Source organism: the organism of the source record quoted next, unplaced genomic scaffold, assembly GCF_019419815.1.
Source record: "Pyrus x bretschneideri cultivar Hongxiangsu unplaced genomic scaffold, Pyrus_bretschneideri_v1 Contig2, whole genome shotgun sequence".
Classification (NCBI taxonomy): domain Eukaryota; kingdom Viridiplantae; phylum Streptophyta; class Magnoliopsida; order Rosales; family Rosaceae; genus Pyrus; species Pyrus x bretschneideri.
The window spans coordinates 10430895-10501928 of record NW_025999501.1 but is presented as its reverse complement, the minus strand read 5'-3'; the positions used below and the strand labels follow the sequence as shown (position 1 = coordinate 10501928).

The 71034-nt window shown below is 36.9% G+C and overlaps 7 protein-coding genes and 1 long non-coding RNA gene across 19 annotated transcripts in view; 3 read left to right on the top strand and 5 right to left on the bottom strand.

The window, feature by feature from the left end:
* LOC103961169 (protein LURP-one-related 15) overlaps positions 1-540 on the top strand; it is a 2159-nt gene extending 1619 nt beyond the window's left edge. Inside the window, exons 2-3 of the mRNA XM_009373695.3 lie at positions 1-91; positions 231-540. The exon at positions 1-91 is cut by the window's left edge and continues 134 nt beyond it. Of these exons, the coding sequence (XP_009371970.2) occupies positions 1-91; positions 231-377 (238 nt within the window). The 3' untranslated portion in view covers positions 378-540. The remainder of the gene's footprint in view (positions 92-230) is intronic.
* Positions 541-3002: 2462 nt separating this feature from the next.
* On the bottom strand, positions 3003-3614 carry LOC125476836 (putative F-box protein At2g02030). Its single transcript, XM_048583399.1, has one exon. It carries the CDS (start codon positions 3612-3614, stop codon positions 3003-3005), a length of 612 nt encoding a protein of 203 aa, XP_048439356.1.
* Positions 3615-7553: 3939 nt separating this feature from the next.
* On the top strand, positions 7554-8761 carry LOC103961170 (protein LURP-one-related 15-like). Its single transcript, XM_009373696.3, has 3 exons — positions 7554-7874; positions 8110-8325; positions 8424-8761. The coding sequence occupies exons 1-3, from the start codon at positions 7605-7607 to the stop codon at positions 8568-8570; spliced, it is 633 nt and encodes a 210-aa protein (XP_009371971.1). The 5' UTR covers positions 7554-7604; the 3' UTR covers positions 8571-8761.
* A 3506-nt stretch (positions 8762-12267) lies between these two features.
* LOC103961171 (TOM1-like protein 6) lies at positions 12268-17026 on the top strand. Its single transcript, XM_009373697.3, has 9 exons — positions 12268-12669; positions 13401-13479; positions 13603-13701; positions 14490-14603; positions 14684-14847; positions 14985-15066; positions 15147-15232; positions 15337-15633; positions 15863-17026. Exons 1-9 carry the CDS (start codon positions 12536-12538, stop codon positions 16767-16769), a joined length of 1962 nt encoding a protein of 653 aa, XP_009371972.2. The 5' UTR covers positions 12268-12535; the 3' UTR covers positions 16770-17026.
* Positions 17027-21537: 4511 nt separating this feature from the next.
* Positions 21538-32180, bottom strand: LOC103961175 (regulatory-associated protein of TOR 1). Its single transcript, XM_048583506.1, is given in 25 exon segments — positions 21538-22311; positions 22399-22483; positions 23078-23163; positions 23305-23406; positions 23531-23676; positions 23778-23911; positions 24360-24483; positions 24592-24912; positions 25150-25257; positions 25260-25721; positions 25966-26155; positions 26239-26592; positions 26990-27100; positions 27201-27284; positions 27762-27863; positions 28029-28060; positions 28063-28106; positions 28188-28332; positions 28457-28611; positions 28822-28979; positions 29104-29220; positions 29312-29470; positions 29558-29640; positions 30123-30225; positions 31600-32180. Coding segments are annotated over 25 exon segments (4041 nt in total). The 5' UTR covers positions 31897-32180; the 3' UTR covers positions 21538-21972.
* A 15788-nt stretch (positions 32181-47968) lies between these two features.
* On the bottom strand, positions 47969-59012 carry LOC103961173 (regulatory-associated protein of TOR 1). Of its 7 annotated transcripts, none has more exons than XR_007258118.1 (25): positions 58749-58874; positions 57889-57968; positions 57160-57262; positions 56586-56668; positions 56341-56499; positions 56136-56252; positions 55855-56012; positions 55490-55644; positions 55231-55375; positions 55070-55148; positions 54801-54902; positions 54219-54302; positions 54011-54118; positions 53267-53620; positions 52992-53181; positions 52188-52748; positions 51631-51951; positions 51400-51523; positions 50839-50969; positions 50592-50737; positions 50369-50470; positions 50137-50222; positions 49743-49827; positions 48896-49655; positions 47969-48708 (listed from the first exon to the last, which is right to left on the bottom strand). XR_007258118.1 is itself a non-coding variant. In XM_048583508.1 (24 exons), exons 2-24 carry the CDS (start codon positions 57919-57921, stop codon positions 49317-49319), a joined length of 3765 nt encoding a protein of 1254 aa, XP_048439465.1. In that variant the 5' UTR covers positions 57922-57968; positions 58749-58874; the 3' UTR covers positions 47969-49316. The 7 variants fall into 7 exon arrangements, 4 of the variants coding, with proteins under 4 accessions (XP_048439465.1, XP_048439468.1, XP_048439466.1 ...); XR_007258119.1 differs by having other exon boundaries at positions 47969-48675; XR_007258120.1 differs by having other exon boundaries at positions 47969-49047; positions 49130-49655.
* An 8286-nt stretch (positions 59013-67298) lies between these two features.
* On the bottom strand, positions 67299-70259 carry LOC125476894. 6 transcript variants are annotated; one of them, XR_007258126.1, is made up of 5 exons: positions 69021-70259; positions 68893-68944; positions 68133-68667; positions 67956-68035; positions 67312-67849 (listed from the first exon to the last, which is right to left on the bottom strand). It is a non-coding gene; the product is annotated as an uncharacterized LOC125476894 (long non-coding RNA). The 6 variants fall into 6 exon arrangements; XR_007258124.1 differs by having other exon boundaries at positions 67305-67849; positions 68133-68285; positions 68372-70257; XR_007258125.1 differs by having other exon boundaries at positions 67313-67849; positions 68133-68944.
* Positions 70260-70840: 581 nt separating this feature from the next.
* Positions 70841-71034, bottom strand: part of LOC103961223 (phospholipase A1 PLIP1, chloroplastic-like) — a 3428-nt gene continuing 3234 nt past the window's right edge. Inside the window, exon 5 of the mRNA XM_048583398.1 lies at positions 70841-71034. This exon is cut by the window's right edge and continues 1268 nt beyond it. The gene's annotated coding sequence lies outside the window, so the exon portion shown is untranslated.

Below are 71034 nucleotides of genomic sequence, written 5' to 3'. Positions count from 1 at the left end.
AAAAGAAGACAACTATGATTTCAAGGTCAAAGGAAGTTGGGGGGAGAGATCTTGCACCATATACACTGCAGACAACACCATCATTGCTCAAGTAAGAATTTTACTAATCATTCATCAATTTAGCGCTTCAATATTGTGTTTGCTTGATTACTGAGGCGGTACAACGATATATTTATATGATGCATATGCATGATTCTAACGTGTGCATGTGTTCTTATTGTTGAATGCAGATGCATAAGAAGCATGACATCAAGAGCCATTTCTTTGGAAGAGATGCATTTGGAGTGACGGTGTACCCTAATGTCGATTACGCCTTCATAGTCGCTGTTGTGGTCATTCTTCATGAGATTAATATGGACAGAAGTGGGCTAGACTGAAGCTGTGCTTTATTTCTGTTGAATAAATTGATGATGTCTGTTGTAATGACTTTATTTCTGCTGTGTTTTCTAAAAACTTGCGAATGTATGATGATTTGGATCTTTACTATTCTGTGATCATGAGTTTTCATTACAAATGCGATTTGTAACTTGTTTGAGATTATTTGTTTCTTGTTACAACTACGTCGGAATTTTTCAAAATTTTTATGGTAATCAAAATATGTGAGCTTGATCTCCCCCATCTGTATGATTCTGACTATTTATGTCATTTTCCTTGACCGGCTCGTTCTAACAGTAGGATGTTTTTTCATTGTCACGAGCACTAATCTAGTGTTCGTCTTTTTTAATAAGTGAAAGATATAAATTTGATCAACTCTACATATTTGATGACTAATTATGATTGACTTATTGTGTCGAAATTCTCACACTCCAATATCAGTGTGTCTAAAACTAAAAGAAATCCACTATATTGTCCTCATACAACGAAAAGTAACTCTTTCAACTATATTCCAAATATGCATCCCATGAGCAAAGGCTCACCCTATTGTGAAGGGTTGTGGTCCCATATGCGTCCATGTCAATATAAATGTTAAGGTTGATTATCTTTTGGTATGCCGGATCGTGTTTGTCGTATTCATGTTACTTTGTGTTATAGTTATTATTTTAATAGTTCGTGTCGTGTGAGATCCGTTATCTTAACAAGTGATTCGATAATGACTTGATTCGTGAACGGGTCGTGTTGGGTTAACGGGTCATGCAAGAAATTGCATTACTTTAATGTCTTGATTTGGAAAACAATATCTTATCGGATGATTCGATAATGATTCGACTCGTTAACAGATTGGCAAAAAATCTATTATTTTTGTGTCATTTTGTGTGAAGTTAACCAGTTGTACAAAAAATTGTCATACCTATCTTTTGTTACAGCTTGTTCTTTTAGACGCATGTGTTTACCCCACCTTTAATTTTACTAATTTAGTACTTATATCTTTTAAAATTCGCTCAATCAGCCAACCTCAAATCCAGCAAGCCTACAAAGCCGCACGCTTTCTCGAAGCTCGTTGTCAACTCCTGCTGCTTGAGTGGTTGGCGTTTTGCCCGATATACCCCTACACGTGACACACATGGTGTTATTTTTAGATGAAATTGCGAGTGGTGTCCCTTCTACTAAAACAACCAATTATGCATGCTGTGTTAAACTCAAGGACTCGAATTTACATTCTCGAACTAACTGGCTCAAAGATCAAGGCCTTTCTTTTTTTTTTTTTTTTTTTTTTTTTTAGAATTATTATTAAAAAGAGAAGTGAGTTTGAAAATATTACAAATTTACAATAATAAAGAGGAGTTGAAAAGTTTCGGATTTGAACTGAAATGGGCTAATCAACTCAAATATGAAGGCTCAAAACTCTTCCTGATACCTTATCCGTCCATATAAAGATTTCTCTATGAACAATACAACTACAAACCCTTGCTCATCAAATCGTCTTTAGATCGAATGAAGTGAATAAAATAGATGCACAACCAAAAAAAGCTATAAAACCTAAAGATGGACCCTTTTAATTTGTTGGAAGGTATGGAAATTCAAAGTCAAGAAATGGAAGGAGAATACTTGTTCTTGTTGGATTGGTATGTTATATTAATCCAATTCCTTTTTGTTGGTTAAGATAACGACGGCACATAGGAGATGGCAAGTATATAGAGGAGAGAGCTCAGACTCGAAAGATCGACTTTTCAGTGCCAAGAAGGCATCTCTTTTGCAGTTCAAGACTGAATTAGATGTGTTCTTGGCTGGCAACGCAAACGAAGATAACTATGATTTCAAGGTCAAGGGAAGTTGGGGGTGAGAGATCTTGCACCATATACACTGGAGACAACACCATCATTGCTCAAGTAAGAATTTTTACTAATCATTCATCAATTTCGTGCTTAAATATTGTATTCGATTGATTACTGAGGCGGAACAACGTTGAATTATACGATGCATATGCATGATTCTAACGCGCGCATGCGTACTTATTGCTGAATGCAGATGCATAAGAAGCATGACATCAAGAACCATTTTTTCGGAAGAGATGCGTCTGGAGTGAGCACAAGTTTTGATTCCCCAGATATAGTTGATATTTTTGCCCACGATTCAGCAACACATACTCTTTCATCACCCACATGTCATAACGAACAAAAATATATGGTCCCATACTCTCATGCTTCTCGAAAAAAGCAAGGGACTCCTTGTAAATTGAAACATGGCAAATTTGTTTTAACACTTGAGGTTCCGGTGTACAGCTCGTCGGCCTCCTCAAAACTGCTTTCGGCATTGCAATCTTGCCAAATAGTTCAGTGGACATATCAAATGACACGATCAACTTCTCGTCAAAAAAGTCTCTATGAATCCAATGCAGAGCACCGTTTACAAAAGCATGACTTTCATCACAAGTAAAAATTCCGGGCGAGAAGTCTCTAGGAATAACCGGACCTCTGAGGCTCTTCCAGGAGCCCCTAGCTAAGGACCAAATCTCAATTTTGCATGACAATCTGGTAATTGTACTATAACTCACAGTTCTCAGAACCTTATAGTCATTGTTACGCAAATCGAAGCCAAAGGCATATGCTTCACTTCTCCGAACCTTAAGAGTCCTTGTTACTTTTTAAGGTAACACTGGGCGGAGGTAAAATCACAAACTTTCTAATCCAAGGGTTCCAAAGTAATATTCTGGTTTTGTCAATAAGGAGGCACACCAGCCCGTTGCAAATTCCGACCAACTCACAACACCGACGTTTTACATCTGAATCCATCGTTTTATTATCACCTTGGGGTTGGGGGAGAGTAGCAGTGCTAGTACTAGGTCTATTAACTTCAACATAAGCTACAAATAATAGTTTCGTAAGGTTGAAATACTCACTAGTTGAATTCGGAGTGCCATCCCTCTTGGCCGAACAATGTATGAGGAGCTGACCACCGTCGTTCTGGCCGTTTGGTTGGATGATTGAACGGTATAGGTGGGCGTGAATGAATTTACGGCTTCGGATTAGACACCTCCATGACTTGCACACCCCAGTGAACTTGATAAGAGATCTGGCGGGCAACCTCCGCAGGATTTCGTGCTCAATGTCTTCAGGAAAAACTTGCTCATATCTTTGTCTTTTGTGTGGTATGATTTTTTTAGGAATATCGTCCACTGAGATTGCTTCCGTCCATTTTCCTTTTGATCTGGATCCTTCAACGTTGTCCACTGACATCGGTTCTGTAATGAAAATACAATGACAACCAATAAGGGAATGTTTGGTGATGGACTTCCAAATTCTAAGACATTTAGGCAAAATGAAGAAGAAATTAATCACAAAAAGTTATAAAGAAGGAATTAGAAAATGCATCTCATAAAGTTACGTGATTGGCAGTGGCAAATTCAGGATTCTAATATCGGGTGATCCTAATATAAAAGCTCTGATGAAAATAACATTGAAAATTTAGACAATCAACTACCAACTTCATAATCTTTGAACAAACAACATTACAAGCTACAACAACTAAATTTGTGAGGTTTCATACTCTAAAAACGTATCATGATAGTTTCATTGTTAATATAAGAATGACAAGGTTTCATACTCTAAGAATGTGTCATGATAGTTTCATTGTTAATATAAGAAGAAAAAAAAATAGATGGATGATGGTTTGGAACTATTCAAAATTGGAGTTGAACTATTCGAAATAGGATTGAAACTATTTAAAATTGGAGTTGAACTATTTGGAAGAGTATTGTCTGAACTAATCGATGATGATTTTCACTTGTAATATCGTTCCATACTTCTAATTCTACACATCAATTAATCAAAACAAAAAACCATATCAATTGATGAAGCTAAAAAATATATATGAACTACCCAACACATGATCCAAACAATATAAAAAAATCATAACAGACAATAACTATAATCTATTATAAATTTAAAATTTTCATCCAATGCACATCACATTTAAAATCTTGTATGATTAATCTAGACAGATGGAGCGTGTAGCAGCTTGTAGTGGCCTGGGAATAAGTTGAGTGTAGGGATGCACAATGGTTATGGTGGGCGGGTAACCGCGGTTATTTACCCATAACGTTTATACTTATACCCGCATAACCGTTTACCCGTTGGGTAATTGCCTAAACGGTTATACTCATATCCATAACCGTTTATAAATGGTTAACTACACCCATAACCGTGTACCCATTTAACCGTAACCGTATACCCATTTGCCCGTTTATCCATTTTTTAACCCATTTACACCTTTTTGCTCCTATTTACATATTTTTTTTAACCGTAACCTCATACAACTTCAATAATTGAAATAATAAAGACGAACGATAGTTTTAATCAATCAAGGTAATATAATATAATTGCTAATAATCGATTTTTTACTAACAAAATACCTCTCATTACTTGAGCAAGCATATTGGAAAGAAAATTCATGTATTTTCAACATATTTTTCTTCTATACCCAAGCAAATATTCAATTATAACATCTATATGATTACAAAATAAAGCTTTTAAAAACTCAAGGTAGTCATTACCTTGAATAATAGATGATTCAAATCTCCAAAATATTTCAAAACTAAACACTTTCGAACACTAATGCTTTAAGCACATTCAATCACAAAGTCTCATCGACTTGTTATCACCAAAAGAGACCTAAAAAAGAAATGTATAAATTCAATTAGTATCCCAAAAGAAATGTATTTAACCAGAGGTGTTGGCATATAGGAGGAAATATCTATGAAGGATCAAAAAGGATAGCTAGCATTGAGTCAGGTATAACTAGTGAATGTGACCTCAGATTATACATCGGATTCGTACCACAGGTCCACAACCGGGTCCCATGGCAGCAATTTAAAAGTGAATTAAACATACCAATCAGATTCATCACCTAGCTACTAAAATTAACGGGGTCCTAGCCTCCTGGCGGAGAGAACGAACAGGTTACAGTCTTACAGATTTGGTTGTTTGTCTTTTTAATTTTATATATCTATTAAAATAATCAGGTAATCATTATAATCGCAATTAATACTCATAACCGTCCATTTAAATTTCACAGGTAAACGGTTATACCCATAACCATTTAATTATCTAAACAGTTACCCATAACCGTAACCGCGAAATTTAAATGGACGGATAATCACGGTTACCCATAACCGATGGCTATTTGCCCATCCCTAGTTGAGTGAGGTTAGAGGAAAACAGAAATTGGAATTGGATATTCCCAGTTCGAGGAAGTGAGGTTAAAATGAGATTGGTAGAGATCTTCAGTAGGAGGAAAGAGAATAGACTCTTATCTTTTTTTCTAATTAAAAAGGGTCTCCTTCACGTGGCTTAATAAGAAAACTTGCCAATATCCCCATGTTGGCTCTGCCAATGTTTGCATGAGACTTCACGAATGCTAGTCAATGGTACGCAAATCATAGGCTATCCAAAAGAATAAGAGCTCATTTGGAAGTACTTTTACAATGATTGAAATGATTTTTAGAGAAATGTTTTTTAAACCAATCCTTAGTAAAAATCCAAATGGATCCTGGAAAAGCACTTTTAAATGCTTACTACAAGCAGCACATATCTAATGTTTCTTCCGAAAAGCACTTAAAGTGCTTCTGGAACTCAAAATCAATTTCACCAAAAACGTTTTTAGTCATTTTAAAAACACTTCTAAACGAACTCTAATATTCTCTGTGATCAAGGTCCCTTATTAAGGTAACACTAAGCGGAGACAAAACTACAGACTTTCGAATTATAGGGTTCCTATAGGCACACGAGCCCGTTACAAGTTCCGACCAATTTGATTCACGCATCATAATCTTGGGGTGAAATAGACGAAGTAGAAGTATCTTCTGAAGAAGAATATTGCAAGCAAAAATCTTCTATTGTTTCTTTAGGTGTAAAACTATTACTAGCGGTATCTTCTAAATCAAAATCTTCAATTGGTTCTTTTTCTTCTTTGGGTACGTAAAAGAGTAGTAGAAGTAATAGCACGGGTGCGTGACATAATTTTCCCTGTAAGCTACAAATGAATTTGTAAGCTCAGAATACTTATTGAATCAAGGGCTGTTATCCAATGCAACGAGTAAGCGTCCTGTCTTCCGGACTCATCTCCAGAACTACTCGGTAGGAGGAGTTGTTGAACATCGTCATTTTCATTGTCAGATCGATCAGTGTTGCGTGGAGGTGGGTGCGAAACAAGGCAGAGCTTTGGACATGAGACCTCCATGACTTGCACACTCTGGTGATGTGATTAGGACCTCAGCAGGATGTCGTGCATGATTCCTACAGGAACGTTGTCCAATAACGTGATCACTTCCATCGATCTATGTCTTTTTTGTGGTCCGAATACTTCACGAACAACGTAGTCCGCTCGAACTGCTTCCATCCATCCGTCCATTATTCCTTCGGAAACGTTGGCTCCTGACGACGACGTCTCTGACATTTTCTTGCCCAGTCTTCATTGCAAGAAAGAGAGTTGGGTTTCTAATTTGGGGTTGGGGAGACTATATATGGACGCTCCCACCCTTACATGTTCCATATCATTTCGTTGGGCTTGGGCGGCATCGACTCCTCGCTATTATAATGAAGGCCCAAAAAAATACATTAGAAACTAGAAAATAAAAAAGAAAGTATAAGAAAAACGAACCTTCAAGTTCTGGTATTGTCGATATATCTTTTTTTTTTTTTTTTTTCTTTCTATTATAAGACAATCCCTATTTTAATTCATTATAGTCCATTAGGGGCCAAATTTAATTCTAACTCGAATGTCAAATGGTGAACACATTGTTGTAACTAACTGATCTAACTTATGTTTGTTTCTCCAACATTTTTTTGTAAAAACTCCTTGTATACCAACAACAATGTAAGAGGCATGTTTTGTGTGTGCTAAAGAGGCATTTTCCTTGTCAGAAATTATAAGAGCCATCTAATAATAGGTTTTCAACACATTTTCTTTGTCAGGAATCCTTCAACATCTTTTATAGGTCGCTGAAAATTAAAGGAGCTGGCAATTTATTTGGACTAGAATATCAGAAACACTAAAAAGTAGGAAACCGTATGATAGTAAATATAAATTAAAATTCACAAACAGATCCAATCAGAAGCATTGAACTTTGAACAAGTCAAAGAACTTGATAAAATCATCAACTGCAAACGACATTTCGATCTTTGATGTACCAATCTCTTGTGCGAGCCAGTGTTTGATAACACAATACGATGTCGTTTTCCGTGCCTGTACCCTCAGCTGGACCAAGCGCTCCGCCTCTGTCGAACCCTGTGGTTGTGGTCAGCTCACAATTCCTAGCACCGTACCCTGTGGATCTAGTCATTAGCGAGAAGCTCATGACCCTTAAGGAGGGTTCCTTCGCTGTCTCCGATGTTAATGGCGACATCATGTTCAGCGTTAAGGGATCCGTTTTCAGCCTCCATGATAAACGCATATTAGTTGACAGCGCCGGTACTCCTATTGTCACATTTCGACAAAAGGTACAAGCTGATACAATTCCCTTATACATTTTTTTTTTTGGTATTGAGGGTAATCCTTGTTTTAAATTTTTTGTGTCTTTTAATTTGTGTTTTTGGCTTAACTGATCAAGTTTTGATATTTGATTACTAAAATGATCCTTTTTAGCATGTCGTTGTTATCGTTGTGTCGTTGATATATAATTGATATGTCATCAATATTTGATTTCGATCATTTTGACCGTTAAATTTTGTGAAGATATTGACGACTCATAGGAGATGGCAAGTATACAAAGGAGATAGCAAAGATCTACTTTTCAGTGCCAAAAAGTCGGGGGTTGTTCAATTGAAGACTGAATTAGATGTGTTCTTGGCTTCTAACACAAAAGAAGACACCCATGATTTCAAGGTCAAAGGAAGTTTTAAGGAAAGATCATGCACCGTATACACCAGAGAGAACACTATCATTGCACAAGTAAGATTAATCGCATGATGTATTTTTGTAATTAATTTAAGAAAAAGAATGTTCTTTTGTAAGTGAAGAATTTATTGAAGATTTTTTTTGAATTCTAGATGCATAAGCAACTCGGCCTTAAAAGCAAAGTTTTGGGGCAAGATTCGTTTTCAGTGACGGTGTACCCTCAGGTGGATTTCGGATTTATAGTTGCTGTGGTGGTGGTTCTTCATGAGATTAATCAAGATCGAAAAGGGGAAGACTAGTGAAGCTGGTAATAGATTTTGTGTTTATTTTGTTACTTAAAATTGAATTCATAATAACCTCCTCCAAGTATATAAGTGGGAGAGACTCCACCATTATGTTATTTATATTTTTAGTCTTTTGTTTGTATAAGTTGTTTGATACGTACTGATATGACAACATCAATATGTCCTGATTCTATACATAGCTTAGAATCGAGGCGTGACATAAAAAGCTAGCAGTAGAATCTCTTTTTAATTACGTAGTTAATGAGTTGAATAAAAGTAAAATAGCCCATTGTGTGCTTGTGCTGATTAATAAGAGTTCAAGTGATGCTGCATGTGTTACAAATTTGACAGACTTGTTAATGGTGCTTTAAAAGTCTTGTGGTTGTGGCATTCTCCAGTACGTAATTGGAGGCTGATTGTATATGCATTAGTTGGGACAAATATGACTTCATTATATTCATAGTAGTGCTGCATGTATCGGAATCCTTAATTTTCTTGATGAATTTTGGAAACATTGAAAAATATTTGGGATGGCAAAGTGATAGTGACTTGTAGGCAACTAGAAAATTAAACTTCATTTGGACCCAGTTAATTAGAACAACTTTTACATTAAATGGAAGAAGTGTAAAGTCATATAAGATTAAAATATACAATCTTGTAAAAGCAACAAAAATTATACACTGATTATGTAGCGGCGCGTATACTAATCATACAATTTCAAGATTAGTTTCTCTTTACAAAACATTTGTGATTGACATGTAATGCCACAGTTGCATCTTGCATACAAATCTACGTACTTTGTAAGAAGTGTGACGTGGACATCCCTATCCTTATTTTGTTTGAGTAAATAGATACATGAAAGAAAAAAAAAAAACCTTTGACCAGCATGTTGTGTTGGAATTTAATTTAGCTGGGGATTATTGACAGACGAATGTCAATTGCAAGTTTCACGTGTTCATGATTTGAAATCGATCAAAATCCATGGACTGTTGTTTCCTTCACAATTTGTTTTGGCCTATAAACTGTAATATATTAATACGGAAAACTCCCTTCTGATTAGCTCTTTGCAGTTTTATATGCTCTTACCAACTAGATGTAGATGTTGGTAACGACTTTGCACTAAAAAAATGGATTCGTTTAACCTAATACCAAAAGGGTCACGGGGAGTTTTAACTCCATCCGCATTCCATTTCTGCATGAATGAATGGCATTGCCAGCATGCAAATCATGTTTGGGCATGCTATATCAAAAATGCTTGGAAGCCACTATCCACTATCCACTGTCCATACAGGGTGGTTCTATTCACACACTCATTTTTACTTCTCACACACACTTTTTAATTTTCAATCATCGAATCGAATAAACTAAAGAAGATCAATGGACAAAAATTAAGTGTGAAAGGTAAAAAGAGGTGTGTGAATAGCACTACCATTCATAAATTTTATTTTTCTAGCCGTCAGGGTTAAAGTCAGGACTACTCAGTAATCTATACTACCGAAGACAACCCATCAATACATCAGGTATGACTACTTCAGTATGCAATTATGTTATCATTCATATTAATCTCCTATCCGATTTCACAACCATTCTATAATTTCTTTTGAGTCTTTGTATGTGGGGTAGTCATTAGTCCTGGATGGAGTGTTGCAAATATTAACAAGATTACATTATTTCATTTAAGTGGTTTTAAGTGGGGTGTATTACTTAACCATGTCGCACTACATCTAGTTTTTTTCTCCTACAAATAAAAAATGAGTAGGGCCATTGCCCCAGTGAGCTTATAGTAGCTCGTCCCTGCTAACCATGGTGGGTTCAAAACTTCTATAATTCGAGAGGTAATACAAAGAGTGGAGATGCTAACTTTTTAAGATCCTAACTGATATTGTAGTGTTTCATTTATTATTTGTCCGAACCAACTCTATATATTTTTTTTAATTCGTAGCAGATAAGAAGTTTTCTGTTATGTCGAAACAATAGATACCTTAATTAATGGGTTGATCTTTCAAAAATCACATTGTTGAGGTCAAAAGTCTACAAGCACTCGTGTAGGTTAAAATTTTGTCCATTATCTCTCGATAATATAATCCTGATAAATATTATTTATTATCAGGATTGTATGATTATTATTAGAATTAAATTATTAATTGGTATGAGTATTTTTGTTGCTGTATTCTTATACGTATACGGTAGCAAAGATTAGCTAAAGCAAAATCCACCTACATAATTTTAAAAGGGATGATGAACTCAAGGTTTTTTTGGTTATAAAAAAGAAGAAATTAAATATCATTCTCTTGTGTTCTATGTTGCATTGGACTGTACGTACCAGTTAGACTGTACCTCAAGTAATTCTTCTGAAAAGGTTTTGAAACTCTTTAGCATTACGTAGTTGCAATTTTGTAATTTTATCCTCTTATTATTTTTAGACGCCAACAGATTTACTCATAATTCTTTAATAATAACCCAGAAAGTTAAAAGATAGTCAATTCAGAAAATATATATGGATTTTATCAGCTTTAAGATCTTGTCACATTAATTCACACTGAAAATTCAAATCTTAAAACTTAAATTTAGAATGCAACTATTAACGCTTTATCCTTATACGACACTTATGCTGTGAGAAATGTATGAGTTTAACAAACACTTAAAAGGTACACATGTTACGTGCAATGCATAAGAATGACATTTAAGTAAACATGGTGTACGTATCACGTGAAAGTAAAGTGAAGAAGAACAAATTACGCTCACCCTTATTTACTCGATATGATTCTTCAACGAAATGAAATTAAATATACGAGATAGTATTCTTTTTCTGAAGTAAAAGGATACATTGTTGAGGCAGGAAGAGAATATATAATCGTCCGGTGGAAACCTTTGCATGGTTCATATCACAGATAAAATAAAAGAGACAAGGCCGGCCCCGATAGAGACTATCAATTATTCCCTTCATAATTCTTATCCACAAACACAAAAAAGTTCCATTATTCCCTCATGACTTTTCTACCACCACTCACCCTGTGCCCACTATAACCCTAACCTCACCTTTACTTATCAAATAATTAAAATTAATATTAAAATAATAAAGCTCTTTTGTCAAAATGATATTTGAAATTGGCATAATTACTCATTTTGGTATTTGTGATTCAAAATCAATAAAAGCAATCTCTAAGTTTCTTCATTATCCATTATTTTGATCATTTTATTCTTATTTAATGAAAATTTTTCATGAAATGACCAAAATAATTGATAGTAGACAAACAGAAGAACCACTTTTATCGATTTCAATTCTCAAGAAACAAAATGAGGAATTATGTCATTCTTATGAACCATATTATCTACGTCGTGTGTTTTTTATTTTTTAAGAAGTGAAAAGATAATACTTGAATTTATTCAAATTCTGTAAAAAATTAGAATAGAGAGTGAAACAAGCTGTTATGCTAAACTCGAATTTAAATAATATGTAAGAAAAAACTTAAAAGAAAAAAAAATGAAAAAGGAAGAAAAGGAGAGGAAAAGGAGGAGGAAAAGGACTTTTCCAAGGTCCGACGTGTACAAAAATACAGTATAGTGACCGTAGATGACGAGGTATGCGGTTATGCCGAAGCAGCTGTTCGCGCGTTTATTACACGTGGCGCGTGAGCTGGTGGAATTCAACAGTCAACTAGTTCGGAGGAAAAGCATGCTAAATTTGGCTGCAGCTTCCGGATATATTATATACAACAACCAAGTACAGAGAGAAAATCCAAAATTCGGTTTCTTTCTTATTCTTGTTGGGGTTTCGAGATTTTCCACCTATCCAAACAAGAAATAATCATGGCGGGTGAATTTTCCGGGAAAGTGAGTTGTGGGTTATGCTTTTAGTTGCGGATTTCGTTACTTTTTGTCGATAAACAGAGCCAAAGTTTCTTTCTTTCCGTCTTTCTTTCTGCTCCCTCCATCCACCGTAGAAAGAAGGAGAAAAGTCTAGAGAGAGAGAGAGAAATATGATAGCAGCGACGTCGTCGTTATCGTCGTCTTCGGCGAGTGTGGCTGTGGACAAGGCGACGAGCGATCTTCTGATAAGTCCTGATTGGACTATGAACATAGACATCTGCGATTCCGTCAATTCTCATCATTGGTAATTTACATGTATATATGCATATGTAATTCAACTCAAAGCTTTTTGCTTTTAGATTTTTTTTGGGTTTTGTTTGTTTCTATTTGTTTTGGTTTTTTGAGTTGACTTTGTATTTCTATCAGCCTAGGGTTTCTCTGATTGATGGGAAATTTATCAGCTTGATGTTATCTGTGTTACACCAAAACAAAAAGGGTTGTTCTTGAATTTTTTTTTTTGTCGCTATAATTTGTAATTTTGTGTATGGGAGAAATGGAGGGAGAGATTGATGTTGAAGTTTTTGAATCATATTATTGTTGAAGTGTTTGATATTTTTACTTTCTGTAAGTGGATTAAAATTGCTGGAGTGTGTCAATTATTTGGATTGCATAAGTGATTCCAGAAACAGATAAGGGAAATTCGAAGAGGCGGAAAGTTTAAATTTTGACATATATGCAGTTATCTGGTGCAAACCATTTTTAACATTATGCACCATTAATTACTTTCCCTGTTTCTGGATTTATTTTCCTTTTTGGGGTTAGAAACAAATTATAGGGGCTTACGCGCTTTGTACGAAATTATATTCATGGTTTTAGTTTTAGCATAGGCAGACTTATTTCAATCTTGTTCTGTAGAGCCAAGTTATGTGGATGTTTTGTTGCATCCAAGCTTGTTGTAGGTTGTCCTTTTCCTTTTCGTATAACAAAATTCTTATTTGTGGTTGTTCATTGATTGATGTGTGTTAAATTTCTCAGGCAGGCAAAAGATGTCGTAAAAGCTGTTAAGAAAAGGTTGCAGCATAAGAGCCCCAAAGTTCAATTTCTAGCCTTGACGGTATTTATTATTGAAAGCCTTTTATCTTCTTCCAATTTAAGCCATCTGTATGCATTTTTTTTTTTTGGTCCGATAAAATGTTTCCTTAAGTATGGCTAATGGTTTGCTAATCTACTTTTGTAGCTTTTGGAGACAATGGTGAAGAACTGTGGTGATTATGTCCATGTTCAAATTGCAGAGAGAAATATACTAGGAGAGATGGTTAAAATTGTGAGAAAGAGGGTAAGTATTGAATGTGTTGTTGGCCGAGTATTTTGAGCTAGAGAGAAATTTTGGTTATGGTTTTTCGGTTTCTTTTTTGTTAAGCTGTCATTGGAGCCTTTTGTTTTTGTCAATGATTAATAATCTTGAGTCTAGGGAGAGCATTCGTGTATTCAAACGTGTTGCACCGGAAATCTCAAACTTTTCTAGAATATGTATTAACAAGACGGCCTTTAAAATGGTTTTTCTTAGGACTTTGCGGGTTTTAATTCGCACTTTCTTGCTGGTTTATGGTCTTTGTTGAAAGTTATTGACCTCTTTATTCTTTTAGACCTTAGACATGCTGATCTGTACTGTTTGAGGGTGTCATTTTGTATAATCCTGTAAGTGGGTTTCTTTTTAGCGTGTGTTTGGTATTAGAATGATTAGTGGTCAAATGGCGGGTTCTTAGTGGTTTTCAAGGCCTCTCTACGTCTTTGAAAAGCTTTGTTCTTGTGGATTTGATACAAATTTTGAGTTTGATGACAGGCAATGTCTCAATGTAGAATATTCACACTTTTATGACATTTCTTCGCATGACTTATTTACTGCATCTTTATAGTGTGTGTTTATATGATACATCAAAGCCTTTTCACTCAGTTTAAGCATTGTTGGTTGTTGAACCTTTTTTACCCATATGGTGGACATCTTTTTTTTGGCTTTCTGTTTCACCTATTAACCTTTGTTCAATTTGACTCTAATTAGTCCTGCTAGTTTTTCATTGGTTAAGTATATTCAATCTCACCTTGAAACATAAATATGGATTTCAGGCAGATATGCAGGTTCGGGATAAAATCTTGATATTGCTGGACTCTTGGCAAGAAGCATTTGGTGGTCCTGCTGGAAAACATTCTCAGTACTACTGGGCATGCGAGGAACTAAGGGTATACTTTAGCTATCTGGCTCAGCTTTTAGTTTTATGATTATGATAGTATTTAATAAAAGTACACTGCATGAATGACAGCGTTCCGGAGTAGAATTTCCCAGGCGTGCATCAGAAGCAGCTCCAATATTTACACCACCTGTTGCACATACAGGATTGAGGCACGCTCAAGCTGGATACGGAATGCCTAGCAATTCCTCAAGAAGGCTCGATGAAACAATGGCTACAGAAATGGAGAATCTAAGGTGAGTTTGACTCTACTTTTGATTGTTTGCCCTTACTGTTCCCCCGTTCTGCATTTGTTAGTGCTCTTGTTAAGGATTTCTTTAAGATCAATCTTCTGTTCATTCCTCTGCTTGATTTTTCTTTTGAATATTTTTAGTTTGTCAAGCCTGGATTCTATGAGGAATGTTATGGAGCTCTTAGATGACATGCTGCAAGCTGTGAACCCTAGTGACCGTTTGGTATGAGGAACTATGATGTTTTCAACTTTTTCCTCACAACTTATGGGTAAGATATTTACCTTTAGTTTCTTTGTTTGTAGGCCATAAAAGATGAAGTGATAGAGGAGCTTGTCAACGGATGTCGTGCCAACCAGAAAAAACTGATCCATATGCTAACTACAACTGGGTGAGAGAACATGTTTAACGTCACTTCTTTTTCCTAATTAACAAGCCCATAAAACATACTCAAGCAGTGAATATTTAACGTTCCACATTTTTGGTAATGTCTAGAGATGAAGAACTTCTTGCTCGGGGTCTTGATTTGAACGATAGGATGCAAAGTCTGCTTGCAAAACATGATGCTATAGTTTCTGGTTTGCCTGTGCCAACTCAAGCTACAAGCTTTAGTCCCCAACCGACTGAAAAGTTTGCGTCTAGTTCCAAGCAGACTGAAGTAAAAGAGTCCAGCACAAGTGACTCTAGTCCAAGACCTAATGCTAATGTATCTGCACCAGTTGGTACCATGGCCAGGATCCAGATTGATGAAGACGAAGAAGAGGAAGATGAATTTGCACAGCTAGCTCGAAGGTTTGTGCATGACTGGACATCTTTCTCTGTTTTCTATTTCTTTTTTTATAGGTCATAGAAATGCCTTTTCTTATGTCAATGGTTTCCCACCATTGCTGGGTTTAGTTTTGCCATTTAGTGATTTAATGATAACTTGCATAAAGTAGTTTTGGTATACCTCGTATCTATCTTAATCTCATAGTATGGTGAAAGTTAACTCACAAGTGTTGCACTTATTTTATGGATGCAGGCATTTTAAACCACGGTCAGTGCCTCCTCAAAACACATCTAGTGGAAGTAATGATAATTTGGCGTTGGTGAGCACCAGCAGCACAATAGATCCATCAGCCACAACATCTGCTCCAAGCAATGCATTAGTTCTGGCTGATCCACCAGCACCAGTTAAGACAACAAAAGAGCAGGACATGATCGACCTTCTGAGTATCACTTTATCAACAACAGCTGCCTCCCCAGACACCACCCCTCACGCCCCAGCATCTGACCCTCACACCACGCCAGACCCGCACACGGTTCCAGCATCTAATGGTAACACACATCAGGAGCCTGTTGCCCCCACCATACAAGGAAATCCCTATCCTTCCCAGCCTTATCCAGGAAATCCCGGGATGGTACCCTATAACAGCTATGTTGTTCCATGGGCACAAGCACAACCTCAATCTCAACTGCAACAGCCACAGTTCCAACCGCAATCACAATTTCAGCCTCAGCCTCAATTCCAGTCACAGTTTCAACCTCAATATCCTCAATACCCGACTGCCTACCCTCCTCCACCGTGGGCAGCTTCACCGGGATATTCTAGCCAAAACCATTTTTCCGCCAATAATACATTTTCCACTCCTCGTGCCAATACAACCACATCTTATAGTCCAGCACAATCAGCTAGACCTTTGCACCACTTCAATTCGTTCCCTGCAAGGGGAATGAATGGGATAGATAGCAACGGAGGTTCAACGAGCCCGAGTCCTAGGAGCCCTGCCCCTGCAGCAGGACAAAAGCCCTACATTCCCTCATACCGATTATTTGAAGATCTGAATGTGTTCGGCAATGCAGATGGAAAGTTTAAGATGACAAGCAGCAATACATCATCTAGCTTGTCTGGAGCTGCCGGCCAAGGTATGGTAGGTGGGAGGAAGTGAGATACTGTCGTACAGATTACGAACCGGGATGCAGCTTTGTGAATATATCCTGTATATCAGTGTCTGCGTCGTCTTCCGGTTTGTGATATATTCGGATTTCGTTAGATTGGTATGCTTTATTGATTTGCAGTTGTCATCGGTCACCATTTGTGTGTCGCTTTTCAGCAGAATCATTTGACCCTAAAGACTAGCATTTTTCTTCATAAACTAAGGTTTTTAATTATATTGAAATGAAGTCAATAAGCCTTTAATCCTCAGAATGTTTATAGCTCTATATATTTTTGAGCATTCAGAATTTCGGATTCTCCGCTTCAAATTTTACTTTCGTTGCCTTTGAGCAAAAGGCGTAACGCGAGGAGTTTTATGGATTGCCGAGGTAGTCGCGTTTTAGATGACTTGGCTGCGTTCGTGATCCGAATGAGAGAAGTGAAGAAAACAGCTATCCAAGTGAAGAGAAAGTCAAGGGTCAAACTAAGTGACACTTGTCAATAGATAAATAGATGAGCTATTAGAAGTTGTTACAAGTTGTTAGAATTACGGTTGAGACAAGGAGGAAGAATAGTTGCCAATATTAGCTTAGTAAGAAAGAATATATAACAGCTCATTTATTTATCCATTGACAAGTGTCACTTAGGTATTATGTAACCTTCATAGATGAATGTACTCAGATATACATGGGTTTTCCATTGAATAATAAGTCAAAAGTTTTTACAACATTTGTGCATTTTTTATGCTTATTTGGGTACTCAATTTTCTGCACAACCAAAAAACTTACAAAGTGATGGTGGGGGTGAATATGTAAGCACAAAGTTTCAACATTTTCTATCACAAAAAGGCATGTTACATCAAAAGTCTTGTCCCCACACCCCAGAACAAAATGGGTTGGTAGAAGGGAAACATAGACATGTTGTAGAAACTACAATTACATTACTTCAAACTGCACATTTACCTACTAAATTCTAGTTGCATGCTGCAGCAATATATTTGATCAACAGAATGCCATGTGCTATTTTAAAAATGATATCCCCTTATCAATTATTATTTCACAAGATTTCAAATATTAGGCATTTGAAAATCTTTGGTTGGGCATGTTTTCCACTGATTACAACATACAATAGCTCCAAACTGCAACCAAAAACAAAAACTTGTGTCTTTCTAGGATATGCAGATCACTATAAAGGGCTCATTTGTCTAGACATTATCACTCAAAGAATTTATATATTCAAGCATGTCTTGTTTGATGAAACAACTTTTCCATAGTTTAATGCAGCACCATTACCCAATTTACCAATGTCATCACCTGCAATTTCACATGAGCATTCTCCAAATCCTACAATAGCATCCATTTTATTACAAAATCAAGCAGTGTCACATGCATCTCATACTCATTCATCAACATCTATAGCCACAGATCCATTGAACTTGCATTCATCTAGTGCCTTAGATTCTTTGACTGCATCCAAAGCCTCAGCTTCCTTGGATACACTTGCATCTAGTGACTCAGAGTTTATTCATTCCCCTTCACAAAGCTTAAATGTAAACCTTGGTTCTCATTCTCCTACACAATATCCCGTTCCTGTGGATCCTGATTTTCAACATGAGCAACTACAAGTTATGTTACCATACCTATGAATATTCACCATATGTAAACAAGGTCCAAAAATGGAATATTCAGAAGAAATGCTCTCTCTACATCTATAAGCTATTCTCAGGCATCCATCACATAACCAAAATCATTCAAAGCAGCTTCAAAAGTTTCAGAATAGCAAGATGCCATGAAAGAAGAAATTAGTGCTCTACATACACAGAAGACATGGTCTCTAGTTCCATTGCCACCTGACAAGAACTTAGTTAGATGTAAATGGGTATACATAATTAAGAGAGATGCAAATAGATCTATTGCAAGGTTTAAGACAAGGCTTGTGGCAAAATGGTATAGCCAGGAAGAAGGAATTGACTATGTAGAGACTTTTAGTCATGTGGTGAAGCCTACAACTATAAAGTTGATCCTTGCATTAGCTACACAATTCAATTGGCCCCTCAGACAAATGGATGTAAAAAATACATTTTTGCGTGGAGTTCTTCAAGATGAGGTGTATCTAGAACAACCTCCAGGATTTCAAAGTTCAGCACATCCACCAAGTTATGTTTGTAAATTACAGAAGTCTCTATATGGACTTAAACAAGCCCCCAGAGCCTGGAATGACAGGTTCACAAGTTTTTTACCAAGCTTCGGATTCAAAGCTTCACAAGCTGATCCCTCTTTGTTTGTTCAGCATTCATCCAAAAGCAATGTGGTCATACTGTTATATGTTGATGATGTGATACTTACTAGTAGTAGCTCTGAGCTAATTTCAAATGTGATTACAAGCTTCATAGATGAGTTTGATATGAAAGACTTGGGACAACTAAACTATTTCTTGGGGTTACAAATCAATTATACACCAAAAAGGGCTATTTTTATCACAGACAAAGTATATCAATGAATTGGTTGAAAAAGTTGATTTGTAGGATTGTAAGCCTTATGCTACACCATGTTTACCATATCATAGATTACTAAATAATGATGGAAAAACTTACCATAGCCCTGAGCAATACAGAAGCATTGTTGGAGCTCTTTAGTATCTCACATTTACAAGACTAGATATAGTATTCTCAGTGAATCAAGCATGTTAGTTTCATGCACAATCCTATGGAATCCCATGTTATTGAAGTAAAAAGAATCACAAGATATCTCAAAGGAACTTCAAGTTTTGGTATTCATTTCAAGCCAGGACCAATACATTTACAATCATATATGGAGATCCAAATGAAAGAAGATCTACTTCATGTTTTGTTATATTTCTTGGTTCAAATCCAATCTCTTGGGCATCAAAGAAGCAACACACAGTTTCAAGGTCCTCCACAGAGGCTGAGTACAGAGCTTTAGCAATCACAGCTGCAGAATTGGCTTGGGTTAGACAGTTGTTTTGTAATTTACATGTTCCCATTCAACTCCCTCCAATGATCTATTGTGATAACATCTCAGCCATTGCACTTTCAACCAATCCAGTGTTTCATGCCAAGTCCAAACACATTGAGATAGACTATCATTTTGTAAGGGAACGGGTTACTAGAGGTCATCTTCTTGTTCAACATGTATCCTTTGCTGAACAATCAGCAAATATACTTACAAAAGGGTTGTCAGCACCTTTGTTTCAACAACACTGTGGCAATTTTATGCTCAGTTCACTTGAGCATACGATTATGGGGGGAAATAAAGATCCAAGTGAAGAAAACAGCTATCCAAGTGAAGAGTAGATTAAGGGCCAAACTAATTGACACTTGTCAATAAATAAATAGATGAGCTGTTATAAGTTGTTACAAGTTGTTAGAATTACAGTTGAGATAAGGAGGAAGATTAGTTGTCAATATTAGCTAACTAAGAGAGAATATATAACAACAATTGTAATCATAACTTGAGTATCAAGATATCAGTATCAAGCTTTCTCAATACCAACAGCAGTAACCTCAGTGACCAAAGTCAGCAGGAACTTCGCGTCCTCAATGATAGGTCTCATAGGAGAGACGTTCATAGAAGGATCCCGAATCGTTAAAATAGTCTGAAGCGAATCACTTTCAAGAATAATCTTGTGTAAACCCCTTTCTTTCACCAACTCAAGCCCTTCTCGGACAGCCAACACCTCAATTTGGAGCGTAGAGAAAACATTTTTAATGATGCGAGTGGCAGTAATCATACATTTGCCTTGAGAATCCTTGATGGCGATGCAAATTCCACCGAGGCTGAGATCTTCGAGCCAAGCACCATCAACATAACTTTCAGCAATCATAATGTCTGAATGCTTTAAAATGTCATGATCATGCTATATTTAAGCCGTCAAGCCTGTTGTACGCTTGGTAAATTCGTGCTCCTACTAGATTTGCACAATATAATTCATTAAATTGAACCAGAGCGAGTGGCTCAGTGGTAAAGGTGTAGACTGCGGTTCCCCAATAAACAAAAAAATGTGGAAGGTCCCGGGATTGATGCTCTGAGCTGGTGAGTCTGCTTGACTGTAGTCACGGGCATGATGAAATTCCCCATAGCCTCACTGGGCTCGAAAATGGTGGATAACCGTAACTTGCCACCAGTTGTCCAGCCTTCAAAAAAAAAAAAAAATTCATTAAACTGGACGTTTTTAAAACTCTAATGTACTTTACACATATAATAGGCATACGTACTATATATATTTAATACACGTTATGTTGATACGTTTTTTAATAATGAGTTTTTAACATATTGAAAATTAATAACTTAAATAAATAATTTTAAAAATGTCTAGACATTTTATGCAAATTTATTGAACAATACACGTGCGTATTTTCACTTTGAAATGGTCAATTTTCTCAATTTTAGAAATATGAAGCCAAAATTGATCACCAATGTTGTCAATATTTAATAAATATGTCAATTGTTTCAATTTTTATTTTTATTTTTATTTTTTTTTTTGGCAACAATCAGACTTTGTGAATTCCACACTCCCGCCATTTTCCAAGAAAATATAAAACTCAGTGCCATAATAATTTTTGCCCAGGAACACAATAAGGTACATTTCGTTAGGGCACAAGTGTCTGAGGACAAAACATAGAACAAACACAAGGGAAATGACTCATGAGTTAATTACAAGTTACATGACGATTAATTCCAAGGGCAGCGCGGCCTAAAACCTCAACAGAAAACATTACATGATGAGCAAACGTGAGATTATTGAATTCAACACAAACATAATTACCCGCATCAACATCTACGATTATGATCAATTAATGTGCGTTGTTTTTACAAATCGAACAAAGGGAAAGGGGAAAAAATGAACACACCAAAACGAAAAGGATATTTACATGCATTTACCCTGTACGACAGATTATTTTCCAGAGCCTCCAATAAATATGCAGGAATTTATTCCCCACAACTGTGACCCTCTATGCCGGAGGCTAACGAATATTATAGCATACACAATCGGTAGAAAGCAACGTACCGATGCTTCAAGATCAACTCATTGACGTTGAAGAAGAATCGGGGCAGTGGAATGTTATATCACACAATGGTCCGAATGCCATCCCCGAGTGATATGCAACGGCAAGATTGGAATTGAAGTCGATCCACTTGCACTGCCTTCATTTTGAAAGAAAGCCTTATCAAACCGTGAGGATAGAATTACAATTCTCATCTAGCTTGAGAGTTGTCGTCGGCATAAATGGATGCGCAAGCATCTGCAGCACCAGCTGCAAGCAGCACTTCGTAGGGATGGAAGGCTAGGGAACTAACAGGACCAATCTTTTGGGCCATAAAGGAAGGGTAGTATCTTATTGTGCCTAATTGTTCACCCTCCAAACTGAACACTTTTATGAGCTGTTTGGCCGAGCCACTGGCAATGATTGGGGCATGCCTATGAACAGCTAAAGCAGTCAGTGAACCCCGGTGAGCTTCAATCGTGAGGTAGGCATCCCTGTCGTTTCTGATATCAAGGAACTGAATGTCACCAGCTTGAGATGCACTTACAATCTGGATGAAGACGAGAATTTCATGTAAGTTTCACTTTCTATCAGAATACTTCAGAAACAATATCAAACAAGGGTCTCTCTCACTTACCTTGGAAGGATCAAGCCCGGGTTGAAAGCCGATCCCCACCACTCTTTCCACCTTCTGAGTGTGTGGCTGGGTTGAACAGACAAGCCTAAGATTTACAAACACACAAGTAAAACAGCTCAAAACACTAGCTTAGCAAATAATCAGCACCACATTAAGAAATAAGTTTAGTGAGGAGCTGAGCTCAAATGCAGTAGCAAAATATGTTTATTGTTTATGTACAGTGACAGAACCAGACATGAAGAGTGTATCCTTTGCCACATGTATAATAGGCCTCTTTTGGCCGCTAGGATTGGATACCCCCACTATATCCAAGACATGTCAGAGGGACAGACGAAAAAAATTGAGTCCAACTTGTAGGCCGAAGATGGATTACTCACCAAGGAAACTCATCCATTCCAACACCTCCCACCCCCACCCAAAAAAAAAGAAAGGGATTAGAAGGAATAAGTTTACTTCATCTTCATGTCTAATCCCCAACATAAAAAATTATCTGCCTCTACCTTCAAATACCTCGAATATAGTGGGTCATCCAATCCTAAGGACCTAACAAGGCCTTAAAGAAATTGTACATCTAGCTCTGCGAATTTAACTATTTGTCACTTATCATTTGCAGTTAGTTGCAACACTTTCACAAAGAACACAAATCATATATTAGCCACAGGAGACGTGAAGAGCTTACATCTCAGGAGTTCGCACATCATAAAGTCTGACAGAACCATCTACAAAACCAGCTGCAAAGTGACCCCCGTGAACTTGAGAAGCAGACTAACAGACAATGCAGGAATCAGTCATTATTACGCCATTCATTTTCTAGATTGCAAAATCAATAATCCATACGTCTGTAAATTGATAAAATACAGCTGTAAATTCAGATGTCGAAAGTAAGTTGAGGTGGTAAAAACTCACCAGTGCTGAGATGCTACAATCTGATGAAGAAGGAATAGAATTCATAAGCTGCTCTTTATCCAGATCCCAAAGCATAATGGATGATAGTTCACCAGAAGCATACTAGCAAATGAAGCAATGCAGAAGTAATCAAAATATTATTCACAACAAAGACCAAGAATCACAAAATTTGAAACAGAACTTGTCCTGTAGCCCTAACGTATTACATCTTAAAGAGAGGAAGTACCAGATATCCAGATTGTTGTTGCCAATCCACAACAGCATTCAAACTTCGCACCCCAGGTTTATGACCTTGAATTGAAGAAAATGCAGTCACAAGCTTCTGTTGACCCTTCAAAGTGTAATCTTTCCAAATTCGAATGTTTCCATCACCTAATTATACGACCGCAAAAAGGTGCAACTTATTTAGAAAGGTTCAACAATAGCGCCTTTCCTGACTAAGAAGCTAATTTTTCAGTAGTATAGAATATTACTTGACGCAGCAAGAAGCAAGCTGTCATCAAGCTCATTGACAAGGCAGAGCTTGGAGATTCCTTTGTCAGGAAAATCATGATTATCGAAGCTGTTGAGAAGGGTAGCCTCCTTCTGCTCTTGGTAATTCCACACCCTATGAAGAAATAACCACCAAAACATAAACATAACATCAAATTTTTACTAGACTACATAGTCAAACACTGAGGGTAATCAATAAATATTAGCAACATGAACCAAATTCACTCATACAAGAATACATACGCACCCAACAGTTACCCAAAACCCAAACAAAACCTCATAGTTTGACAAAGAGAGGCCATTTCATTTTTCAAAGGAAGAAACCCTCAATCATTCATCAAATACTGATGCATATATTAAAAGGATACCTATTAATAATCATACAAAACCAAACTAAACAACCGAAGAAAAAGACAATTTCATATGACTTAATGACTATTTCAATCACAGCTGTTCCTGTCTGTGAAGTTTATCGTGACGAATAAAGAAAACATAGAATGAATATTACCCACATTACATAAATATTAAAAGGTGAAATTTTAAAAAAGTGATGACCTACGCACCTGATTTGCTCATTCTCGTCTGCACCGACCACAATAGGAGAAAATGGTTTCAACAAGATTGTTTTTGTACCCGTCTCAAACTTGGTGTCCCAGCTAGCAATTTGATTATTAAGCTTGCTCACAGCTGACCACGAACATGGAAGATACATTAATTCCACAAAAGAGCCTAAATAATGATAAACAAAAATAAAAGATAAAAGAGCAAAAGGAGGAATTAGAGAAGAAAACCAACAAGAGTGCTGGCATTTAGCAATGTGCTCCAAGGAAAATTTTTCTCTCTCCTCTCTTCTACTTAGTACTTCTTTACTGTCATCCGCCACAATGAGAAGTGGCTTGGAAAAGTGCCCGCATCCCCAATTGTAGATGGCTGATTGAGGAAGAAAACTGCGTTCCGAGGTTCCAGAAGTTCCCCCAGAACCTAAAAGTGGATCCGCTAATCCAGAATCTGGACTCATTAGATGAGGCCTGAAGTCTAAAGAGCATACTCTCCGTATTCCAGTTAAGTGATTTGGCCGAGGAGGGCTGACAGGAGGAGTTCGGAATGGCATGTGACCTGTCAAAAATCGGTTACTAAAAAAAAAGACTGGAAGTGCATAGATAGATTAAACTAACCAGCAATACCATACATCACCAACATCAAATGGAGCTCAATGTCAGGTTAAAGAATAACTTCCAAGATATTTTTTACCCCCCAGCTCCATTTGATGTTTTAATATACTAATGTTAGAACCTGCAATTAATAAAAAGGAGAATGTCTGGAAGAAAAAGTAAGTAATTCTCATATCGTTACCTCCATTCATATCTAACCATGAAGAAGACCGAGCTAATCCACCAAAACTGGGAGTCGGAGTTGCTGTAATGGATTCACCAGGTCGAACACTGTTACCAGTGGACTTTACGGTTTGGCCACCACTTGTTCAATCCCTATGATGGCCAAAACCCGCCTACCAATGCTTGCAATGCGTGGAGAAGGATCCTTGGCTAAGGTACACATAGCCAATACACACTGCGAATACATTGCATTGTCCAGGGGTTTAGGTGTTGAGTGGTTGACAACACCATTGCTCACACCATCATTTAATATTCCAGAATCAGAATGATGAGATAAATCGTCAGACAATGGTGATCCATGCATAATTCCAGAACTCGCTAGAGGGCTGCTGGTGGAGACTCTCCCATCTCGACCCAATGAGTTATCATTGGTCCCTCTCAACAGTGGACCAATTTGAGTTGAAACAACACAACCTTTAATATGGGCCAAAGAGGGGAAGGAATTCAAAAGAGAATTAGATTGTGGTTTCCAATATGCAGCAGCTATTGACTTGAGGTGCTTGTTGTGGCCAAAGGCAAAGCGTCCCAGTGCTGTAAAGAAGATACAAGTTTACTCAAATCAAATTCCTACAAGAAATCTCTTGATGATTAATTAAATCTCAGGGCCCCGTAAAACAATCCTGCTGTTGTTTTGAATGAGGGGAAAGAAGGAAAGGAAAGAACACTAGGGTATGTACTGGTGACACAAAATCTAGTGCATTTTTATTACCCAAAAGCAATAAAATTCCAACCAAACAAGTATGATTAACTGATTATCAGATCGCTAATCACATACCAACAGCAACTTCAGCCCTGACCAGAGGGCTGCCATCTGAAGCAACACTTAATAGACTTCTAATAATACTAATTTCAGCTCTAATCTTATCATCATCATCGTATTCTTCTTCTCCACCAACACCATCTCTACATGAGCCTGAACCCACATCAAGAAGGGTACCCAGTGCGAAAACAGCAGAAGCTCTAACCTGAAATAGAACAATCTCAGTGACTAAGTTAGAACCCAAAAATGTCATTGGTTAATAATAGAGTCCATATAGTCAAAGTTTACCTCTGGTTGGGGCTCAGAAAGTAGAGGTGCACATATTGCAGGGGCATGTGCCTGCAAACCAAATATTTGGGCCTCTGTAAAATCCTCCCACAGCTTTCCCAGACAGAGGCAAAGCCACTGAAGAAATAGTGGTTCTGTCTGTGTATCATTTAGAGTTGGACCCTGAAGGTGCTTCAAGCAAATATCTATCAAACCTGCTTCAATACAAGCCTCCTGCCCACGTCTATGCCCATCAACAATTACAGCTAAAACAAAAGCAGCCATTGCACGCTGTTCTGGATATGCTTCCGTGCTATCAAGAAACCTAATGAAATATGTATGACCCCCATCCTTTACTAGATCAACCTGACATGACTGATTCCACGAGAAAAAAAAAAAAAAAAAAAAAAAAGGGGTGATTACTACTGTGGTACTAACTGAGAAACTGAAAGGGCGCAGGCATATGGCACCAGAAAGGAACGTATAAGCAAAAATGGATCGAAAATAAATCTTAAGTTCACAACCCATCAGGAATAAAGCAAAGAAGCACATGCATCACAAATTGTTGATGACAGAGAGTTTTGATATGGAGACATCAATGCCTAAGATTAGAAGCAGGTATCAAGATAGTATGTAACAGTAGCAAATTCTAAGATTAGAAGCAGGTATGAAGATAGTATGTGACAGTAGCAAATTCTTATGAAGAGCATGTCACAATGACAGCAATTATAAACATCTGGCGAAAGAATGTGCTGCAGTAATCTAGGCATACCTTATCAAGAGCAAGAATTTTTGTCCATATAAATACAAGAATATGTCGTAGTTCAGGTGTCATTGTTTGTAACAGCTTCAGAACATACGGAAATATCCCTACAGACAAGGCCTAAAACACAGAAATGAGAAATTTGTAAAGAACGTCAAAATATTGCTGTCAACCAACATAGAGATAACAAGACGGAACATTTTCAAATGACAACACATACCAGATCTACAGCCCAGGGTCCCATATCAAGGAATCTTCCCAGAAGAACCAGAGCTCGAAATCGGTGGCATTGACTAAGTAACACCTTAAATACATATGTTATTCAGTCAGGGGTTATTAAGGAAATAAAAAAAGGCAAAGAATGAACTTAATACAATGATACATGATGAATAACAAACCAGCAAGTTGAATCAACATAACGAAGAAAAGTAGAACTGCTCTTCAAGCCAAATTACATCGCCACAACTTACAGTCCATGGCACTACTCTGTTATCATCTCAATAGAAATGAACTCAACCAATACTCCCTAGGACTACCATGTAATTTTGCCCAGTTATTTCACAGCTGGGTTTACGAATAAGGTACTGTTACCAAACACACCTTATTAAGGAACTTTATATCAATTGCCTCAAACAGGATACAAACAACCTAAAGATGACTATTTTCAGCCCACTTTAAAAACAAAATCAATTAGACATGATACAAAGAAAGCATACATAATACCTATATCCCAGAAAGCTTTAGCAAACCAAACTAAAAAGTGATAAATATAATATCACACCTGAAGAACAATAGGCAATTGCTCTGGTGGTTTCTTGTTTTCAGACCCATGGTCAAGCCATACCTCAAAAGCAGTCAACTGCTCAGTGAAAAATGGGCTTGGCTGGAATAAAGCAAAAATATAACGATCAAAGTGAATGTCAGGCATGCCACAAAAATACAAAACAGGAAAGTTATACAAATATCTAATTCCACATGACACTGAGGAACCTAACTGCATAAAATAAAAAATGCAACAAACTTGCATAAAAAGAACCCAGAAGCACACCTGGAACTCCGCATTAGGATCCTCAACCATACTGGAAGCTGAGAAAGGCATATCTCAGCAGCCATGTCCCATGCATCCCTGCAGTTAGCATAAGCAAAAGAGGTGACAATTGATTAACTAACATACGAAGCATGACTGAAAAATTCTCTCCTTTAGTACCACATATGATGCTGATGGGTTGGAGGCAACTGTGGGTGAGAGATCGGAGAGCAATTTGCAGATCGCATAATTCGCTCAGCAAGTAAAAAATTACGAAAAAGGCTGGCAACTAGCAGGTCTTGTCTGAACAGTCTCTGGAAAAGATCTGCAACACAGAACTGAGTATTAGATCAATGTACCATCACCAAAGCAGACATAAATGAACATCCAGTTCAAAAACATTGGATAATGGTACAGCAGACCACTACATTGGAAAGAAAAAAACCTACCGTGAGGGAGAACATTCCATGCAATCGTATCAGTGACTGCAGTAAAAATCCAATTCAACTCGCCCAAAAGTGTTTTCCGGTCATTTTGGCGGCCAGGGATTTTATCTATTAGCGAATAATCAAGAGACTCATGAAGTAATGATCGTGTGCAGAACCTGAGAGAATACATAACAATCCAATAAGTAGAACCATATCGAATGCTAGAACATAACAAAGAGAGAAACAAAAAGTGAAAGCATGAGAAATTATAATCAATGACAGTAATTGTACAAACAGCCTAGTGGATGAAGTACAACTCCTAACAGTAGACAAAACTTAAGACCGATAATCACTTCTTGTAACAAAACAAGGAGAACAAGCTTCACCATCTTAATGCCATCTTGATGGGAGTTGTGAGGCAAGAAGTAAACACATCAGCAGGAAATTCAGCACTCTGTGGAAGAGTCTCGTGTGCTTCACAAGCCGCTAGCAGGATACAATCCCTTGCAGATCCAGATGAGCTAGAGCTACTCCAATCATGAAGCTAACCAAAAAAATCCAACTATTACATTGAAGTCTATACTATCGAATTAATAATACCAGTTCAGACATCTTGGAAACCTCAATATCAAATTTACATAAACATTCATAACTGCACAGTAGGATACCTCAATGAAAGAATTGACTATCATCCCAGCAGCAGAACAATCAAACACATATATTGAAGGGGTCTTCAACCAAGAATCGAGGTCACTAATTGGCAAGGGGATATACTGTGTATAACTCTACACCCAATAAAAAAACTAAATGAGAACTACAAAAGCATTATTTAAAGATAGCAAGGAACAAAACAGCAGGCTTCAAATTGGTAAGAACCTTATTAAACAGCCAAATTTCACCATTAGTAGTTGGCTTGGGTACACCATGTCCATTATAATGGAAAAGAACTCTCTCAGACTTGGCATATTTGCGGCATGTATTACAAAGTTTCTTCACTTCTTCTACTGTAGGATCAAGCTGAAACTTGTAGCGAGCCTGGTCGCATATTATCAAACAAAATTAAAAGTTAATTTTAGACAACAAAATTAACAGCATGCACAAAGAAAACAAAACCTGTCTCACCCTTGGTTGCCACCTTTCGTACTGTTGACTCAAGGTTTTACCAATTGTTTCAAGAGCTTTTTGTGGAGCCATAGCAAATGGATCTGAACACAGAAAAAAATGTTAACAGAATGGTAAACTTGACAAACAAAAAAATATAATATCCAAAAACATTCTGTTGCCAAAGGGAAAATAAAAATAAAAGTGTTTGGTTGTGTCTAAGTTATAATGCTTGTAGACCCACAACTGTGTATCATTCCCTCTTGGCAACATGTATTTACTATTATATTTAATAATGGGTAGATGTTAACAAAAGATAAATTCAAACTCCCCTAAGGAATATGTCATATTTGGTGAAACTTAAATCAATCTTTTACGTCATGCACTGTAGATTATTAGCCATATCATGCCAAGGGGTGCTTTGGTATTGAAAATGAATAAGAGAATCTAGAACTCACACACACTATACCAAGTCCAACAAGTAAGAAACTCAATAAGACAACCCAAACGGTTAAAGAACAGAATTAATAACCAATACACTACCAACAAACTAAAGCAAAAGTAAAAATCAGCAGTGTAAAAGCACCTATCCAGCACTCCATTCTGGCACAGGGAGATATCTTAATTACATCGGGCGGATCAACGCTAATGTTTAAACATAATACCAGAGCTACACATCCCGTCTTCATCTGCAAAGGAGTTGAAAGTTAAACCAAAATAAGCACAAATTAACGAGCACAATATTGTGAGCGTCTTCAGTCAGAACAAAAACAAGAAATTAAGTTCAACAAATCAAATAGCTCCAAGTAAGAATTACTTTAAGCTTTGGCCATCCCCTGAAAGAATATTGTCGCTGTATTTTTTAAGGAAAACAGTTATATTTAATAATTCCTTCAATGCCGTCGTTGAAGAATAGGGTTGAAAGTTCATTAAAAAAAAAAACCTAAATTAGCAATTCTACAAGAAAAATTAGTGCCTATATTCTAAAATTCTAAATAAAGATCAGGTTTTCCTCAGATAATAGTTCAACCAACATTGACAGTGCCACCAAAGTCACCTACAGGCTAGACCTCAAGGGGCACCTAGGCTATCTGTGTGACTTCCATTACTACCCCTAGCCAACTTATGATCACCGCTAAAACTGCATAAAAAAAGTCTTCAAAATTTCTAATGGTTCGAGCAATGAAAATTTGGAAACAAAGATAAAAGCAGAAGTTGTGTCCTTTATTATTCTCAATAATAGAGTCAAGAACATGGGATTGATCATAGACATTCCAAAACCATACAAAATCATTTTTCTCGAATCAAAGTTCACCAACCATTGTACTAATTCTTCCTGTCATGTGATACATCATACAAGTAATGGTGGTTTAAATTCTCAGGATAGTCACACATCCTTTTTAAGAATTGTTATCACTTTCTTCGAGACCACATGACGTATACACTTTGGTTTTTTGTTGGTTTTACAGAGAAATAAACAAACTGAATTTGGGAAGTGGTCTTTCGACCTTTTCTCTTTCTGCACACATCCCCTTATTTCTACCATTAAGATTGAATTAATCATAGAAGAATAAATGTAAAAAAAAATAGGGAGGAGTGAAGAAGGAGAAATCTGGGAGTGTGAAAGTCACTTCCCATTGATCGAAACCTAAATATGATAAATTGACAAACTTTTCTTTCCTATCAAACAAAAAACGGAATTATTCAAACAACCCATTGATCGAAACCTAATTCAAAACCAAGTTGTTGGGTTGTACCACCAAAGTATCTGATGATTACGAGTTCAAAAGAACAAAATTAGCGAGGAAATGTTAAAACTTCCTAGCCACAGTACAAATACCTGATTTTGACATAAAAAAAATATTAACAATTTTTCATAACAACTTTAATTTGAATTGCTGGGATTTTATCTAAGATTTCAGTTTCAGAAATAAGTAAGCCACTAGCATACTAAACTGAAATGAGACATCTTTTCCTGTCCCATTATCTAACAAATACAACTTTAACAACGAATTTATGCCAATGAGAAAAATGAAGAGCATGTACTGAAAAAAGGGGCTTACTCGGTCTTTAGGCCGCCATTTCGATACTAAACCACTATCCGATGGTCCGGTGGGCACGCAAGCCTCGAAAGCATCGTGCCGAAGTTCACACAATACAGTGGTTTGGGGCAAGTAGGCCAAGCTTGTGGCGGTGGTAGCGGTGGCATTTCCATAACTACTACTGGCAGTTTCTGATTCCCTTCTCTGCGAGCTCAAATCTCCGTCATCGTGGCTGGAGGCGCAGTCGTCCAACTGGCTGGAGACCACCACCACCGAGGATTGCGAAAACCGGGAGGCCATCAAATCCCCCAATGCCATTCAAATCGAAAACCCTCAGAGCATAAACAGAGAAGCAATCAATTGAACAACCATGACCAGAAATAACCAAATGGAATCGCTGAAAACCTAGGATTATTGGTTTCGAGAGAAGCTAAGAGGGGAAAGGCGGCCGCGGAAGAGGAGGAGAAGGAAGAGCGGCGGAGGAGGAGGGGAGCGGGCGGAGGAGAGTGCGGTGGTGATTGGGAGGACGTCTAATCAACGAAGCCGCTGAACCAGCGGCGCATGGAGATTCGCCTGAGGAAGGAGAGAGAATCCAGCTCGGAAAGCCCTGGAAAATCCCTCTGAAAACCCTAGAAACCCTAGGCGGCGACGAAGAGGATTATGGAGGCGCATAAAACAGTGGCGGCACAGAAGGAAACTATAAAACAAACAAACAAAAAAACTCAGAAAAACAAAAATACGGATTTGTTTAGAGAGAGAGAGAGAGAGAGAGGGAGGGAGGGAGGGAGGGAGTGTCGAGTGTGTGCGTTTGTTCGTCTAATTTTCTTTATTTCCAATTTTGTCCTCTGTCCACTGAAATACTTTCCGGGTCCGGGTACGGGTCGTATCAATTTTTTGCTATTTCTAACCATTAGTCCTCTGCAAACATTCTATATAATTGATTGCATTAAGTCAAATTTGAAAATCTATTTGAGGAAGAAAAAGAAAATTATGTTGCTCTGTCTTCATACGCTTCAATTGTATCTTCGATTAGTTAACTTTGAGGCGGATATTGCGAAAACTTATGATTTCAATGATGGAATATTAATCTCTATGAAATTTGTGTTTAAAGTTCAACTAATCATACTTGTATGTTTGGAAACAAATTTATGTTACATAATTATCATCACTCTTACCGTTAAGGATTATCATCACTTTTGACCGTTATGGATCTATTTAATTGTTTGCTTTGATGATTCATAAAAACAAAAAGAAAATTGCAATTTTTGCAAGTAAAAACACATTTAAAGTATAGTTAATGTTGATTTTGTATGTAAAAAATTAAATGGTAAATATCATGGTAGTTATAAGGACACGAGACAAACCAATAAGAGAGGAATCGCATTGTCCTTTTTAGTTAAAAAAACATATGTGTAGAGAAATTAATTATGATGTAAGCAAGATGACTAGAACTAAACGCTTCCTCTAACAAGCACCTAAATCTGAATTTCTTCCTCGTAATTGAGATTAGTTTAAAGGTAGATAATTGACGAAATGATTAAAATGAGTTGTTGTAAAGACACTTTCTTTTTTCTTTCTTCTGGTATAAATCCAAATAACTCAAAAGTAAAAATAGTACTGAAGGCGAAGGGATTAGCCAACCAATGTCTTGTTGGGCATATACGCAACTCAAAAAGAAGGTGCCCACGAGTATGTTGAGGTGTTATTGAAGATGCTTACATTGCACATTTAAAACAAGGAATTATAATTATTCTTGTTGGGTCTCCTCCACTCTCCTCCTAGTTTAGGAAGGAACCTCGTCGCCCAAGTCCAAATTTCATGATTTGATCGTCGGCCACATGTTTGGTTCTCTTCCCTTGAATCTAGGCACTTAATTCTAACTTCAACACACATATCAACTCCTTTGGCATGGACAGAGATCCCAGCCAGATCTTACCCAATCAAATCTTAAGGATCCAGAGATTTGGATCATTGAAATTTGATATAACGGCTACAAATATGAAACTCTTCTAAAAGTGATAATAATTGTAGCTGTTAGATCAAATTTCAAGGGTCCGGATATTTGGATCCTTAAGATTTGGTGGGAAAGATTCGGCTGGGATCTCTATCCATTTGGCATTTCAAACATATTCTAGCTTAACTTTTATTTTTAAGTTATAGTTTCTTTATCTAAAGGGATTTTGTTTTTGAGTAAAAATGAGGACTAGTTGTGGGGTTCACTCTATATTGAACTTCAATTATCCGAATCATCTATTTTTCAAGGGGTAGTGCTATCTGCACACCTATTTTACTTCTTACACACGCCTCTCAATTTTCAGCATTCGGATCAAATAAGATTAATGGCAAAACATTAACAAGGGTGTGTGAGAGATAAAAATGAGTATATGAATAGTACTATCCTTTTCAAGTTGCACTTTTGAGATTATCCTTTCAAAATATTAGTCGAAATGTTTAAGATGTCTAATTAAGTTTAAAAAAAATTAACGAACACTATGTTATAAGATATATTAAAGTTTTGGGTTTGCTTTTGTTGCTTATTATTAACAAAAGAATTAGACCACAGCATTAATATTTTTGAAAACTGGAAAAAAAAATATGCTGGAATAAGATGGCATAAGTAGTGAAAATATGGTTTTCCATTCAATTACTATCAATTAATTTTAAGTTATTTTATATCATATTTTACCATTCAAAGCTGTCTTCACCATTTATTTTCAGGCTCCGCACTTGTAGTCGAACGGAATACTGTAGATAGGGGGTCAGTAATTTCACTAATCTTTATTTCAATTTCTAATGTCGACCTTGATATGTTTTTAAGGTTTCTAACGCAGTCTCGTGGTTTTTTATGGTGGATTAAAAAAATTATCTGGCGACTTCGTCAAATGCAATTTAGCAACTTCATCAAATGCAATTTATCTGTACACATATTTATAGATAAGAAAATCAGGTTACATATACTTTAGCTTCTTTGAGGTAGATAGTTATGCTTATTACTGGTGGTCCACGATTTCAGATTTTATGGCCTCTCCTCATGCTTGTGGCATTTCGTTTTGTCCTTATTTTGCATGTATCTTTTTTGTTTACTATCATTTATTATTAATAAAATTCGTGGAGAAGGGACTGGCCAGAGGTTTCTGGGTGTAATGGTCTTCACAAGGATTGGTGTTACACACACGACAACTGCCGAAAACTAATCTCGCCTAATTTTTCTTCATTTGAAAAAAAAAAAAAAAAAAAGAACGTTTTGAAAAAAATGAATTACAAGGCATATAAACACTAAATGTGATTTTGGAGTGGTATGAGGCGCATATCTTCTTCAATATCATGCTTACATTAAGATGCGATGAAATTCTGACTTCGCCATTAACATAATCTCAAAAGCTTAACAAGCATGAAATACGAGTAGGGAATCATTTTTGTTTCGCAAGCAACCTCTTAAAAAGACAAGTAATAAAAGAAGAGAGAAAAAGACATATTTCCACATCAAAAATGAATTTAAAAGGGTAGTGCACCATAAAGCTTGATCTCAATATCTCTGAAGCGGATATGCTTCAACAGATTAACATAAAATCATATGCCCTGACGCATGTCAACTGACCTCATTCTGTCCCAATCAACCTTGTGGAAACAAAACTAAGCTAGCTAGATGATTGAGCACTTGATTTAAAATAAAAATAAAACCTTTAAATTAGATTTATATACTTATACGCATGCTTAAGCAACAAGCAGGCCGTCCACATGTCGGTTTCTTTATCGTCCGATGTCCACATATGGAGTAAACAAATAAGCAATGGAGTTAAAAGACATGCCGAATTCTCCCGATTTGATTGCAAAAGATACATAACATGACAATAATATATAATTAATTAAGTGGTCATGTTTTGTTCTGATTAAGACTTGTTAATCACGTTCAGCATCTTAATTTGCAAATGTCCGAGTGCCAAGTAATGCACTTTGAAATGTGCATTGAAAATGAAAGGGTAGTGACATATTTTGATTCAAAAGAATATTAGAGGTTTGCAATTTTACAGATCCACACACATCTTAACACCTTTCATACACACTCTATTAATTCTTTTTTTTGTTTTGAATCCTATTATTTCGCTCCAACGGTCAGAAATTGAAAAAAATGTGTGGATAGCACTACCCTATAGGTACTATGTTTAGGATATTTTTCCTTGAAGAACTTATTCAACACAAACAAATCCAACAAATCTTATAATTAAGTATAAGCCTTGAATTGACAATTCGACGGTTGTAATATTGTTCTTAACATTGTTATATATGTGAAGAGTTTGCGGAGGTGGTTAGAGTTATTCACAAATAAATCCTCAAAATATTATATTAAAATGCAGTTTGAAAAATAAAAAAATAAAAAAAACATGGACTTAACTTCCTTCCAACTTTTTTTTTTAATAAATCTAACAATGAATGATTACTCAAGTCGATTGTATTTCAAAATGCGTGGTTTGAAAACTAACAAGGAGAGTGACTTTAAACTCTCATTTTCTTTTGTATGTTGCCTAATATTCTAGTATATATGGTTAGATTTTTACCAATGTGTCTTAGTTCAAAAATCCCTCCCCTCAATGATAATAAATTTTTTTGAAGAGAAACTCTCATTTTCTTCTGATCACTCAACTGATCTGCTTTCTGATATTAAAATTTCATAAAGTTAAAGAAAATAAAAAAATAAATTGTTACCTAACTAATATTTCAAAGTAATTCTCACACTTTTCTGTTAAATTTTGGCATTTTTTAAATTTGGATCATTTCTAGATTTATGTGTGTCATTTTTTAACGTAGAAACGATGCTAATCATCTAATGCCTGCATCATTCCCATTTTTTTGGATGTCCCTAAAGGAACATTTTAATATATATATATATATATATATATATATATTTTTTTCAAACATGCGTGTCTGAATAAAAGTACATGTAGAAGTCATTTCCCTTAATAACTCACCAACCGAATACATTAATTTGTCTTGCATGAATAAGAATATAGGATTTATGACTCAACACTCAACCATTTGAAGCTTAATTTAGAGAGCAGGCATATATGCAAACCACGTGGAGTATTGACAGTAACATTTCCCATCGTCTTCACCTATTAATGATTGAATAAGATAGAAATATGAATGTGTGATTAGTTTTAGGGACATTGATGCTAAACAAACCAGTATTTAGCCAAACAAGAGTTAACCTGCGCAGGCCAATCAACGTCAGTGACCTGAAAAAGGACAAGCCTCTTCGTTTTCTAGGGTTTGCAATATCTGAAAAGTCCATTAAATATCCAAGAGATAAAAAGAAAGCTTGGAGTTACGTCATTTTGAAGGCGTGTATGCAGAGTAATTAGGGTTGCGTTCGTGTTCATCAATACTCCACGTGAACTGGTTGGGCTGAACTGAGTTGACCATAAGATTGTGTGGTCTTAGGGTTTGGTAAAAAATGGGGGTGTTTTGAGATGGTGACCTAAAAAAAGACAAGAATCTTCGTTTTCTATGGTTTGTAATATCTGGAAAAGTCCATCAAATATCCGAGAGATAAAAAGAAAGTTTGGAGTTATGTCGTTTTGAAGGCATGCTTGCAGAGTAACTAGGGTTGTGTACGTGGCCATGATACTCCACGTTAACTGGTTGGGTTGAATTGAGTTGACCGTGCGATTGGTGTGGTCTTAGGGTTTGGTAAAAAAATGGGGGGTTTTGAGACAGACTGATGTTGAAACAACAAGGATGGCTGGCCCCAATACAGTAACAGCATAAGGTAATTGCTTGACTACTGATCAATGAGTAGATGAGTCACCAAAACATTTTCCGAAATTTGTGTACATTGAGTATACGGTTTCTTGTTTGCAATGATGTGGCTATATTTTTGAATGAGTTGGCCTCAGTCGTATTGAGTGGAGTGTAAACGTACGTGGAGAAGACGTACATGAGACAAGAACTTGAAGTGTTAATATCTTAATTTAATCATGCGACGTTATATATGTGAAAATGTTAAATATGTTGTATTGTATGTTGTGCTAACTACTTCGAGAGACTGAATTCTCAAATGTTAATCATTAAGAGCATCTATTCATACATCATGCACTAATGTCATAAAATACTTTTCTTTTAGAACATACGAAGTTCGAATTGTTTACCTCAAATCTAAGAATTTAAGGCTTAGTTTTGATATTGACACATAATTTACGAATGACTTAACTAATTTTTAATTTAAAAATACTTTTCTTTCGAAACGTGCGAATAGAATTTCCAACTAGATAACTTCAATTCATGGATTGCTGCAATGCATCGAGGTCAAATTGCTTCATAAACTGAGCCATCCACAATACACAACTAACATGCAGCGCAGTATTCGAATAAGTAAAGGGCATTTCAAGGGGTCCTACAAGAATCAAAGTGAGGTAGACAAAGGCTTATAGGAGAATCAACTCATCAACTCAGTGCCATCCTTCTTCTTCTTCACTCACACTCACACTCACTCACTCTCTCTCTCTCTCTCTCTCTCTCAAGGACAACCAAACCAACCAGTATAAAAGCTCCTCAAAAGCCAAAAGGATAAAGGTCTCCTCAAAAGCCAAAAGGATAAAGGTTGACCTACAAGTCTGCAGTTTTATACACAATGTATAAAAGATGTTAAAATGATCCAAATATAATACTTTACATCACCTTTTTCCATGTCCAACTTTTTCCTCATTGCTTTGTGCTTCACACGATTCACACCACTGCAGGAAATGAAAAAGCTTTTTATCTGGTGACACTTTTGTATTTTAGAGTATTTATTCCAGATTTTTTAACTATCAGATATGTGTTTAAAACACAGCAAACTAAAATTTAACTGTTGAAACACTTTTAAGTATTTTGTTATCCGATATAGACCTCTTACAATACTTACATTCACATAGAGGCTTACAACAAAATAATTATGATTTCTACATATCCTATTTTCTATTTTACTTAATGGCACATTTATTCTTAATTATGGATTTGATTTTTCTTTAATTTATTTAACAGCGGCCCCAAAAAAAGGTGCAAGAGGTGAAAAAATGAGCAGAAATAATTTCTCTAATAAAAAACGTAAAATCAATATGAACCTGACTATTAGTTAATTGCATAACAGCCCTTCATTTGAAAGCCATAAAGCCTTTTCCATTTCTCCTGTATATTTAGTTCTATGGAATTTCAGAAACAACAAACAAGAGCTTATGGAGCAATCGGTGTGAAATCTTCGGACACGAAGGCGCTCTTTGGAGATGTCATTCGGCCTAAGAGTTGAGGAAGCCAGAGAGGTCGGAATTGTAAATGAAGTGTATGCCATTGTTGTGCAGAAGTGCAACTGAACAAATTATGGCAATGCTCAGGAAATTGTACATAAACTAAAATTCTAACCTATGCACTATATTCAAATGGAGAGAGACGCCCCTCAAAATATTCATAAGGTCATAAGACAGAGACCAAGCAAGAGCCAGGATACGTGGTGAGCGAGGGATGATAAGTTGTTGACTCTTCGTGTTACAGGATCATGGCGAATTATTGAAGCATAAACCTAAACTTATTGATATGTTTCCAAAAGATAACAGTTCATCGTTGTTAGGGCTAAATTTGTCCCTCGCACAACTTTCTTTGGGTCCTGCCTATTGGGCAAGGTTTGCTGCTTAGTGTACTACAATATGAGTTTGTTATTAGTTTGAATGATGCCTCTGTAGGGCATTTGTTAGGTGTTGAGGCTCCCAATCAAAACTAATGTGAATCTAAGCGTGCCACTATTATCTCTGTATAACAGATTGTTCTTTTTAGTTATTAAATAGATTGATTACTTGTGCCACAAGTTACTTCGCCTTCTTAGTTCGATTGGATTGTTCACAGATAGGTTAAGTCTGTATAAAGTTTTTTTCCTTGCCTTGTAAACAAGGACTTTACTCATTATATCATATGTCCAATTAAGGGGAGTCCAAGACCCTTCAAGTTATTTCTTTGGTAACAATTTTAGACAAACAATAAAGAAGCTAGATTAAATAGTTTAGCAAGATTAATCATAGATGATACTTTGAATGAAGGCAGTTGAAAATGAAGTAGGATCTAATGAAAGATGCAAAAACGACATATCTATTTTATGTAAGTACAAACAAAAGATATTCGGGCAAGATTACAACCTTGTCAAGCAACGTTTGTCTTCTTGTAGCCACTTCTCTTTGTGTTTTATAGGGGTTGAAGTCTTGGAAAATGGAACATAAATCGAGTTTACCTTAAGAGATTTGATACTACAACACAAGGAAAGGTAGCAAAGCTTTTAAAACTTGACAAAAGATAGTTTTCTATAGTGGACCTGCGATTAAAAAGGGTAAAGCTTGAACAATCTAAAACTTTCTGGTTTCTTACTGTTGGAGTGTAGAGTTGAATGTCTTTTGATTGATTGGTTGAGAGCTCTTCTGTTTGCATCCCTTACTACTTTTATAGACCTTCTAGCCCGATTGTCCAAGCATTCCCTTTTGGTGGTGAGTCACCATCTACTTTTGTTATTTACCTATCCATGCCTTGGAAAAGTAGTTGTAGGTGAGCTACCCTTTATCATTTGGCACTTCACATTAGGGGTGGGCAAATGGGTATAGGAACCGCGAGTCGAGGCAAGTAATCAAGGTTTGGGATAGGTACGGGCCATTTCCTAATTTTAAAAAAGAGAAACGGGGTGGGGCGGGCCGGTTCCAGAAGTATAGAAAAACGGGTACTCGAACCAGCCCGTTTGTAATTGCAATGGACGGACGAGATTGAAAAGGAACCTACCAGCAAATCTGAACCGTGAGTTTTACCTAGGACCTAGGTTTCCTCGAGCTCGACTCTGTCACTGGAGTCCTCAAACTCAACTCAATTCTCTCTTTCCTCGTCGTCTCCTCCACCACCCCAAGCTTGACTCTGTCACTGTACCTAGGTCTCCTCGAGCTCAACTATGTCAAGGGAAAGCAAATCTCTTACTCCATATTAATTAATTAATATCTTTATTCAATTAAATTTAAACTTGTAATTCACCTTCGTCAATCGACCTTGTCCCATATCCGATCACTCAGTGAGTCCCTCTAAAACCAATTTTTTTAATTTTTCAATTCATATTTCTTCTTATTTCGAAATTGCAATTGGGTATGTTCGAATTGAGCCATGGATTTCCGTTGATGAATTTGAGTTGGGTGGTTTTGTTTTTTTTGTTTTTTTTTTTATTTTTTTTATTTTCCAATTTAGTCAGATGAATGACTAAAGGTTTTATCTTGTACTCATTCTGTTTTGTTTCTGTAATTCATTGGATAATTTTAATTTTTTATGATGGATTGTTGAGAAAACTGAGAGGGGTTTATGGATCCTGCTGAATCCAACTAGTGGTCAAAGTTGCATGAGTTAAAAGTTGACCATTTGGGATGATGATGATAAAGTTTATTCTTTTTTATTGAATTTGTATATTTGGTGATGATAATTGATAAATCCTATAATCTGCCATAAGAAAAAATGAAGGTTGGTTCTGATTTAGTTATTACCTTTTGAACATGTTGAAATTAATCACAGATTTGAGCCACCAAGCTTGTAGCTTTTGGATTTCTGATGCTTTCGTTTTTGTTATGGTGGATTTGGGATTGGGATTGGGATTAGAGTTCATAAAATTTTGGTTTTAGATTTCCATGCTTTGTTCATCATATGCTTATATCCCATAATTGTTTTGTTCTAGTCCGTATTTCTTTACTGCAACTGTTGATGGGCCGAAGCACATTGAGACAACCCTTACAAGGGCGAAGTTTAAGGAGTAGTGCTCAGATCTGCTTGACATGTGTGAACTTTTGTTTCAACGTGCTCATATATTGTGGATATCTGTATATTTGGCTGTAGTTTTTCTTTGTTGCTAATTTCAAGATGTCCCCTTTGATGCCTAATGTTGTGGAATGTATTTTGGTTGCTATATTTGGTGGTATAATTTTGACTTTATGAGCTCTGGAAATATTTGATTCTAAAGTCACGTTATCATTTTGTTGATATTTTAGGCTTAGAACACCAGTTGAAAACTCCTTGAGGGATGCAAAGCTTGCCTGGAAAGATATAGATGAAGTGATAATTGTTGATTATATGTGTCTCTTATGATTTCTTTTTTCAATTTGGTGACATGCTATGTCCTTTGTTATATGACAATTTTTGTGAAGTTATTGGTTCTTTTTTATTTTTTTATGTGACAGTTTATGTGGAAAAGATCATAAGACCTTGGATAGCTATGTATTGCAGAATGTGGTGGAGCTTTAGGTCTTGTAATTTTCTAAAACATGTTTGTGTGCTACAGTGCTGATGTGCAGTGCAGTTTATAAATTACACAAAAAAAAAAAAAAAAAAAGTTGGACCTGTGGACCCGCCCCAAATCGGCCCGTTTGAAACGGGCTGGGTTAGGTCCAGTTCCAAAACTCAAAATCCCTCTACCCGGCTTGTCCCGCCCTATTACTGTTTAAAACGGGTAAGGTTTGGTTCCTCCAAAATTTGGCCCGGCCCGGCCCGTGCCCACCCCTACTTCACATAGGCTTGTTGCCTATTTCTTGAAAAAAACAATGATTTTCAATTCTTCCTAGGCTGCCAACTGTCTGAGCCTAATTCTCCTACTACTTTTTGTGTTTTGGGTCTTCTCCACACTAAGCCCAACATTAAATATCCACCCAAACAATGCCCCCTTTAATCATTGGTAAGTCTACTGACCAAGACATTGATAATGATTAAAATTAATTGCTTGCCAAAACTAGGTATTAGCGCATAATTAGCCATTTTTAAATAAACCTTTGCACTAACCCATGATTTCCAACGTTAACTACATGTCTGTTAAATAACTTCCACCTTATTCCTTTTGGCCAACTCCTTCAACAAGCTTAATCTTTAGAGCCAACAATTTCTTTCAAAATTTCAATTTCCCTCTGACTTAGTTCTAGTCATTTTCTTCAACCTTCAAATTTAACAGTGGCTCCCAAATCTCGTCTTGTATGTGAGTCTAAAGAAGGCATCGTCACTCTTTGTCACAGCCTTAACGACCTTCACCACCCTCGGCGATCTCCCCATTTTCTTTCTTGAAGATGAGACGCACTCACTGGGATCCACCTGGACTTCTAGAGTTCCAATTGCTATAGAAAGCAGCATGCCCGCCAAGGAATGGCTTACCCCTAACCCCTATAAAGCTGGGGAAGGCATTTCTGCTGCCAAATGGTCGAACTTCAAAAGGTGATTTCATTCTATAACTGACAAAGCTTGGTCGAAGTGGGTAGATGAGATAGAGCTAATCTGGAAGAAGAAGTGGATGGAAAATGGCATCTACGATCGTAATGTCCAAGATTACCATTCCCATCAAGCACGAGCTTCTGTCAACAACTATTCTCTTCTGGAATACTAGGGCTAACACCTTTGATTTCGAGATGTGGCCCATGACTCCAACTGTTCTGGACATGGCTCAGGTGTTCGGGCTAAAGCCATCAAGTAGGTGTGTGGACATCGCTAATAATTGGTTATCCCCTTCCTATGTAATTGCTGAAAGCTCTGAGACTTCAAGGGCTGTAGTGAGCTTAGATTATGACCACCATCAAAAGTTATGGAACCTTATTTGCAGGCTTCATTCCTTTTGCTAAGAAGAGTTTTTGCCTGCCATCCGTCTTTTACTGATCCAGCTTAGGAACACATGTAATTCCTTCTTTACTGGTTAAATAAACATGTGTTCCCCAACAAGTCTAAATAGGTAAAGTTGGAGTGGATTCCCTAGGTGGAAACTATGCACTCTTTTGATGATGTGGCTATGGCGCCCTTCATCCTAGCCCACTTCTATCATCTGTTCTACAAGATGACCAAATGACAGCCCTTTGAGACAAATCTCAATAAAGCAACCTGGATGGTCCAGATTTGGTTCTAGTGGTACTTTCTAGAGTTTTGGGCGTCAAATCTAGAGTTTCCTGAAGAAGTAGCCTCGGCCGAAATTCTGGCATAAGCTTTAGCCATCAATCACTCAACCCTCTTTTGCTTTACTTTTTCAAGATCTGCATAATCATAACCGATGGTGCCTCAGTGCTTATGAGGTATCCCTAGTTCTCGAACAATCTCTTCCAGGATTCTTTTAGGGCATATGCTAGTACCTTCTGCAATGAGAAATTCATCAGCTGCATTCAGCAAAAGGATCTAGCTTGGGGAGTAAGGAGTGACTGAGCCGATTATAAGTGCGACCTATAAGTTTACCACCCCAACTTTTGTGTAGGCAGTTAGGATTTAGGCAAGCCATCCCAGTTCATTTCTTTGGCTCAATGCACTACAGAACCTCCTACCGCCTCCGCTCCCCCTCTGAGGTCACATATCGAGCAAGTAGGCGTAGCTTGGAAGTGGTGACCAAAATTGCTCACAAGTTCATTACTCTCAATTTTGAGTGCACTGCCCTATTTACCACTTGGTAGGAGGTCAAGTGGTCCAGATAGAGACATCAGAGAAGCCCACAGTAGGATCTTCGAGCAAGTATTCTTCAGGTCTCTCCCCAAAAAAGAGGAACTGGAGAGCTTGAAAGAGCCCATCAATTAGAAAAACCAACTTCTGTTGATAGGTAACTTATCTTCCTAACCCCTTCCTTTAATTACACAGTTATTTAAAATTCTGACTTTGTTTTCTCAATTCCAAGCCCAAGGAAATTCTGATGAAGTAGTCATTGGGCAAGAGGAACCAAAAGCTACTGATATTTTAGTTCTATAAGAAGCTGATGTTGAAGCTACTAGGAAAGAGGATGGCCCAAGCTAAACTCTCGGATAAGCTAAAACTATCTCTGAGATGTTTAGTGAATCGGAAACAGATGCTGAGCTCGAAGCAGAGATTAGGGCTCTCATCAGGCAAGATATGCCGTTGTAGAGTCTTCTGATTCTGAGCTCGAGAAGAGGTCCCAAGTTAGACGTGATGCCCCTACTCTAATGGCCACCCCAACCAAGAAAAGAACCAGATCCTAGACTTCCCAAGTCTCTAAATCTTTTCCTTCCCCCTCCTACTGAAGCAAGCAGAAAATACAAAAGTCTGCCAGTAAGTGATTCAAACTTGATTTTCTTTTATTTAATTTCATCTTCGCAAGTTTTGAACTTATCATATTCTTTCTTGTGATTAAAACATGTTATCAGTAAAAAGCTTGATTATATTCCTAAGGAGATGAAGGTAAGTATGGAAGGGCAGTAAAGTGATAAGGATGTCATTTCCAAGATATCGAATGAGTTGAAGGTAGTTTCCTTGAACTTTTAGTGCTTAATTATTTCTGAAATTATCTCTTGTACTTAACCAATTCTGTTATTTTCCAAAGTAGGCCTCCAAAGCAGAAGGGACTTCCCCAAGCCAAGCCTTTTTCACCTCCAGCTCGACTTATGCGCATTTCCTCTCCTCGGCTTGAGCCTTCAGAGGTAAAATTCCTTTTCTCAAAACTTGTCAACCTTGTATCGCTAAGTTTTAAGCATTGACTTTATTTCTATTATTTTCCAAGCAAGAAGAGGCACCCCATCATCTTCAGTCGAACAAGCACTAGTTTCTTCTTCTTCGTTCATGCCTCTAGCAATGGCAGTGACCCTCGTCTCCCAATTTAATCTAACAATTGGAAAAATACTTCACTTTGTAGAGGATGACAACATCTCTATGAGTCCTCTTCTTTTAAGCAATTTTAAGCCTTTCTTAATGTCTTTTAATCTTTGAATTTATGCTTTGAAATCTCTCTTTGCCAATCTTTCCCTTTACTAGAACTGTTAAACTTCCAACAACAATTGCTTTGATATGTCTTCCATATTTCCTACTATGTACCATTTTTGTCCAAGTCGGGCTGAGTTCACCTTTGTAACTAGTGGTATCAGGCTCATGGTTATTTCTAGCCTCCCTTGTCCCATTCTTCTATGGTTGGTTGGCTGGGGGGGCCTTAACATCTACATAGCGTGGTAACCTTACATCTTTATCATCCACTTCTTCAAATGCTTCAAAGTTTCTGAATACCTCAGATAAATTCTTTGACTATAAAGTCTTGGATCCAATCTCTGAATTGCACCAATTAACAATGAAGTGATTGAAAGTGTAGTGGATCTTGCAATACTTTTTTCGTCTGAGTTCTTCAGGTTTAGTCATCTTCTTAGTGCTGTTGGGCAAGATTACTCGAGCCCTTACTAGTTCTTCATAGATGTCTGTGGCCTTAGTTAAGTCAAAGGAATATGACTGATATTTTGGAGGTTTCATGGGTATAAACCTTCCATCATTCATCACGATCTTCTGGTCCTAGATGGGTTGAACCAATCCTTTCACCATCAAAGGTTTGAAATGAGTGGTCATCTTTGTAGCACATAGCTTTATCCCTTCTACCAGGCTGTTGTCATCTTATCCCACCTTTAGGCCTTCAAACTCCAGTTGATGTATTGGTGCTTTATTTTTATAAAAAGAAGGTACCTTAGATGAATGCTTCACTTGTTGTTCTTATGTTAATAGCTTTTCATACTTCGTGGTTGCAACCACCAGCTCATAAAGCTCATTAAACTGCACATCATATAACTTCTTCCTCAGAGGTAGTCTTAGAGCCTTCTGGCAATGGCTATGAGTTGTGCATGGTTAATTGGGAATTGGCATCTTATCTTGGTCTTTCTAAACTTCATCATCAAATCCTCTGTGAACTTATGTTCATATTACTCTACTTCCACCAGATCGTTAATGGTTATCTCAGGTTCCACCATATGGAATTGCTCATGAAAAACCATCTCCATTTGCCTTCAATTAGCAATGGAATTAAGGGGTAACAGAAAGTATCATTGGGAAGCCAATCCCACCAGCAAGTTCCCAAACAATCTTAATTTGTAGTTGGGGTTGTCCTCGAATGCCACACGTTGATTTGAAAACTTAAAAATGTGATATCTGGAAGATACATTACAATCTTCTCTGCTGAAAGTTGGGAACGCGAGCATTTTGAAATTGAGAGAGAAAGGATTATGCTCATCAACATACTTAGGATAAGGCTTTTGATATGTTATTATAAACATCGGGCGGGCTTGAGGTTGAGCATTATGTATTACCATCCTTCTAAACTCTACCAACTCATTCATGAGTTGCTGAGTGGCCATATTATTGTGTAGGGTATAAGAAGTCCCCCACTTCGACCATGGTCAATGCCCGATGAAGCTTGCCTCCGTATGTCGAGATGCCTTCATCTAGCTTATCCCCCTCCTTTATTAACCAATAGTGGTGGCCTGTAAGAAGGAGAATTGTCCCCAGTAATGAATAAGCCTTTTTCCACCTGTTTCTTCAACCGAGTTAGACGCACCGATCTTTATTCCTTCCTGCTCGATTTGCCTTCTAACATTTGGTGATGGTGGCAAAAGATCGAGCAAGCCTATCTCTTGAAACTCCTTTTTAGGGTATTGTTGATGCCTGGTTTCAGCCCCTTCCTTCCTTTTCCCTTTGTTCTTATTTTCTTCAAGTAAGGGAAACTGAGGAATTGCTGGCTCTTTTTTCTGGGCTTGTCTCCACGACTCCTTCACTGGCATAGCCATCTTTTAGTGTAGAGTATTCTAACTCCAATTTTCTTTGTAGCGTCCTTGTTAAGGAACACAACCTTCTAACCTCTAATCTGGTTTCCAGAGAGATCTTTTCCATACTCCTCAGTACTTGTATCATAGTGGCTTGCAAATCTTCATTAGTGAACTTTCCACCCAATTTCTCATAATAGGTCAAGCTCTCTATGATCTCGGGGCTGTGTGGTGAAGGAAAATCTTATGGATGATTCGTCATATCTACTTTTGGCGGGCAAAGAGGTTGCCCAAATGCTACCTTCCACTTGAATGTTCGATCCTTCATTCGTCTTGACAAACAATATTACAAAATGTGCCCCACCAGACGTGCCAAAATTAAGTTTGTGCAAGATTTGTTCCTCGCACAATTCCCTTGGGTCCTGCCTGTCATGCAAGGTTTGCTACTTGGTGTACTGCAATATGAGTTTGTTATTAGTTTGAATGGTGCCTTTGTGGGGTCTTTGTTAAGCTTGAGGCTCGTAATCAAAACTAATATGAATCTGAGCGTACCATTGTTATTTCTGTATAACATATTGTTCTTTTCAATTATTAAATGGATTGATTAATTGCACCACAAGTTACTTTGACTTTTTAGTTCGATTAGATTGTTCACAAATGGGTTAAGTATGTCAAAGTTCTTTTTTCTTGCCTTGTAAACAAGGACTTTACTCATAATATCATATGTCTAATTAAAAGGAGTCCAAGACCCTTCAAGTTATTTCTTTAGTTACAGTTTTAGACTAACAATAAAGAAGCTAGATTAATTAGTTTAGCAAGATTAATCTTAGATGAAACTTTGAATGAAGGCAATTGAAAATGATGTAGGATCCAATGAAAGATGCAAAAACGACATATCTATTTTAGGTAAGTACAAACAAAAGAGACTCGGGCAAGATTACAACCTTGTCAGGCAAGGTTCATCTTCTTGCAACCACTTCTCTTTGTGTTTTACAGGGATTGAAGTCTTAGAAAATAGAACATAAACCGAGTTTACCTAAAGAGATTCGATACTACAGCACAAGAGTAAAGGTTGAACAAACTAAAACTTTCTGGTTTCTTGCTATTAGAGTGCAGAGTTGAATGTTTTTTGATTGATTGGTTGAGAGCCCTTCTGTTTGCATCCCTAACTACTTTTATAGACCTTCTAGCCCAATTGTGCAAGCCTCCCCTTTTGGTGATAGATTCTAGAGTATGGTGAGTCACCATCTACTTTTGTTATTTACCTATCCATGTCATGGGAAAGTACTTTTTGCTGGGGGTGAGTTGCCCTCTTTCACTTGTCACTTCACATAGGCTTGCTGCCTATTTCTCGGGAAAAAAAAATGATTTTCAATTCTTCATGGGCTGCCAACTGTGTGAGCCCAATTCTCCTTCTACTTTTCACGTTCTTGGGCCTTCATCCGCAATAAGCCCAACATTAAATATCCACCCAAACAATCGTTACTTAGACCGATTGGTGAATGATAATTAGACACTCTATATCTACAATTAGATTTGAGCCTTCAAATTTTCGACATCGTGTAGTCCATTGTATCCGCAAGAAAACCTGCAGCCAGGAAAAACAAAAGCAACACAGTTGCTAGAAATGTTTGAAATGACATGTCAGTCACCAGTTTGTTATGATTGCTAAGATAGTAGAAAAAAAAAGACCTTTGCCAATCACGACTCCCTGATCTCAATAATAAAAGGAAAAACAAAGTAAAGATAAATTTGCAGATGAGTTAGCATCAAAGCACGAATTGAGAATTGAAGAGGTTAACACGAACCCTTCATCTTGTCCATTGCATGTACAGTTTCGGTCTCTGCAGGTGTCTTCAGCTCACAATCACCAATAACTACGTAAGCAACCATCACCAGAAGTCGATATACTGATAAAATCCCAATTGGCCTAGGCAGTAGCCCCATGGTGCCATCAGCGCTGCCATCATATGCGTTGCTTAATGAGATTATGTCATGACACCCAGTGTACAACCTAACTATCAACACCACCAAATCGTCACCTGCCAATGCTTCCAGATGCACCCATTGACGTCGAAGAAGAATTGGGGCAGTGAAATATTATATCATGACGGCCCAGATGCACCGAGTGATCAGCAACAGCAAGATTGCAATTGCAGTCTGTCCACTTGAACTGCCTTCCAATATAAAAGAAGTCCTTATCAAACCATGAGGGTAGAATTAGAATTTTCATCTAGCTTGAGAGTTGTCATCAGCATAAATGGATGCAAAAGCATCTGCAGCACCAGCTGCAAGCAGCACTTCGTAGGGATGGAAGGCTAGGGAACTAACAGGACCAATCTTTTGGGCCATAAAGTAAGGGTAGTATCTTATTGTGCCTAATTGTGCACCCTCCAAACTGAAGACCTTCATGAGCTGTTTGGCCGAGCCACTGGCAATGAGTGGGGCATGCCTATGAACGGCTAAAGCAGTCAGTGAACCCCTGTGAGCTTCAATCGTGAGGTAGGCATCCCTGTCGTTTCTGATATCAAGGAACTGAATGTCACCAGCTTGAGACGCACTTACAATCTGGATGAAGATGAGAATTTCATGTAAGTTTCACTTTCTATCGGAATAACTTCAGAAACAATATCAAACAAGGGTCTCTCCACTTACCTTGGAAGGATCAAGTCCGGGTTGAAAGCCGATCCCCACAACTCTTTCCACCTTCTGAGTGTGTGGCTGGGTTGAACAGACAAGCCTAAGATTTACAAACAAACAAGTAAAACAGCACAAAACACTAGCTTAGCAAATAATCAGCACCACATTAAGAAATCCAAGGTTAGTGAGGAGCTGAACTCAAACGCAGTAGCATACTAATACGTTTATTGTTTACGTTTGTTGTTTACTTATGGAGGGACAAATGTACAGTGACAGCACCAGACATGAAGCAACTGTACATCTTGGTCTGCAAATTTAACTATTTGTCACTTATCATTTGCAGTTGGTTGCAGCACTTTCACAAAGAACATAAGTCATATATTTGCCACAGGAGACATGAAGAGCTTACATTTCAGGAGTTCGCACATCATAAAGTCTGACAGAACCATCTACAAAACCAGCTGCAAAGTGACCTCTGTGAACTTGAGAAGCAGACTAACAGACAATGCAGGAATCAGTCATTATTAAACCATTCATTTTCTAGATTGCAAAATCAATAGCCAAATCCATACATCTGTAAATTGATAAAAAACAGCTGTAAATTCAGATGTCGAAAGTAAGTTGAGGTGGTAAAAACTCACCAGTGCTGAGATGCTACAATCTGATGAAGAAGGAATAGAATTAATAAGCTGCTCTTTATCCAGATCCCAAAGCATAATGGGTGATAGTTCACCAGAAGCATACTAGCAAATGAAGCAATGCAGAAGTAATCAAACATTATTCACAACAAAGAACAAGAATCACAAAATGAAACAGAACTTGTCCTATAGCCCTAACGTATTACATCTTAAAGAGAGGAAGTACCAGATATCCAGATTGTTGTTGCCAATCCACAACAGCATTCAAACTTCGCACCCCAGGTTTATGACCTTGAGTTGAAGAAAATGCGGTGACAAGTTTCTGTTGACCCTTCAAAGTGTAATCTTTCCAAATTCGAATGTTTCCATCACCTAATTATATGACCGTAAAAAGGTGCAACTTATTTAGAAAGGTTCAATGATAGCACCCTTCCTGACGAAGAAGCTAGTTTTTCAGTAGTATAGAATATTACTTGAAGCAGCAAGAAGCAAGCTGTCATCAAGCTCATTGACAAGGCAGAGCTTGGAGATTCCTTTGTCAGGAAAATCATGATTATCGAAGCTGTTGAGAAGGGTAGCCTCCTGCTCTTGGTAATTCCACACCCTATGAAGAAATAACCACCAAAACATAAACATGACTACATAGTCAAAGACTGAGGGTAATCAATAAATCTTAGCAATATGAACCAAATTCACTCATACAAGAATACATATGCACCCAATGGTTACCCAAAACCCAAACAAAACCTCATAGTTTGACAAACAGAGGCCATTTCATTTCTCAAACAAGGTAGCAACCCTCCATCATTCATCAAATATTGATGCATATATTAAAAGGATACCTATTAATAATCGTACAAAACTAAACTAAACAACAGAAGAAAAAGACAATTTCATATGATACTATTTCAATCACAGCTGTTTCTGTCTATGAAAGTTTATCGTGATGAATAAAGAAAACATAGAATGAATATTACCCACACATTACATAAATAGTAAAAGGTGAAATTTTAAAAAAGTGATAACCTACACACCTGATTTGCTCATTCTCGTCTGCAGCGACCACAATAGGAGAAAATGGTTTCAGCAAGATTGTTTTTATACCCGTCTCAAACTTGGTGTCCCAGCTAGCAATTTGATTATTAAGCTTGCTCACAGCTGACCACGAACATGGAAGATACATTAATTCCACAAAAAAGCCTAAATAATGATAAACAAAACTAAAAGATAAAGAGCAAAAGGAAGAATTAGAGAAGAAAACCAACAAAAGTGCTGGCATTTAACAATGTGCTCCAAGGAAAATTTTTCTCTCTCCTCTCTTCTACTTAGTACTTCTTTACTGTCATCTGCCACAATGAGAAGTGGCTTGGAAAAGTGCCCGCAACTCCAATTGTAGATGGTTGATTGAGGAAGAAAACTGCATTCCGAGGTTCCAGAAGTTCCCCCAAAACCTAAAAGTGGATCCGCTAATCCAGAATCTGGACTCATTAGATGAGGCCTGAAGTCTAAAGAGCATACTCTCCGTATTCCAGCTAAGTGATTTGGCCGAGGAGGGCTGACAGGAGGAGTTCGGAATGGCATGTGACCTGTCAAAAATCGGTTACTAAACAAAGAGACTAGAAGTGCATAGATAGATTAAACTAACTAGCAATACCATACATCACCAAAATCAAATGGAGCTCAATGTCAGGTTAAAGAATAACTTCCAAGATATTTTTTACCCCCCAGCTCCATTGATGTTTTAATATACTAATGTTAGAACCTGCAATAAATAAAAAGGACAATGACTGGGAGAAAAAGTAAGTAATTCTCGTATCGTTACCTCCATTCATATCTAACCATGAAGAAGACCGAGCTAATCCACCAAAACTGGGAGTCGGAGTTGCTGTAATGGATTCACCAGGTCGAACACTGTTACCAGTGGGCTTTACGGGTTTGGCCACCACTTGTTCAATCCCTATAATGGCCAAAACCCGCCTACCAAGGCTTGCAATGCATGGAGATGGATCCTTGGCTAAGGTACACATAGCCAATACACACAGCGAATACATTGCATTGTCCAGGGGTTTAGGTGTTGAGTGGTTGACAACACCATTGCTCACACCATCATTTAATATTCCAGAATCAGAATGATGAGATGAATCGTCAGACAACGGTGATCCATGCATAATTCCAGAACTCGCTAGAGGGCTGCTGGTGGAGACTCTCCCATCTCGACCCAATGAGTTATCATTGGTCCCTCTCAACAGTGGATCAATTTGAGATGAAACAACACTACCTTTAATATGAGCCAAAGAGGGGAAGGAATTAGATTGTGGTTTCCAATATGCAGCAGCTATTGACTTGAGGTGCTTGTTGTGGCCAAAGGCAAAGCGTCCCAGTGCTGTAAAGAAGATAAAGTTTACTCAAATCAACTTCCTACAAGAAATCTCTTGATGATCAATTAAATCTCAGGGCCCCGTAAAACAATCCCTCTGTTGTTTTGAATGAGGGGAAAGAAGGAAAGGAAAGAACACTAGGGTATGTACTGGTGACAGAAAATCTAGTGCATATTTATTACCCAAAAGCAATAAAATTCCAACCAAACGAGTATGTTTAATTGATTATCAGATGGCTAATCACATACCAACAGCAACTTCGGCCCTGACCAGAGGGCTGCCATCTGAAGCAACACTTAATAGACTTCTAACAATACTAATTTCAGCTCTAATCTTTTCATCATCATCGTATTCTTCTTCTCCACCAACGCCATCTCTACATGAGCCTGAACCCACATCAAGCAGGGTACCCAGTGCGAAAACAGCAGAAGCTCTAACCTGAAATAGAACAATCTCAGTGACTAGGTTACATAGCCCAAAAATGTCATTGGTTAAAAATAGAGTCTATATAGTCAAAGTTTACCTCTGGTTGGGGCTCAGAAAGTAGAGGAGCACATATTGCAGCGGCATCTGCCTGCAAACCAAATATTTGGGCCTCTGTAAAATCCTCCCACAGCTTTCCCAGACAGAGGCAAAGCCACTGAAGAAATAGTGGTTCTGTCTGTGTATCATTTAGAGTTGGACCCTGAAGGTGCTTCAAGCAAACATGTATCAAACCTGCTTCAATACAAGCCTCCTGCCCACGTCTATGCCCATCGACAATTACAGCTAAAACAAAAGCAGCCATTGCACGCTGTTCTGGATATGCTTCCATACTATCAAGAAACCTAATGAAATATGTATGACCCCCATCCTTCACTAGATCAACCTGACATGACTGATTCCACCAAAAAATAAAAAATAAAATGTGTGATTACTACTGTGGTACTAACTGAGGAACTGAAAGGGGGCAGGCATATGGCACCAGAAGGGAACTTATAAACAAAAAATGGATCGAAAATAGATCTTAAGTTCATGACCCATCAGGAATAAAGCAAAGAAGCACATGCTTCACAAATTGTTGATGACAAAGAGTTTTGATATGGAGACATTGATGCCTAAGATTAGAAGCAGGTATTAAGATAGTATGAAACAGTAGCAAATTCTAAGATTAGAAGCAGGTATCAAGATAGTATGTGACAGTAGCAAATTCTTATTAAGAGCATGTCACAATGACAGCAATTATAAACATCTGGAGAAAGAATGTGCTGCAGTAATCTAGGCATACCTTATCAAGAGCAAGAATTTTTGTCCATATAAATACAAGAATTTGTCGTAGTTCAGGTGTCGTTTGCAACAGCTTCAGAACATACGGAAAAATCCCAACAGACAAGCCCTAGAAAACAGAAATGTGAAATTTTTAAAGAACATCAAAATATTGCTCTCAACCAACATAGAGATAACAAGACAGAACATTTTCAAATGACAACTCATACCAGATCTACAGCCCAGGGTCCCATATCAAGGAATCTTCCAAGAAGAACCAGAGCTCGAAATCGGTGGCATTGACTGCGTAATACCTTAAATACAGATGTTATTCAGTCAGGGATTATTAAGAAACAGAAGAAGAAGAAAAAAAAAAAAAAGCGCAGAGAATGAACTTAATACAATGATACATGAATGAATAACAAACCAGCAAGTTGAATCAACATAACGAAGAAAAGTAGAACCGCTATTCAAGCCAAATTACACCACCACAACTTACAGTCTATGGCACTACTCTGTTATCATCTCAATAGAAATGAACTCAACCAATACTCCCTAGGACTACCATGTAATTTTTCCCAGTTATTTCATAGCTGGGTTTACAAATAAGGTGCTGTTACCAAATACACCTAATTAAGGAACTTTATATCAATTGTCTCAAACAGGATACAAACGACCTCAAGATTACTATTTTCAGCCAACTTTAAAAACAAAATCAATTAGACATGACATAAAGAAAGAAAGCATACATAATACCTATATCCCAGAATGCTTTAGTACCAAACTAAAAAGTGATAAGTATAATATCATACCTGAAGAACAATAGGCAATTGCTCTGGTGGTTTCTTGTTTTCAGACCCATGGTCAAGCCATACCTCAAAAGCAGTCAACTGCTCAGTGAAAAATGGGCTTGGCTTGAATAAAGCAAAAATATAATGATCAAAGTGAATGTCAGGCATGTCACAAAAATACAAAACAGGAAAGTCATATAAATATCTAATCCCACATAACACTGTAAGGAACCTAACTGCATAACATAAAAAATGCAACAAACTTGCATAAAAAGAACCCAGAAGCACACCTGGAACTCCGCATTAGGATCCTCAACCAATACTGGAAGCTGAGAAAGGCATATCTCAGCAGCCATGTCCCATGCATCCCTGCAGTTAGCATAAGCAAAAGAGGTGACAATTGATTTAACTAACATATGAAGCATGACTGAAAAATTCTCTCCTTTAGTACCACATATGATGCTGATGGGTTGGAGGCAACTGTGGGTGAGAGATCGGAGAGCAATTTGCAGATCGCATAATTCGCTCAGCAAGTAAAAAATTACGAAAAAGGCTGGCAACTAGCAGGTCTTGTCTGAACAGTCTCTGGAAAAGATCTGCAACACAGAACTGAGTATTACATCGATGTACTGTCACCAAAGCAGACATAAATGAACATCCAGTTCAAAAACATTAGATAACGGTACAGCAGAAAAGAAAAAAAAAACTACCGTGAGGGAGAACATTCCATGCAATCATATCAGTGACCGCAGTAAAAATCCAATTCAGCTCGCCCAAAAGCGTTTTCCGGTCATTTTGACAGCCAGGGATTTTATCTATTAGCGAATAATCAAGAGACTCATGAAGTAATGATCGTGTGCAGAACCTGAGAGAATACATAACAATCCAATAAGTAGAAACATATAGAACACTAGAACATAACAAAGAGAGAAACAAAAAGTGAAAGCATGAGAAATTATAATCAACGACGGTAATTGTACAAACAGCCTAGTGGATGAAGTACAACTCCTAACAGTAGACAAAACTTAAGACCAATAATCACTTCTTGTAACAAAACAAGGAGAACAAGCTTCACCATCTTAATGCCATCTTGATGGGAGTTGTGAGGCAAGAAGTAAACACATCAGCCGGAAATTCAGCACTCTGTGGAAGAGTCTCGTGTGCTTCACAAGCCGCTAGCAGGATACAATCCCTTGCAGATCCAGATGAGCTAGAGCCACCCCAATCATAAAGCTAACCAAAAAAAAATCCAACTATTACATTGAAGTCTATACGAATTAATAATACCAGTTCAGACATCTTGGAAACCTAAAATATCAAATTTAGAAAAACATTCATAACTGCAGTGTAGGATACCTCAACGAAAGAATTGACTATCAGCCCAGCAGCAGAACAATCAAACACATATATTGAAGGTGTCTTCAACCAGGAATCGAGGTCACTAATTGGCAAGGGGATATACTGTGTGTAACTCTGCACCCAATAAAAACTAAATCAGAACTACAAAACATTATTTAAAGATAGTAAGGAACAAAACAGCAGGCTTCAAATTGGTAAAAACCTTATTAAAGAGCCAAAATTCACCATTAGCAGTTGGCTTGGGTACACCATGTCCATTATAATGGAAAAGAACTCTCTCAGACTTGGCATATTTGCGGCATGTATTACAAAGTTTCTTCACTTCTTCTACTGTAGGATCAAGCTGAACCTTGTAGCGAGCCTGGTCGCATATTATCAAACAAAATAAAAGTTAATTTTAGACAATAAAATTAACAGCATGCACAAAGAAAACAAAAACTGTCTCACCCTTGGTTGCCACCTTTCGTACTGTTGACTCAAGGTTTTACCAATTGTTTCAAGAGCTTTTTGCGGAGCCATAGCAAATGGATCTGAACACAGAATAAAAATGTTAACAGCATGGTAAACTTGACAAACAAAAAAAATATAATATCCAAAAACATTACGTTGCCATAGGGATAATAAAAGTAAAAGTGTTTGGTTGTGTCTAAGTTATAATGCTTGTAGACCCCACAACTGTGTATCATTCCCTCTTGGCAACATGTATTTACCATTATATTTAATAATGGGTACAAGAAGATGTTAACAAAAGATCAATTCAAACTCCACTAAGGAATATGTCATATTTAGTGAAACTTAAATCAATCTTTTACGTCATGCACTGTAGAATTATTAGCCATAGCATGCCAAGGGTGCTTTGGTATTGAAAATGAATTAGAGAATCTAGAACTCACGCACTCTACACCAAGTCCAACAAGTAAGAAACTCAATAAGACAACCCAAACGGTTAAAGAACAGAATTAATAACCAATACACTACCAACAAACTAAAGCAAGAGTAAAAATCAGCAGTGTAAAAGCACCTATCCAGCACTCCATTCTGGCACAGGGAGATATCTTAATTACATCGGGCGGATCAACGCTAATGTTTAAACATAATACCAGAGCTACACATCCCGTCTTCATCTGCAAAGAAGTTGAAAGTTAAACCAAAATAAGCACAAATTAACGAGTACAATATTGTGAGCGTCTTCAGTCGGAACAAAAACAAGAAACTAAGATCAACAAATCGAATAGCTCCGAGTAAGAATTACTTTAAGCTTTGGCCATCCCCGGAAAGAATATTGTAGCTATATTTTTTAAAGGAAACAGTTATATTTAAGAATTCCTTCAATGCCGTCGTTGAAGAATAGGGTTGAAAGTTCATAACAAAAAACCTAAATTAGCAATTCTACAACAGAAATTAGTGTCTAATTCTAAAATCCTATATAAAGATCAGGTTTTCCTCAGATAATAGTTCAACCAACATTGACAGTGCCACCAAAGTCACCTACAGGCTAGACCGCAAGGGGCACCTAGGCTATCTGTGTGACTTCCATTACTAACCCTAACCAACTTATGATCACTGGTAAAACTGCATAAGAAAAGTCTTCAAAATTTCTAATGGTTTGCGCAGTGAAAATTTGGAAACAAAGATAAAAGCAGAAGTTTTGTCCTTTATTAGTCTCAATAATAGAGTCAAGAACATGGGATTGATCATAGACATTCCAAAACCGTACAAAATCATTTTTCTCGAATCAAAGTTCACCAACCATTGTACAAATTCTGCCTGTCATGTGATACATCACACAAGTAATGGTGGTTTAAATTCTCAGGGTAGCCACACATCCTTCTGTAACAAATTGCAAAAAGAAAATGTCACGTTTCTGTGGGAGGTTTGAATGGATCACACAGCAACAAAAACTAGTGGTAATAGCCAACTGAAAGGAACCTGACCATTAAGAGGGCAGGAAAAAGAAAAACCCGTCCTTACAATCAGCAGCTTCCAGCCGGATATGACTGGAAAATGAATTGCGTACAAGGTGGTTTCTTGAGTGATTACTCCTTTTTAAGAATTGTTCAATTATCACTTTCTTTGAGACCACATGACGTATACACTTTGGTTTTTTGTTGGTTTTACAGAGAAATAAACAAACTGAATTTGGGAAGTCGTCTTTCGACCTTTTCTCTTTCTGCACGCATCCCCTTATTTCTACCATTAGGATTGAATAAAACATAGAAGAATAAATGTAAGAAAAAGGGAGGAGTGCAGAAGGAGAAATCTGGGAGTGTGAAAGTCGCTTCCCATTGATCGAAACCTAATTATGAGAAATTGACAAACTTTTCTTTCCTATCAAACTAAAAATGGAATTATTCAAACAACCCATTGATCGAAACCTAATTCAAAACCAAGTTGTTGGGTTGTACCACCAAAGTATCTGATGATTACGAATTCAAAAGAACAAAATTAGCGAGGGAATGTTAAAACTTCCTAACCACAATACAAATACCTGATTTTTACATAAACAAATTAACAATTTTTCATAACAACTTTAATTTGAATTGCTGGGATTTTATCTACAGATTTCAGTTTCAGAAATATGAAGAGCATGTACTGAAAAAAGGGGCTTACTCGGTCTTTAGGCCGCCATTCCGATGGTCCGGTGGGCACGCAAGCCTCGAAAGCATTGTGCCGAAGTTCACACAATACAGTGGTTTGGGGCAAGTAGGCCAAGCTTGTGGCGGTGGTAGCGGTGGCATTTCCATAGCTACTACTGGCAGTTTCTGATTCCCTTCTCTGCGAGCTCAAATCTCCGTCATCGTGGCTGGAGGCGCAGTCGTCCAACTGGCTGGAGACCACCACCACCGAGGATTGCGAAAACCGGGAGGCCATCAAATCCCCCCCAATGCCATTCAAATCGAAAACCCTCAGAGCATATACAGAGAAGCATAAAGCCCCATTGAATGGTTTACCTCAAATTCTAAGAATTTAAGGCTTATTTCCAATATTGATGCATACGTTATGGATGACTCAACTAATTTTAATTTAAAAATACTTTCCTCTCAGATCGTGCGAAGTTTGAATAGTTAACCTCAAATTCTAAGAATTTTAGACTTAGTTCTGATATTGACATGTACGTTTACGAATGATTTAACTAATTTTTAATTTAAAAGTATTTTTTTTCAAAACGTGCAAAGTTCCAATTCCAACTAAATAACATTACATTTGGGGATGTACAACTCTCTTAATTTTGTACACAATCTGCTGTGAAGTTAATTTAATTCATGGATTGCTGCAATGCATCGAGGTCAAATTGCTGCATAAACTGAGCCATCCACAATACACAACAAACATGCAGTGCAGCATTCGAATAAGTACAAGGGCATTTCAAGGGGTCCTACAAGAATCAAAGTGAGGTAGACAAAGGCTCAGTGCCATCCTTCACTCACTCACACACACACACACACACACACTCTCTCTCTCTCTCTCTCAAGGACAACCAAACCAACCAGTATAAAAGCTCCTCAAAAGCCAAAAGGATAAAGGTTGACCTACAAGTCTGCAGTTTTATACACAGTGTATAAAAGATGTTGAAATGATCCAAACACAATGACTTTACCATCACCTTTTTCCATGTCCAACTTTTTCCTCATTGCTTTGTGCATCACACCACTGCAGGAAAAGAAAAGAAGGTTTCCGATATAGGCCTCTTACAATACTTACATTCACATAAAGGTTTACAACAAAATAAATATGATTTCTATGTATCCTATTTTCAATTTTACTTAATGGCTCATTTATTCTTTATTATGGATTTTGATTCTCCTTTAATTTATTTAACAGTGGTCCCAAAAAATGAGAGATTTTTCAGTGTGACCGGTACACGAGGTGGTACACCACGTGTCATTATACAAATGAGGGGATAAGTGTGTTAAAAAGTTAATAACTTAAAAAGTAAAATTTCTCACCACTTAGATACAAACATGTGGTGTATTGCCCATGTTCCCATCATAATAAAAAATTTCTCCGAAAAAAGGGGTGCAAGAGGTGAAAAAATGAGCAGAAATAATTTCTCTAATAAAAACCTAAACTCAATATGATCCTGAATATTAGTTAATTGCTTAAAAGCCCTTCATTTGAATACCATAAAACCGTTTTCATTTCATTCCATTTCTCCTGTATATTTGGTTCTATGGAATTTCATAAACCAAGCGCTTATGGGTAGGGATCGACAACGGTTATGGCGGACGGGTAACCGCGATTATTTACCCAGAACCGTTTAAGCTTTTACCCACATAACTGTTTACCCGTTGGGTATTTACATAAACGGATATACTCATACCCATAACCGTTTATAAACAATTAATCATACTCATAACCGCATACCCATAATTGCGTACCCGTTTACTTTTTTTTTTTACCCGTCTACCTATTTTTTTTAACAACTTGAAAATTAATAAGAAATTTGTCATAATTTTCTTTTTTCTAACTATTAAATACTGTTATAAATACATTTAACATGTATTTTTATATTAACGACAATATTATTTATGAATATATGCGATGTCTCCCAATTATTTGACGGTCAATCTATTACAAGAATCATGCATGGTTGTAGGTTAATTAATATTCTTGTATACATATATACATACATATATATATATATATGTAAGTACGCATCAGTCTGCTAATAGGCTAATTTGATAAATATTTGGATTTTTATTTAGAAACATATGTTCATCGATCCAAGCCATTTAATCGATTTCTAATTTTGGGGTCAAATATTTATTGAAAACTCGAGGCCAATTAAATATATATTTATAGGTACGCATCATCTAATAATAACATGTTTATAAATACTCAAGGTAATCATTATCTTGAATTGGTCAAAACTCCAAAAGACTCCAAAACAAAACTGTCGAACACTAATGCTTTAGCACATTCAATCACATATATTAAACATTAGCTCATTCTATCACTTATATTTTTCTCTCAAGTGAGGCATAAATATATATATATATATATATATATATATATATATTATATGGCCCTTTATAATCAAATATATCTCGGGATACTAAACTTAGTTAGAAACTAATTTTTTTTTAATTTTTATAGTTTTACATATATTAAAATAAACGGTTAAATGGGTATCTATTTATAACCACGGTAATACCCATAACCGTCTATTTAAATTTCACGAGTAAACGGTTATACCCATAATGATTTATTTATCTAAACGGTTACCCATAACCGTAACCATCAAATTTAAATGGACGGATAACCGCGGTTACTCATAACCAATGGGTATTTGCCCATCTCTAATGAGGATCCTCCTGACCAAACTTATCGGACCGTTGAAATTTTATCCAACGACTACAATTATTATAACTTTTAAAGGGGGCCCTGTTTGTAGTCATTGGATAAAATTTCAACGGCCCGATGGGCTTGGTCAGGAGGATCCTCACCCTTTGCTCGGGAGAAGATCATGATCCGCATGTTTTAATATGGGTCTAATGTATTACACAGTCATAGGTAGGGTCTAATAAGTAGAGCAATTAAAGTGTACATAATTTGAAAACAAAATTGCACTGACTGTCGTTAAATGTTTTATCATGACTTTTCCAGAATTAACATGGAACTTTAAGTTACACATCAAATCTCATCATTTCATAAAAAACTCTCATCTTTTTTAGTGTAAAATATATCGTTATATTAAAAAAAAATTAAAAAAAAAGTACTTATCAAATCTCATCGTTTCGTCAAAAACTCTATCCGACTCCTGTTTTGAATTTTCCTTGCGATTTCTGCGGATTAGTATCCAAATTTGAATTTGAATTCGCATGAAGCTATGAGAACTACAAGTAATTTTACATGTTTTCGTTGAGTCGTTTACAACAGTAAGCTTTATTTTTGTTAGTATTTGTTACATGATTCGCGAGCATTATACATTGATTGTCTTATGTAAGTAATTGCTCAAGAGGCTTTTGACATTTATTGTGTTAGCTTTGGGGGCTTTTAACGTTACCAAGATGGAGGACTACATCTTATCGTTAGAATCATGTAAAATTACTTATTCCACCATGATAGGTAGTTACAATATGATAGGTAGTTTAGCTTGTACAAGTACTTATATGACAGGTAGTTCAGACTGTTAAAGTACTTATATATAATAGGTAGTTTAGATTATAAAATATCAGTTGAAATCTAAGTTTATGCCGACTAATATTATAATATGATAGGTAGTTTAGCTTGTACAAGTACTTATATGACATGTAGTTTAGACTGTAAAAATATTTATATGATAGGTAGTTTAGATTGTAAAAGATCAGCTGAAATATGAGTTTATGCCGACTAATAGGGTACCTAAGTTGAAAAAAAATAGAAAAATAATATCACTAATAGCGAGGCCCCCTAAGAGATTTATAGGTGTCCAAAATTTTGGAAATGTCCTAAATTAATTTTAGGAAATATGTGGTGCGAATAGAATGACTTTAACTTTGGCTTATAGCACACAATTTTTTGTGAAAAAAAAAATTGAAATTTTTAGCTTTAAGAAATATTTTGCGCTGGAGTTAAGGAAAATATTGCAAAACCTTTGGATGTAATCCTACCGATTATTAGGTCCTGAAACTATTTTTTATTGATTCTTAAAGTGGGAAAATAAAAAAAAATATCTTTAAATTTAGGTTTTAAATCATTGATTACAAGTGTTTAAAAATGAATTATAATATATTTTTCACGGAAAAAATATATTTTAAAAAACACGAATATGATAGTTTGTTATTATGGTAAGAGAACAAAAAGAAACATTAACAAAATAAAAATTAAAAATAAAAATAAAAAAGTGAAGAAAAAAATTGAAAAGGGAGGGATCGGTAAGAAGATAGCGACTGTTTGTGGTATTAGTCGCTAACTTTATAGCGATTATTCTGAAGCAGAATACCTAGAAAACTACCGAACGTATCATTTTCTATTTTTTTTTCTTTTTCCATTGAATAGCTATAGTAGAGTAAAATAGTAATCACAATGCAAAGTATCAACCTAACAACAAAATGTGCTGACACATGGAGTCCTATTCATGGACCTAAATAAAAAATAACTAAAAATTGGACTAATCTAATTGTTAGGCCATAAAATTGGGAAAGGGGTCCTTTCCGAATCTCTTCCACCAAATCCATCCAATCACCTAATTTGGACCCTTGAAATTTAGTTCAACAGCTAAAGTAGTTATAACTTTTAAAGGGGCCCCCTGTTTGTAGTCATTGGATCAAATTTCAAGGGCATGTATTGATTGATTGGGTGAATTTGGTGGAAGGGATCCGGAGAGGATCTCTTTCCATAAAATTGGACCTATTTCAAGTTAGTTTATTTATACATAACAGATTTGTAAGGAAGAAGTTAATTTAAACCACATATTAATGAAACTTTTTTTATCAACAATAAGAGGGTGAAAAAACATTTTTGTCTTCTACCACAAAATAAAATTATGGACAATAAAGTAATTTGCACAAACTAAATTTTACAGTTGTTTTTAAAAGCATCATCTACATGTAATCCTAACAAATCACCTACAAGAACTTTGGATTTTTACGGGTGTATTGTTTTATGAAACTTCGAATTTCTATGGCACTTATTTTCAAAACTTCAAGTTCAAGTTTAAGTACGAACTCTAGGTTCATGATACCTGCAAACAAACACAATATACATATGTAGTGAAAGAGAATAGCTTCAGGACCTATGTGTGAAAAGAATGAGTGACGACCCAAAATATGGGGCTGTCGTGGTTTGTAGGCCCAAAAGAGTGGTTGTTGGGTTGCTGGGCAACAAAGGAGAAGTAAATGGGTTAACAGATTATATACCCAATTATTGGGCTAAGAAGGAAAAGTGAAAAACAAGGCCTAACCCATGGGCTTGGTATTTCATGTGAGCCAAAAATAAAACAAGGCCCAAAAGAAAAAAAAAACAAATGGGACGGTTTGGTGCATATGCCCAATTGGGTTGCGAGTCGACTGCAGGCAACTCAGGTCCGTAAGAAAGGTGATGCAAAACGGCTTTGTTTTGGACCTTAGAGTTTTGGAGCAAGAACGACTTAGTGGCTCGGGCAGCGCGACTTCAGGCTGCTGCTCCTATGCGTGTAGGGTTTGAAAAATCCCTTTTTTTTCTTCTCTTATTCATGCATATTCAATTCACCACAATTATAAGAACAATAAATTTAAGCTGATTATATAGTTTGAAAAAAAAAAAACGTAAAATTAGAGTTCATGCTTCATGGTGAATGTTTCATGCAATCATTGCTGAAAAAAATATCGAAATTGAAACCATGTTATATAGATTACTTGGATTGCTTGATGAATATTGTGAACAACTTTGTAGTAAACAAGCATTCAGTTCCTTAGCTCAATGTCAGGAGCGTGTTTAACAATGTATTGTGGCCTAAATTTAACTGAAGGAGAGAGAGAGGGGTGCAGCTGCATAAAGAGAAAAGATAGGCTTGGGAATTACTATAATGATATTTCTTCGTACCTTGTGCCTTTTTTAAGAAAAATAATGGGGTTACTTGCCCTACAAGTAATACAAAGTTGTACCTTTTTGTTTTTTGTAATTAATTCTTGAATTGTTTCTCACTAACATTAGTAGTTGTTGAGATTATAAATACTCAAGTAATGATTTCTATTGTGAAATTGGTGTGAATGCCCACATAAAGAAAACAATCACATATGGCTAAGGGTGGAAAGTGGAAGAATAGAAGTCAAAATTATATTGCTTAAATAGTAGAAGTTTGGTTTTTATTGTTTTGGTGTGTAAGCCTTTTACATGCATTAAAAGAGACGTATGCTTGTATCATATGGGTAGTAAAAAAAGATGAAAAGCAGAAAGTAATAATCATGTTTTCCTCATTTGTCCCTCTCTACGTTCATTTCTCTTATCTGATACTAGTGAAGAAAATAAACAGAATAATACATGGCTCTCGTTTCACTTCAATCTCTAACAACTCTGATAATATATATAGGTACGCATTGTAATACCCTGAAATTTTAAATATATGAATTTTATATTCATAATTGTGAATATGTGAAGAAAATCGAAATTTAATCGATGTACGGTCACAAAGATAAAATTGGGAAAATCATAAAGTTTTGTTCCGGGAATTATTATAAAATACATATTCGTGGTATCAAGAGTTTATATTATTTTTCGGGAATTTATATTAATTTATTTGAGTTCAGTTTTAAATTAAACTACTTACAAGGTTTAAAGTTTGGAAATTAACTATTTAAAATCCGTAGACCTTTGAGGTCACAATTTATATTTTTGAATAGAGCCCGATCTCACGAACGCGTAAGCGCAAACCGTTCTTGAAACGGAGTTATAACGAAAGAGTTACTAACGTTTAAAATCAGGGCTATTTTGGTAATTTTATTTCCCTTTAGAAGGCTCCAGAAATCTGGAGCCATGAGTTGTGCCACATGTGTGGCTGTGATTGAAGAGAAAAATAAATGATATGGTTGTGATTAAAAGAAAAGAATAGAAAGGAGGGTGACCAATGGGGAGAGAGAACGGGGAGGAGAAAGGAGAGAAAAGAGACACGGGGGATCGGGACCCGGGCCTTGGTGACCCGACCCGGTCGGCGCCCATGCATGTTTTAGACAGGTTTTCACCCATTTTTCCGGTGAATTGCTTCAAGAAACCACTTAGAAATCCCTCCACGACCTTCCATCTCCCTATTACACCCCAAAAATCATGAAATTTGGCCTTGCATTTGGGAAAAACACACCCATGGGTGCCTCGACCCTTCTTGCTCGGAAGCCACCAAATTTGAAATGATTTGGTTCAATTACCACCACCATGAGACTACCTTTTAGGTCTGAAACAAAGCTCAAACAATTGTATGGGCGGCGGAACACCAGAGATGACGAATTGAGGACACCCATTTATAGGGTTTCCAGCGGGTTCGAGGCAAATTGGAGTCTTTCCAGGTTAAATTGGACTTGGCCGCAGGTATAAAGTTTGCTCAACTCCTTGAGATCTTCATTTTTGTAATTTTTGAGAATTTTTAGAAATAGTTGAGTTTTCCAGCGAGTTGGGGGGGCCGACCGCCACCCGCGGCAGCACACGGCCAGGGAGCCAACATTGTATTTTGATGCGAATTTCATTATTACAATTATGCTTATGAGACCTAACTGCTGTGGTTTAAATATCAATACGATTGTGGTATATGTTGGACTAAATGAATATATTCAGGTTTTGTTTGCATTTTTGAAAATGTGAACTACGAATGGCTTGATCCCTATTTAGGGTACGTATGCAGTCTAACGAGACGTTAGATGCAACCATAAAATAAGTGAGATTAAATACTTCGAGAATAAATAATTGGAATGAGATTTGATCTATAAAGGAAGGTGGTGACAAAGTGTGAAAAGAAAAAGTGCATTTGATATAGAAATTGTGATTGTGGACCATGGATGGAAACAAGGTCTATAAATAAAGAAACACGTTAAGTGGTAGCTAATTAATTGAGGTAAATCTTTTGTTGAACATTGTGCTAAGAGAAGGGAGTTTGGGTTAATAACTTGAGTTTTATCCTTATGCTTTGATAATTAAATGTTTGTTATAAATTTATTGTGAGGGTTCATGAGAATAAAGTATTTAATTGGGATTAATGGTATGTTAACTAAACAAGAATTTAGTTTAGGCCTCTCACCAATAGACTTATTTTTCGAAATAAAACATATTTCGGGGCCGGGGTGTTACACGCATCATCTAATAATAACATGTTTCTAAATACTCAAGGTAATTATTATCTTGAATTAGTCAAAACTCCAAAAGACTCCAAAACAAAACTGTCGAACACTCTAATGCTTTAGCATATTCAATCACATATATTAAACACTAGCCCGTTCTATCAACTATATTTTTCTCTCAAGTGAGACATAAATAAATAAATATATATATATATATATTATATAACCCTTTATAACCAAATATATCTCGGGATACTAAACCTAGTTAGAAACTAATATTTTTTTTTAGTTTTACATATATTAAAATAAACAATTACATGGATACCCATTTATACCCGCGGGTAATACCTATAACCACCCATTTAAATTTCACGGGTAAACGGTTATACCCATAACCATTTATTTATCTAAATAGTTGCCCATAACCGTAACCGTCAAATTTAAATGAGCAGATAACAGCGGTTACCCATAACCAATGGGTATTTACCCATCCTTACTTATGGAGCAATCGGCGTGAAATCTTCGGACACGAAGGCGCTCTTTGGAGATGTCATTGGGCCTAAGAGTGGAGGAAGCCAGAGAGGCCGAAGTGTAAATGAAGTGCATGCCATTGTTGTGCAGAAGCGCAACTGAACATAATCATGGCAATGCTCAGGAAATTGTACATAAACTAAAATTTTAACGTATGCATTATATTCAAATGGAGAGAGACACCCCTCAAATATTCATAAGGTCATAAGACAGAAACCAAGCAAGAGCCAGGATACGTGGTGAGCGAGGGACGACGAGTTGTTGACTCTTCGTGTTACAGGATCATAGCGAATTATTGAAGCATAAACCTAAACTTATTGATATGTTTCCAAAAGATAACAGGTCATTGTTACTTGGACCGATTGGTGAATGATAATTAGACACTCTATATCTACAATTAAATTTGAGCCTTCAAATTTTCGACATCTGTGTAGTCCATTGTATCAGTAAGAAAATCTGCAGCCGGGAAAAACAAAAGCAGCACAGTTGCTAGAAATGTTTGAAATGACATGTCAGTCACCAGTTTGTTATGATTGCTAAGATGGTGGAAAAGAATGTATACCTGCATCTTCATTAGTGAAGCACAGCGGAGGTGTGATTCTGAAAACATTTCTATAGAAGACCTTTGCCAATCGCGAGTCCCTGATCTCAATAGTAAAAGGAAAAACTAAGTAAAGATAAATTTGCAGATCAGGTAGCATCAAAGCACGAATTGAGAATTGAAGAGCTTAACACGAACCTTTCATCTTGTCCATTGCATGTACAGTTTCGGTCTCTGCAGGTGTCTTCAGCTCACGATCACCAATAACTACTTAAGCAACCATCACCAGAAGTCGTGGTACTGATAAAATCCCAATTGGCCTAGGCAGTAGCCCCCATGGTGCCATCAGCGCTGCCATGATATGCGTTCCTTAATGAGATTATGTCATGACACCCAGTGTACAACCTCACTATCAACACCACTAAATCGTCACCTACCAATGCTTCCAGATACACCTATTGACGTCGAAGAAGAATTGGGGCAGTGGAATTTTATATCATGACGGTCCAGATGCACCAAGTGATCAGCAACAGCAAGATTGCAATTGCAATCTGTCCACTTGCACTGCCTTCCAATATAAAAGAAGCCCTCATCAAACCATAAGGGTAGAATTAGAATTTTCATCTAGCTTGAGAGTTGTCATCAGCATAAATGGATGCAAAAGCATCTGCAGCACCAGCTACAAGCAGCGTTTCGTACGGATGGAAGGCTAGAAATGAAGAGCTACAACCAGCTACATAGCATATTATCATGTTTAATGTTTACTTATAGTGGGACAAACGTATAGTGACAGAAGTAGAAATGAAGAGCTTATCATTTGTAAACATATAAAGAAATTGTGCATCTAGGTAAGCAAACGTAACTATTTGTAACTTATCTTTTCTAAAAGTTGCAACACTTTCAAAAATATCATAACCCATATTTTTGGTCTTGCCAGAAGAAGATATGATGAGCTTACATTTCAGGAGTTCGCACATCATAAAGTCGGACAGAACCGTCGACAAAACCGGCTGCAAGTTGACCCTAGTGAACTTGAGGAGCAGACTGCAGAAAATGTAATCTTTACATCATAAAGAGAGGAAGTACCAGATATCCAGATTGTTGTTGCCAATCCACAACAGCATTCAAACTTCGCACCCCACGTTTATGACCTTGAATTGAAGAAAATGCAGTGACAAGCTTCTAGCAAACGAAGCAATGCAGAAGCTATCAATAACATTATTCACCACAAAGAACAAGAATCACAAAATTGAAACAGAACTCTGTGGAAGAGTTCTGAGACAAGAAGTAAACACATCAGCAGGAAATTCAGCACTCAGCGGAAGAGTCTCGTATGCTTCACAAGCAGCTAGCAGGATACAATCCCTTGCAGATCCAGATGAACTAGAACCACCCCAATCTGTTGAAATGTAAGCTATATTGCAGACTTGAAGGTTCCAAGGCAGGACCAAAAGGAACTTAAAAAGCTGTAACGGCTAGTTTGTGAAGGAATGAAGCATAGGATTCTAGTTTTCAAACAACAGATGTATCGGCTGTGATTCATATATCCAGCTGTCCATTTGAAGGACGTGTACCATCTGCAATACCTGCAGATAAGTAGGAAGAATGTTCCTGAAAAAATTACAATGAATGAAATCTTAGTGCCGCTGCCATGTTTTGCAGTCATTGAAATTCTCTGAAAAATTCTTTTTGTTCTTCCTTACCTTTTGTTCTCAATCATTCCCTAAATATCCAATTTCTAACACGATCATGAAGCTAACAAAAACGCTTTCTCTAAAGTCATTGAAATTCTCTAAAGTCATGCACAAAGAAAAATAAAAACGCTTTCTCATCCTTGGTTTATGAGAATACGGTAACTTGAGCTTGAAGGTTATCAATGAAGGTTACATTTGGTTGCCAATGGGTGTGTCTGAATTATGAAGTTTGGCTTTGGTATTGGAAGATGGATAAGAGGATGTAGGACTCACGCACACCATACCGAAGAAAATAATTAACGATCAACACACAGCCAACAAGGAGAAGAAAAAAATGATTCTTAGGAATACAGTACAAGCTAACGAAGTAGCTTGACTGAAAGGAGATGGTAACAAGACCAAATATGTGTTAGTTACGAAACAAATAAAAAATGCATGCCGCGCTCACAATGGACTACCAGTGATAAACAGGAGGAAGGCGGGAATGACGTCATGTCTCATGACCCATATGGGCTAGGCCTGTTGGTGGTGAATCCACTCTCGGATCGTCACTCTGCCCGTCCCTTCGGCACCTTTGGGAGGCAAGGACAAGGAGTGTTGCTCTCTCAATTTGTCCATAATTTTCTCCTTACCAAATAAATACAAAATGAATAATAGGTTTGGCGTAAAGTAAAAGGGGTGCATCGAGTGTCGACATTTTTCAAGCAAGTTATTCGAAATTGCAGTACGGACAGCACACATAAGCCTACATGTACCAAAGGATGAGTCCACGATGTCATCATCTTTTTTCAACGTTTTGTTTCTCTGACATGCTACTGGGCCAATTACTTTAATGATCTCTATCATTAACTTATACATTTTAATAAACTTAACCATCTTTAATTTGTTGTTATAAATTTAGTACGTGTTAATCAATGATAGAAATCACAGAAATAAATTTATTTTCAGCATGCTTAGAACACGAGTTAGTATGCTACATGTTATTATACATGTAGAGAAAAATTTTGTTTTTGTGTTTGACAAACTGAAAAAAGATTTCACATGAAAGTCATACACAAAATGAGTGCTTTGATCTCGAAAACAACGGCGTTTGAACTTTTGGTACCCATGCATCATGCAAACCACGAAAAAATTAAAAAGGAAGTTCAGATCTCAGGTGGTAAAACCAAAGGGTACATCAGTAATTTAACTTCGTACATATATTATTAATTTGATACAACTGTAATAGTACGAGCATAACATAATCAATGTTTGATGTAACATCATATGAAATCTAAGTTTTGTCATCACAGAGAAAGAACAGCTTGAGAGCTTAAGCTTAGGAAGCAGAAAATGGCTAGATTGAAGGATGCCATGTCGACGGTGCTGACTGTAGTATTTCTTAGGAAGAGCATACAAGTATACGA

Excerpts from the sequence above, each read along its gene's own strand:
- LOC125476836 (XM_048583399.1), bottom strand. The coding sequence starts at position 3,614 with ATGTCAGTGGACAACGTTGAAGGATCCAGATCAAAAGGAAAATGGACG.
- LOC103961170 (XM_009373696.3), top strand. The coding sequence starts at position 7,605 with ATGTCGTTTTCCGTGCCTGTACCCTCAGCTGGACCAAGCGCTCCGCCT. Across the intron at positions 7,875-8,109 it reads TTGTCACATTTCGACAAAAG|ATATTGACGACTCATAGGAG; the intron begins GTACAAGCTGAT and ends AATTTTGTGAAG. Across the intron at positions 8,326-8,423 it reads AGAACACTATCATTGCACAA|ATGCATAAGCAACTCGGCCT; the intron begins GTAAGATTAATC and ends TTTGAATTCTAG.
- LOC103961171 (XM_009373697.3), top strand. The coding sequence starts at position 12,536 with ATGATAGCAGCGACGTCGTCGTTATCGTCGTCTTCGGCGAGTGTGGCT. Across the intron at positions 12,670-13,400 it reads TCCGTCAATTCTCATCATTG|GCAGGCAAAAGATGTCGTAA; the intron begins GTAATTTACATG and ends TAAATTTCTCAG. Across the intron at positions 13,702-14,489 it reads TTAAAATTGTGAGAAAGAGG|GCAGATATGCAGGTTCGGGA; the intron begins GTAAGTATTGAA and ends TATGGATTTCAG.
- LOC103961173 (XM_048583511.1), bottom strand. The coding sequence starts at position 59,009 with ATGGCCTCCCGGTTTTCGCAATCCTCGGTGGTGGTGGTCTCCAGCCAG. Across the intron at positions 56,500-56,585 it reads ACGAAAGGTGGCAACCAAGG|GCTCGCTACAAGGTTCAGCT; the intron begins GTGAGACAGTTT and ends ATATGCGACCAG. Across the intron at positions 54,119-54,218 it reads GACCCTGGGCTGTAGATCTG|GGCTTGTCTGTTGGGATTTT; the intron begins GTATGAGTTGTC and ends TCTGTTTTCTAG.